The following is a 69,762-nucleotide window of genomic DNA, read 5'->3' as shown; positions in this document are numbered from 1 at the left end:
TGAGGGACCCATCAAAGTACATGGTCCAGTGCTCTGGCTTGTCGACTGGAGTTGGAACTTGATTCTCCCTCCACTCAGCCATAAAATCGACTAAGGCTTGAGACTTGATTGCAGTGCGTGGCTTGAAGTCGATTGACAAAGCCCCCAGTTCCACTGCCCACTTTGATATATGCCCGAGGCATCTTGATTATGAAGAATATCCGCCAACGAGAAATCCGTAATCACAGTGATCTTGTATTCATCGAAATAATGGCGCAACTTTCTTGATGCGATTAGAATAGCATATAAAAGCTTCTGGACGGTCGGGTATCGTACCTTGGATTCGGAGAGTACCTCGCTGACGAAGTAGACAGGCCTCTGCACTCCAAATGCATGGCCTTCCTTGCCTCGCTCGACTACAATAGCACTGCTGACAACATGAGTTGTTGCCGCAATGTAAAGTAGTAGATCTTCCCTTGTCAATGGTGCTGTAAGGATCGGAGGAGACTGAAGGTGGTGTTTCAGATTTTGCAGAGCCCGCTCAGCCTCCTCCGTCCATTGGAACTTATCTTGGCGTTTCAAGAGCTTGAAGAAGGGTAGTCCTCTCTCCCCAAGTCGGGAGATGAACCTGTTCAGGGCTGCCATGCAACTTGTTAATTTCTGCACATCCTTGATTGTGGCCGAAGCCCCCATATCAGTAATGGCTGAAATCTTTACAGGGTTGGCCTCAATACCCCGGTTGCTGATGATGAGCCCAAGCAATTTCCCTGAAAGTGCTCCAAAAACGCACTTGGTTGGGTTGAGCTTCCACCAAAATCTGCGCAGACGGCTGAACGTTTCTTCCAAATCTGTGATCAAATCGTCGGAATCCCTGGTCTTGATGACCACATCATCCACGTAGGCGTTAACATTCTGATGCAGCTGATCCACGAAGCACATCTGGATCACACGCTGATAGGTTGCTCCTAAGTTTTTCAACCCGAAGGACATAGTTTTGTAAGCGTATGTCCCATACGGGGTGATGAACGCGGTCTTGATATGGTCCTCCTCCTTGAGCGCAATCTGATGATATCCTAAATAACAATCAAGGAAGCAAAGAAGGACACAACCAGCCATCGAGTCAACAACTTGGTCAATGCGTGGCAGCCCAAAGTGATCTTTCGAGCAATGCTTGTTGAGATCGGTGTAATCAACACACATCCTCCATTCATTATTCTTTTTTCGTACAAGGACAGGATTAGCTACCCACTCTGGATGGATTACTTCTTTAATGAACCCAGCGCGAGGAGTTTAGCTATCTCCCGTTTGATGGCCTCACGCTTATCGTGGGCAAACCTTCGCAGGTGTTGCTTTTTTTGGCACGGCCTTTAGGTGTACATTCAGACTATGCTCGATCAACTCCCTGGGCACCCCTGGCATATCCGCAGGTTTCCACGCGAATATGTCTCGGTTAGCCCGAAGGAAGCTGACGAGCGCGAGTTCCTATTTCTCACCTAAGCCCGCACCGATGACAGCGGTCTTAGATGAATCACCCTCCTGGAGCTGGACTGTCTTGAGGGCCACGTCGTCAGTCGACTGGATGCTCGACTTGCTAGCCTTTCTTGAGGGAATCTCCAGCCTGGACTGGGAGAGCTGCTACACGGCCGTGAGTACTTCCCCTGAAGCATCTGGCACACGAGTAGTCGAGGCATACTGGATCGCCTCCTGATTGCAGTCATACGACTTCTTCAAGTCGCCTCGGAGAGTAAGTACTCCACTTAGTCCTGGCATCTTGAGAAGCAGATAAACGTAATGTGGCACTGCCATAAACTTGGTGAGTGCCGGACGACCCAGTATTGCATGATAAGAAGATTTGAAGCTGGCCACTTCGAATTTGATGAACTCGGTGTGGTAGTTCTCCCTCGTGCCAAAGGTGATTGGGAGAACTACCGTACCAAGTGGGTGCGCCGTGTTATCTGGGACGATGCCGTAGAAGGGAGACTTGCTTGGAACCAGCATGTCCTTGAAGTCCAAGCCCATCTTCATCAGAGTGCTGGCAAAGATGAGGTTGAGACCGCTCCCACCGTCGATGAGCACCTTGGTGAGCCGGACCTCAGCCACCACAGGATCCAGAACCAGGGGGAACTTGCCGGGCTCCGAGAAGCTCATCCACTGATCATCACGAGAGAACGAGATGGGGACCTCCGACCAACGGAGTGGTCGTGGTACCGCCGGCGCGACAGACATGATCTCCCGGAGAAGCAGCTTCTGGTCCTGCATGGAACCGAAATCCCCATCTCCCTCGAAGATGACTTTGACGGTCTTCGAAGCGTCTTGAAACTTGGGGTTGCGCCCTTGGTCCTCTTGGTCGTCATCCTCAGGTTCTTTGTCTGCAGGCTTCTTGTTTTTCCTACCACCACCGGAGTTGCTGAATGTCATCCGGAGGTGGTAGCAATCAATGGCCGCGTGATTGGCACCTGGATGCCATGGGCACTTCTTCTGCAGGAGCTTCTCGAACTCCTCCTGCGTCGTCGACTTCTTGCCCCGCGAAGGATGATCCACAGCCGCGATGAGATCATCTGGCTTGCGCTTTCGGGGTGGACCCGAATAGTCCCGCTGGCCTTTGTCGTTGCGGCTGTCGTTTGGGCGCCTCAGATTGCTATCTTGGCACCGCGGGAACCGCTCCCGCATCTTCTCCTCCTGTTCGGACCGATCGTGCATCATATCACGAAGGGCTGCAATAGTCTTCGGCCTGTTCCGCCCAAAATCCCTGTAGATGCCTAGGTCAGTGATGCCGTTGTAGAAGCAGTCGATGATGTTGTCCTCCGAGATGTTCGTGATGGTGGCACGGACGTCGAAGAAGCGACGCGTGTAGGACTGCAGGAGCTCGTTACGTTCCTATTTACACTGAGCAAGATCATGACGAGTACCTGCGCGAGCAATCGCTCCCTGGAAGTTGTCGATGAAGACCTTCTTAAGCTGCTCCCAGGAGTCGATGGAGTTGTTGGTGAGGCTCTCCAACCATGTGAGCGGCGCAGGGTCCATGGCCATCGGGAAGTAGACAACCTTGGTGATGTTCGAGCCCCCTGCAACCTCAATGCCGTGGAGTAGCAACGCAGCCACTCCTGAGGAGCCTGCTTGCCGTCGTACTTGGTGATGCCGATCGGCTTGAAGCCCTCAGGGTACTTGTAGCTGCTGAACCGCGCAGAGAAAGCTGGGAAGCGTCCACTGCAATCAGTTCCTTCAGTTTCGACTTCTTCGCGGACCTTGCGCCTGGAGTCGATCACGGACCACGCGTCCCGGCCTTCATTAATGTGGCAGAACCAACCTGAGTTACACCGGCTCAAGTACGCGAGTCCACTCTTGAGGGCTCCAACGTGCTTCAAACGGTATAATCCCTTGGCCTGTCGAGTAACGTCCCGATAAACCACCAAATGCAGGATCAAACAAGGTACCTCGCATGAAGGCGAGTCCAGAGATACAAATGCCATCACATTTTTACATCACAGGCAGATACAATACATGAGTATTTTAAAAGTAACATCAGTTACCAACTGATGGAAGTTATTACAAAACCGTTTAAAGTTTCAAGTCTTGCAGTGAAGTTTAAAGCACGGGCACTGTACACGTCGTCAGTTCAGATATCATGCTAGCCCTGGCATGATATCACTCGGAGGGGTCCGTGTTGGCCGGGGACGGGTCCCACTCCACGGACCAACCATTAGGCAGCGGGTAAGGCCATGGCATAGGCAGAGCAGGGTCATCCGGGGGATTACCTGAATATAAAAGTCACAAGGCAAGACTGAGTATTCTAATACTCAGCGAGGCTTACCCGTTTATGGTATACTTAGCCATATAACTAGACTTATGACGGCTTTTCGGGTTTTGGGTAAAGTTTTCAGCTGAAAAGCAACAAAGAGTAGGTCCTTAATGTCAACTTTTAGCTTTCAAGTTCTATGTGATTATTCATTCTAGATAAGCACCTATAGCTATTCAAGCATGGTACGCTTGTGGTGGATCTGATCCACGAGTCGGAATGAAAGGCAAACGGTTGCTTCGGAACAATCGTTGGATGTTCCAAACATGTGAGTTAGGTTTACCCTTGCAAGGCTGAAATTCAATTCAAGTAACATGAAAAGCACAGATATTAAATATATAAGGTTAAATAGGTATTATTCATAATTAAACTCACACATTAATAAAATACTACACAAACAGTAGGTTAATTATTTTTCCTAAGTACTACACATCGAAACAAAAGTAATGCAATTGGTTTCACAGTCTTATCATTTTTCTACTATTTATTATGCATTTTCTTAGCCTACAACTACTTAAACTTAGTATTTAATTTGGAGCACAAACCACTCATAAACTGAAAGTCAACCTATAAGGAAAGTTGTAGATCTTAAAATGAGCATTCCAACAAATTTTAGTTTGCATTTTTATGATTTTCCCTTGAATTGATTTGGAATTTTAAAGTCTGCAAATAAAATTACACAAGGGGGTCCTTAGGGCACTATTCCTATGAGTCACACTCTTTGCAGACAGCCCCTCGGGCTTTTGCATATTTTAACCCGTGGTCCTTGGCCAGAGGTGAAAAGGGAGCAGGGGTTGGACGGCCGTGTTCCGGCGAGGGGGGTCACCGGCGGCGAGGTCCGAGGGGAGGGAAAGTCTCAGGGGCTCACGGTGGTTCGATTGCACCATGTGTCGAGGTTTGTGGTGGTCGGGAAAGGGGATCTCGACGAGAGCCCGAAGCAGCGGCGGAGGGGTCAACGACGACGGTGATGCTCTGGCAGCCAACACCGGTGAGGAACCTGCGTGCAAGCACGAGTGAGTCGTGGGGAAGGTATTGGTGTCGTCAATTGGGAACATAAGCTTCGGATTAGGGGCGACCGGTGGAGACAGTGACGATGGCGGCGGAGGTGGACGCCAGCGAGCGTCGGGAAGTTGATGCAGTGCACTAGGGGTTCAATTGGGAGGTCGTAAAGCTTTACGGGGTCGATGTGGTGCTAGCTAAGGGGTCGTTGGGGTGCGGGGATGGCGGAGGTGGGCTGTCCACGGTGAGCAGGAGGCGGCGGCGGACGGCGATCGTCGGCAAGGGTGTTCCGGTTGAAATTGGAGGGCGGCTGGGGGCTGGGGAGCACGAGTAGAGGTCGGGAAAGCTTGCTGAGGAGTCAGTGGAGGCAATGGGTGGCTGATGGCTGCTGGCCATGGTGGCTAGTGGTTCACCGGAGGAAGGGAGCGAGCGGCGGCGATGATCAGGGGTTCGGGGTACTGCGTTAGAGGAGGAAAGAGCTCAATTGGGTTGGGCAGAAGCTAAAGAAGCCTAAGGGCAGGAGGTTAGAGACCAAGAGAGGGCACTCGGCCCGTGCCACGGCGGCAGCGATGTGTCTGTCAGGGGTAGATCCCCTGGGTACCACAAGAAAGCTACCCGAGAGCTAAAAGAAGTCTGATTCCTACTAGGATTCCGCTGTAATTCTATTAGGACTCATATGATGTAATCCAATTGGGTCTCCTACTTTGTAATCCTACTAGGAATCCCGCCCCCTGGGATATATAAAGGAGGGCAGGGGTACCTAGATAGGCAGAGCAACTAGAAGAGCAATTAGAGCCACCAAGAGGGAGAGATCCAACAGAGAGCCGCCTACTGGCAGCTCAACACCCAAGCGCAGGGCACAATATTCAACACCCCCAAGCAGGACGTAGGTTATTACGCAACTCTAAGCGGCCCGAACCTGTCTAAATCTGTGTCTTGTGTCCTTGCGTTCACCTTCAAGTTCCACATCCGGCGATCCCTCACCAAATAAACACCTACCTTAGGGTATCCCTAGGTAGGTCGACGGTAAAAACACCGACAGCTGGCGCCCACCGTGGGGCCGATCGTCGCGATCATTGGGCGAATTTGAAGGACCTCTTCATCAACATTAATCCACTCAAGGCGGCGGATTGCTACTTCATGCATATGCATCGGTGGATCGATTCATCGAGTTCGAGTTCGGATCCTTCAGCAAACGGCTACATCGACCTCGACTACTCGGGTCGACTTCACCTCGCGCTGCAGCGTTGATGCACCATGGCCGCCGACCTCGATGACCCGGTTCAACTTCGGCTTGTGCCGCAATGTCCGCATGCAGCAGCGATGAGTTCGACTACTTCGACCTCGCGAGAAGGCTCGGCGGCCCGCCGACGACTACTTCGACTACTCGTCTCGACTAGAAACTAGTCGAGGGCGAGCCTCACAGCAACGACTACATCAACTACTCGTTTCGACTTGAAAACTAGTTAGAATCGACTCTGACTAGTCGAGCTTCATCAACAAACCGTCGCAGCTCCATCCACGAGCTCCACGGCTTCGTCGACATTCGTCCACGAATCAAGCTAAGTAACTTATACCTTTTCCGACTTGTTCTTCACAAGATCGGCTACCTTTTGGGGTATGCCTCTCGACGGGTTTGAAACCCTCTGGGGCCACACCATGATCGGCTACCTGTCTGTGTACTACTCTCGATGGGCAATGAAACCCTCCAGAGCTACACTTTGTCGATTGCTTTTGCGCGCAGCGCATCCTATTTGTCGCATGGCGACTACTTTCCGCTTGTTGTCTCCTCTTAACGGTCGCTAATCTACTCGAGTAGCAAATGCCTTAATCCGTGAAACCTCGAGTCCCTAGTCATGACCTAAGCGACCCGTCCTGTATGAGCGAAGGCAGGAGACCTAAGCGACTCGTACATGATATGAGCGAAGGCCGTAAGACCTAAGCGACTCGTACATGCTATGGGCGAAGTCTAAACTGGGACCGAGTGAACGTAAAGGGTGGACTACACGGGAGATTTAAATGGCCTAAGAAAAAAAGAGCTTGACATAGCAAATTTCACACCGAATAAATTTTGGTGTCTTTTTCACATTATTACTAAGTACTACTCGGTATCTTTGCATTATGCTACATAATGTATGCATTGTCTTTTTTCAGATCGAGCTTTGGCAACAACCCTTTATGCAGCAAGGCGTGCCATCACGGTTCCGCCAGTTCTCAGGCTCGGGGGCTGGACGATGCACACTACTCGACATGGCTCCTTCGGCTCTCCTGGCTCGTAAGCTCGGGTGCTGGACGTCGCAAAACTACTCGAAGACGACTCATATGAAGACTGAGAGTGCAGAAGAAACCTTAAGTCACCACGCGGTTAAATAAACCAGCGGGAGGCGAAGAGTTTCACTGTGCAGAAGGCGAAGAGTAACACCAAAGCCACGATTCTTGGATCCTTTTTCCAAAGTTTAGATTTGGATTCAAGGCTCGGGGGCTGTGGGATACATGGCATCGACTACTTATTTTTTCGAAAGTACTCAAAGAGTAAGCAAAGAAGACTCAAGACTAATTTGACCCTCAGCCTGATTCTTCGATTCAACCTAAGGCTCGGGGCTACTCCATATGGAGTGCGATTATTCATCGCACCCCATACAAAAGAAGGAATTCGGGGCATGAGCACCTCATAGCTTCGATGCAGCTAAAAGAGTACTCGAAGAGGAATTTTAAGACGGAGCTTCGAAAGAAGTCGAAGACTGCTTCAGAAGTACTCGAAGAGCCTGCAGTACTTAGCTACGAAGTGCTCGGGGGCTTGTCAGGGATAGATCCCCTGGGTACCGCAAGAAAGCTACCCGAGAGCTAAAAGAAGTCTGATTCCTACTAGGATTCCGCTGTAATCCTATTAGGACTCATATGTTGTAATCCAATTGGGACTCCTACCTTGTAATCCTACTAGGAATCCCGCCCCCTGGGATATATAAAGGAGGGCAGGGGTACCTAGATAGGCAGAGCAACTAGAAGAGCAATTAGAGCCACCAAGAGGGAGAGATCCAACAGAGAGCCGCCTACTGGCAGCTCAACACCCAAGCGCAGGGCGCAAAATTCAACACCCCCAAGCAGGACGTAGGGTATTACGCAACTCTAAGCGGCCTGAACCTGTCTAAATCTGTGTCTTGTGTCCTTGCGTTCACCTTCAAGTTCCACATCCGGCGATCCCTCACCAAATAAACACCTACCTTAGGGTATCCCTAGGTAGGCTGACGGTAAAAACACCGACAGTGTCGACCGGCCGTGAGTTCAAAGGAGCCGTGGCACCCGCGAAGGAGGGCGTCAGGGAAGAGGAGCAGGCTCGGGGAAGGAAGGAAGTGACGCGTGGAGGGAGGGGAAGCAGGAGGTGGAGCGGCGACGGCGGCAGGGCGGCGGCCAGGGGGAAAGCTCTGCGCTGGCGGCAGAAGGGGGGGGGGGCAGAGCAGAGCAGGGCAACACGTGCCCGAGTAAGAAGAAGAGAGGGAGAGGGTCCGGAGGACCTATTTAGAAATTTCAAGAATTACAGGGGCTTCTCAGTAAACTAAGATTTCCCACTGATGTAGAGGCCTAATGAGGAAATGCCCAAAATAAAAGTTGTAGAGTTTTTAAAACTCTACAATACTGTTTTAAGGTTCAAGTCCAAAAAGCTAAAGTTTACAGCTTTACATGTTAAATTTTTAAGTAAAGGTGGAATTTGAATTCTTTTGTCCTTACCAAGGTGGATTTGATGTAATTTTGGATATGTTTGCAAGTTTTCATGGGATGTCATGATGACTTGTATTCTTACATTTTGGTCCTTAAGTAAATTTGAAAGTCACTTCTATATTTCAACTATTTTGCATATAAGGACCCATGATTTTTTTTAACCACATCTAGGTCCCTGTTTTTACTTAAAGACCTATTCTCCTTAGGATTTAACCTATCTTTTGCACTTTGTTTCCTATGGTAATATAAATTTGACATCTAGTGTTATATTTTGCCTAGGTTTTGATGCTACCTCCCATTTTACCCAATTGACATTAAAGGGCCTATATTTTACAGAATTACAATTTTACCCCTATTCATTTGTACTACACACATATGTCATAACAAGCATACACTTTCACACTAAATCTAATGTCTATATTTCTAATAACCTGAATGTCACAATTAATATGCTGGCGCAGGTCTTTTGGAAGAGGCCGATGATTGGCATGTCGCAGGTTACCCCCTGGAGGTGGCAGCTGCCTCCCGCTAGGGGCCTGGCGATGTTGGCCACCGGAGTCCTGATGGTAGACGCCGGGTTTTGCTGATCCAGCTGGATCCAGGCCCTCTGCGTGTAAAGAAGTGCTTGCCGCATATTTGGATCATTACTGCGCTCGAGTATTGCTGTGACCCTGGCGATGTTGGCCACCGGAGTCCTGAAGCCTCGCTCGCTCACGGCGGCGAATTCAGGATCAAGCTCGCGATGCATAGATCGCCTACGCTCGTTGGCCCTCCTCCATCGAATTGTGCGGGCTCTATTCCTTGCCCTCCGTGCCTCACGATCGGCGTTGTTCTCATCGCCGGTGTTGGCTGTGACCTTATACAGCTTCGAATTCTATGATGGGGAAGTTGCCATCGTCCTCGCCTTCTTCCGCAATCAGTACCTGGCGGGAGACGAGCTCATCAGAGCTTGCGTCGACTAGTTCAGTCAACTCCTCTGCCACGGTAGCCAACAGCCTGCCCTCCTGGAAAGGCAAAGGTTCGAGGTGGGCCACAAGTCGACCCTCAGCCTCGAGTAGATCGGAGAGCTCCATGCCCCTCCAATGTACGAAACACCCCTCCGGTATGGAGGTGATCATCAGATCACTGGCGCCGAAACAACCCGAAGCCCCCCGACACATGGTGGCTTCAAGCCCTCTAGTTTGGAGAAGAAAATCCAGGTCCTTCTCTAATGAAGAGAGAGACCCAAAGAAGTCGGCCTCCTGAAGATCAATGGCCGGATTGTGTGAACCGAGTTGGGATCGGTTACGCGAGTCCTTAGATTGGAACGAGTCCAACCTAAGGGAAGTTGCCGCAGCGCTTGATGAAGTCGAGCTGGGAGTTGACTCCATCTTGATCATTGCAACGGATGCATGGATTGGCAAGTCGCCGAGGTCATCGACGAACTTGTCGAGGTCGCCGCGAAGATCCGCCACGGGAGTCTTTGGGTTCATGTCGATGAGGAATCGCCAGAAATTGCCCACACCATCTGCGATGCAGACCCACGAGCCGAAAACAAATGTCGTGCCCTGAGAGGGAACTGACCTGGAGAATCGGAAAGTTGCCATCGAGCTCGCCGATGGATCTTTGATGCGCTCCCCTACCTGGCGCGCCAGCTGTCGGCGTTTAACCGGCTGCCCACCGAAGGGTGTCAGACCCGGGGCCACCGGGCTGGGCACATAACATAGTTTAAAGAGGTCTAAGAGATTAAGTCCGTCTTATCTCTTATTCATTTTGTTCATCTCTTGTTTATCCCGTTTAAGTAGGAGATAGAGCTAACCAACACGGAGGGGATCTACCCGAGATATGTTCTGGTATGATCCCTCAGCGGAGGTTGGTTAGCATCTTTGTAACTCTGGCCTCTCAGATATATAAGGGAGGTCAGGGACCCCTCTCAAAACAGAAGATCATTAGGTCATTCTACACCAAAGGGAATACAAACCATCGTACAGGACGTAGGGTGTTACGCTCTGTGCGGCCCGAACCTGTCTAAGTCTTGTGTTCCTTGCACCTTCGAGTTCTTGATCTCGGCATCTCCTCACCCAAAACTTACCACCTTGGGTATATCCCTCGGTGGGCAGCCGGTTAAACACCGACAGCTGGCACGCCAGGTAGGGGAGTGCGTCGAAGATCCACCGGCGAGCTCGATGGCATCTTTCAATTTCATCAGGTCAGTTCCCTCTCAGGGCATGACATTCGTTTTTGGCTCGTGGGTTTGCATCGCAGATGGTGCGGGCAGCTTTTGGCGATTCCTTGTCGACATGAGGCCAAAAACCGTCGCTACAGATCCTCGCAGCGACCTCGACAAGTTCATCGACGAACTCGACAACTTGTCGCTCCAAACCTCCGCAGCACAGATCGAGATGGAGTCTGCTCCAGGCTCAACTTCTTCTGGCGTTGCGACAACTTTCCCTGGTTTGGACTTGTTCCAATCTAGGGATCTGCATAACCGATCTCAGCTCGGCTCATGCAAACCGGCTACTAATCTTCAGGAGGCCGGCGTCTCTAGGTCCCTCTCTGTGCTAGAGAAGGACCTGGACTTGTTTCTCTAGGATGGAAAGCCTGAAGCCACCGCGTGTCGGGGGGCTTCGGGTTGTTCTGGTCCCGGTGACCTGGTGATTACCTCTCTGCCAAAAGGCCGCATTGTGCATTGGAGGGGCATGAGGCTCTCCGATCTACTCGAAGCAGAGGGTCGACTTGTGGCCCACCTTGAGCCCTTGCCTTTTCAAGAGGGCAGGCCATTGGCCACCGTGGCGGAGGGGTCGACTGAACTAGTCGATGAAAGTTCTCATGAGCTTTCCTCCCGCCAGGTGCTGATGGCCGAAGAAGACGAGGGCGATGGGGACCTTCCTATCATCAACTTTGAAGCGATCTCCGAAGATGAGATCACGGCCAACGCCGGTGATGAGAACGACGCCGATCGTGAGGCGCGGAGGGCCAGGAACAGGGCCCGTGCAATCCGGCGGAGGAGGGCCAACGAGCGTAGGCGATCCATGGATCACGAGCTTGACCCTGAGTTCGCCGTCGTAAGCGAACGGGGTTTCAGGACTCCGGTGGCCAACATCGCCAGGGTGACAGCCATTCTCGAGCGCAGTCACGATCCGGAATTGCGTCAAGCACTTCTCTACGCGCAGAGGGCTTGGATCCAGCTGGATCAACACAACCCGGCGTCCACCATCAGAGAGGAGCACGTGGGTGAGAGTCGAAGTCAGGCTCACAGCCGAACGGTTGGCGGCCGCCCTCGACACCATCTCTGCAACGACAACGCCCGCGGGAGCCAGGCCCCTGGCGGGAGGCAGCAGCCACCACAAGGAGGTCATCCGCGACAAGCCAATCATCGACTTCCTCCAGAGGATCTGCGCCAGCACATCAATGAAGGCCGTGACGCGCGGACCGTGATCTCTTCCAGGCGCAAGACCCGCAAAGAAGTCGAAATCGAAGGTATTGACTGTAGCGATCGGTTTCCTGCTTTCTCTGCACATTTCAGCAGCTACAAGTATCCAGAGGGTTTCAAACCTATCAGCATCACCAAGTACAACGGTAAGCAGGCTCCTCAACAATGGCTCCGTTGTTACTCCACGGCCATCGAGGTAGCAGGGGGTTCAAACATTACCAAAGTCGTCTACTTCCCGATGGCTTTGGATCCCGCGCCGCTTACTTGGCTGGAGAGCCTCGGCGGCAACTCCATCGACTCCTGGGAACGACTTAAGAAGGTCTTCATCGACAATTTCCAGGGAGCGATTGCCCGTGCAGGTACTCGACATGATCTTGCCCAGTGCAAACAAGAACGTAACGAGCTTCTGCGGTCTTACACGCGTCGCTTCTTCGACGTCCGCGCTACCATCGCGAACATCTCGGAGGACGACATCATCGATTGCTTCTACAACGGCATCACCGACCCAGGCATATACAGGGATTTCGGGCGGAACAGGCCAAAAACTGTTGCGGGCCTTCGTGATATGATGCAAAATTGGTCCAAGCAGGAGGAGAAGATGCGGGAGCGGTTCCCGCGGCGTCAAGACAGCAATCTGCTGCGCCCAAACGACAACCGCAACGACAAAGGCAAGCGGGACTTTTCGGGTCCACCCCGGAAACGAAAGCCAGATGATGTCATCGCGGCTATCGATCATCCTTCGCGGGGCAAGAAGTCGACGACGCAGGAGGAGTTCGAGAAGCTCCTGCAGAAGAAGTGCCCATGGCATCCGGGCGCCAGCCACGCCGCCATCGACTCCTATCACCTTCGAAGGACGTTCAGCAACTCCGGTGGCAGAAAGAAGAACAAGAAGCCTGCTGACAAAGAACCCGAGGATGATGATCAAGAGGATCACGGGCACAACCCGAAGTTTCAAGACGCGTCAAAGGTGGTCAACGTCATCTTTGGGGGAGACGAGGATTTTGGTTCCAGGCGGGATCAGAAGCTGCTTCTCCGGGAGATTTTGTCCATTGAGCCGGCGGTACCACGACCGCTCCGTTGGTCGGAGGTCCCCATCTCGTTTTCCATGACGACCAATGGACGAGCTTTTCGGAGCCCGGTAAGTTTCCCTTGGTCCTGGATCCTGTGGTGGCGGAGGTCAAGCTCACCAAGGTCCTCATCGATGGTGGGAGTGGGCTCAATCTCATCTTCGTCAGCACTTTGAAGAAAATGGGCCTGGATTTCAAGGACATGCTGGTTCCCAGCAAGTCTCCTTTTTACGGCATCGTCCCAGGTAACGCGGCACATCCGCTGGGTAGGGTGGTGTCAGACCCGGGGCCACGGGGCTGTGTACATTAAGGAGTCCGTATTGGACTAGGGGATAGACATGTCCTGTACCTCATTTATGTTGTATTCTACTCGCATGCGGAGTAGAACTAGTCGATACAGAAGGAAACTACTCGAGTTGTGCTTGAGTACGATTCCTAAGCTAGTATCAGGCTAGGATTCATGTAACCCTGTCCCCCTGGATATATAAGGGCGGGCAGGGACCCCTCTCAAAACATAAGATCACCAGATCAACATCAAGGCAATACAAACCATCATACAGGACGTAGGGCATTACGCATATTGCGGCCTGAACCTGTCTAAATCTTGTGTTGTCTGCACCTTCGAGTTCCTGATCTCGGCGCATCCCAACCTAAAACCTACCACCTTGGGTATACCCCTTGGTGGGCAGCCGGATAAAACCCGACAGCTGGCGCGCCAGGTAGGGGTGCGCATCAGAGATCCGCTGGAGAACTCGATGGCGATTTTTAAGTTCCCCAGTCCTGTGCTCCTTGAGGGCACAACCTTCGTTTTTGGCTCGTGGGTCTGCGTCGCTAACGGCGCAGGCGGTTACCGTCGGCACGCCGTCGACGACACCTTCAAGCTAAAAACACTTGCCGCAAGGCTCGACGACTTTGTCGATAATCTCGACGAGTTGCCGTTTTCTGACTCTGCCAGGGAAACCGAGGCAGCGTCTGTCTCTACTGTTCCTTTTTCCACGTTGGAGAAGGACTTGGACTCTTTGCTCCAGGCTGGAGGCTCCGAGGCCACCGCATGTCGGGAGGCTGAGGATCACCTGGCTGCTTGCGGGCTGATGATCACCACCACCTCCGAAGGACGAATTGTTCATTGGAGGGGGATGAACTTGTCCGACCCACTCGGACATGAAGACCGATTGGTAGCCCATCTGGAGCCTTTGCCTTTTCAAGAGGGCAGGGCGTTGGCTGCCATATCCGAGGGCTCGACTGAGCTAGTCGAAGCCCCTTCCGAAGAACTCGCAACTCGCCAAGTTCTGATGGCGGAAGAAGGGGACGACGACGCCCTCATCCCCATTGGCGCACTTGACGGCATATCGGAAGATGAAGACACCGCAGAAGCCGAGAACAAGAACGACGCCGAGCGCGACGCGCGACGTGCAAGGAACAGAGCTCGTGCGGTTCGCAGAAGGCGCGCCAACGAGCGCATACGTTCTGCACAGCGCGAACTCGACGCCGAATTCGCTGCGGCAGATGAACGTGGTTTCAGGACTCCTGTGGCTAACATTGCTCGGGTAACAGCACTACTCGAGCGAAGCAACGACCCCAACGTCCGACAAGCACTCAGCTACGCCCAACGGGCGTGGGTCCAGTTGGACTAGCAGGCTCCGGCATCGCTCGTCAGGGGCGAACACGTCGGAGACAGCCGAAGCCAGGCCCCAAGTCGAACAACGGGTCATCGCCCGCGACCCCAACGCAGCAACAACAATGATGGCGTGGGTGGAAGCCAGATCACCGGTGGGAGGCGACAGCCACCTCCGGCAAACAACCCGAGGCAGCCCAATCCTCCACGTCACCAACCTGATCTTCGTCAGAAGATCAATGAGGGGCGCGATGCCCGATCAGTCCTCGACTCGAGACGACGGGAGCGCGAGGTAGTCGAGCGAGACGATGCTGACTGGAGCGATCGTTTTCCCGCGTTCACTGCGAGATTCAACAACTATAAGTACCCGGAGGGTTTCAAGCCAATTGGCATTACCAAGTATGACGGCAAGCAGGCCCCCCAGCAATGGCTCCACTGTTATTCTACTGCCATTGAGGTGGCTGGCGGCTCCAACACTACCAAGGTCGTCTACTTTCCGATGGCTTTGGAACCTGCACCGTTGACTTGGCTGGAAAGTCTCCCCAGCGATTCCATCGACTCCTGGGAAGGCCTCAAGAAGGTCTTCATCGATAACTTCCAGGGGGCTATATCTCGAGCAGGAACACGGCATGACCTTGCTCAGTGCAAGCAGGAGCGTAATGAACTCCTCCGATCCTACACCCGCCGTTTCTTCGATGTGCGGGCCACCATCGCCAACATCTCAGAAGAGGACATCATCGACTGCTTCTACAACGGCCTCACTGACCCAGGTATATATCGTGATTTTGGGCGTAACAGGCCAAAGACAGTTGCAGGACTACGCGACATGATGCACGACTGGTCCGAACAAGAAGAAAAGATGCGCGAGAGGTTCCCAAGACGCACCGACCTCAACCAGAAGCGCAACAACGACAACCGGACTGACAAAGGCCGGCAGGACTTTTCAGGTTCGTCCCGTAAACGCAAGCCAGACGATCTCGTCGCGGCTGTGGAACGCCCTTCGCGTGGCAAGAAGTCGACCACGCAGGAGCAGTTTGAAAAGCTTCTGCAGAAGAAGTGCCCGTGGTGTGTCAACTCTAAACACGTAGCGATCGACTGCTTTCAGCTCAAGCGTACTTTCGGCTCTCCTGGAAACGGCAAGAAAAACAAGTCGACGGGCAAAGAGCCCGAAGACGAGGAACAGGAGGACAAATCTGAGACGCCTAAGTTCCAGGATGCCTCCAAGACCGTCAATGTTATCTTTGGCGGTGACGAAGATTTTTGCTCCAAGCGGGAACAGAAGTTGCTGCTACGAGAGATCCTGTCAGTAGAACCAACGGTACCACGACCACTCCGATGGTCGGAGGTCCCCATATCATTTTCCCGTGACGATCAATGGACTAGCTTCTCCGAGCCTGGGAAGTTCCCACTGGTGCTGGATCCCGTGGTCGCAGAAGTCAAGCTTACTCGGGTTCTTATCGATGGTGGGAGTGGACTCAATCTTATCTTCGCTAGCACGCTGAAGAAGATGGGTCTGGACCTTACCAACAAGCTCACTCCGAGCAAAGCTCCTTTTTACGGTATTGTCCCCGGCAATGCCGCGCACCCGCTTGGAACAGTCGTTCTCCCAGTCACTTTTGGGACGAGGGAGAACTATCGTACCGAGTTCATCAAGTTCGAGGTGACCAGCTTTGAATCTTCTTATCATGCTATACTGGGAAGGCCGGCGCTCGCCAAATTCATGGCGGTGCCACATTATGTCTACTTACTTCTCAAGATGCCAGGACGCAGCGGCGTGCTCACGCTCCGGGGTGACTTGAAGAAGTCTTATGATTGCAACCAAGAAGCCATCCAGTTTGCATCGACTTCCCGCGTGCCAAATGCTTCCGACGAAGTACTCGCGGCCGCACAGCAACTTTCTCAAGCCGAGCTGGAAATTCCGACAAAGAAGGCGAGCCAATCGAGCGTCAAGTCGACAGGCGATGTGGCTCTCAAGACGATCCAGCTCCAAGAAGGGGACTCATCCAAGACAGCCATTATTGGCGCAGGCTTGGACGACAAATAGGAACTCACGCTCATCAGTTTCCTGCGGGCCAACCGAGACATATTCGCATGGAAACCATCGGATATGCCAGGGGTGCCCAAGGAGCTGATCGAGCATAGTCTTAATGTATACCCACAGGCTGTACCAAAGAAGCAACGACTTCGTCGTTTTGCCCCCGATAAACGGGAGGCTATCAAACGGGAAATAGCTAAACTCCTCGCGGCTGGATTCATTAAAGAAGTAATCCACCCAGAGTGGGTAGCTAACCCCGTCCTTGTATTAAAAAAGAACAAAGAATGGAGAATGTGTGTCGACTATACCGATCTCAACAAGCATTGCCCAAAGGATCACTTTGGGCTCCCTCGCATCGATCAGGTAGTCGACTCAACCGCAGGTTGCGTATTGTTATGTTTCCTTGATTGTTACTCAGGTTACCACCAGATCCCTCTCAAGGAAGAAGACCAGATCAAGACCGCGTTCATCACCCCGTTTGGGACTTATGCCTACAAGACGATGTCTTTCGGGTTGAAGAACGCTGGCGCCACCTATCAGCGGGCAATTCAGATGTGCTTTGCTGATCAGCTACACCGGAACGTGGAGGCCTACGTGGACGACGTGGTTGTGAAAACTCGAAGCCCCGAGGGCCTCATTGCGGATCTGGAGGAAACTTTCGCCAGCCTAAGGAAGTACCGATGGAAGCTTAATCCGACTAAGTGCGTTTTTGGTGTTCCGTCAGGAAAACTGCTCGGGTTCATAGTTAGTAACCGGGGCATTGAAGCCAACCCTGAAAAGATTACCGCCATCACTGATATGGAGGCACCTACCACAATCAAAGATGTACAAAAACTTACAGGGTGCATGGCAGCTCTCAACAGATTCATCTCCCGGCTCGGGGAGAGAGGATTACCTTTTTTCAAACTCTTAAAGCGTCAGGACAAGTTTCACTGGACAGAGGAAGCCGAGCAGGCTTTGCAGAATCTCAAGCAACACCTACAGTCACCCCCAATCCTCACGGCTCCACTATCGGGTGAGACCCTTTTACTCTACATTGCGGCAACTACCCATGTTATCAGTAGTGCCATTGTTGTCGAACGTTCCGAGGAAGGCCATGCTTTTGGCGTGCAGAGGCCTGTGTACTTCGTCAGTGAGGTACTCTCGGAGTCTAAGGTGCGGTACCCGGCGGTCCAGAAGCTTCTCTATGGCATATTGATCACCTCAAGGAAATTACGTCACTACTTCGATGAGTACCAGATCACCGTTATCACGGACTACCCGCTGGCGGATATCCTACATAACCAGGACGCCACGGGGCGTATTTCAAAGTGGGCAGTAGAACTGGGGGCTTTGTCGATCGACTTCAAGCCACGCACTACAATCAAGTCCCAAGCTCTAGTCGACTTCATGGCAGAGTGGAGGGAGAATCAAGTTCCAAGACCGGTTGACAAGCCAGAACAATGGACCATGTATTTCGATGGTTCCCTCAGGCTCGATGGCGGCGGCGCCGGAGTTTTATTCATTTCCCCACGAGGCGAACAACTCAAGTACGTCCTCCAAATTCTCTGGGAGGTATCCAATAATGAAGCCGAGTATGAAGCCTTGCTTCACGGGCTTCGTTTGGCGATATCACTAGGGATCAAGCGGCTACTCGTATACGGCGATTCACTTTTGGTCGTTCAGCAAGTCAACAATGAGTGGGACTGCAACAAGGAGACCATGGAAGCCTATTTACAAGAGGTCCGCAAGCTAGAAAACAAATTTTCTAGCATAGAGGTTCATCATGTGCTGCGGGAACACAATGTTGCTGCCGATGCCTTATCCAAGCTGGGATCAACCCGAGCTCAAGTCCTGGCAGGGGTATTTGTTCAGGAGCTGACGCATCCGTCCATCAGCCCTTCACCACCGGTTTCCACCACCACTGGCTCCATACAACCAGAACGGGAGGTGCTGCTGGTCGGTGAGGACTGGAGAGGACCTTTCATCGACTTCATCCGAGATCTCGTCTTACCGACCGGGATGGACCCCAAAAGCGCTGCTGCCGCCCGCCTCATGCGACGGAGCAAGGGGTTTGTCCTAGTCGAAGACAAACTTTATCGGCATGGCGCACGATCCGGAGTACTCATGAAATGCGTCACAACAGAAGATGGTCTGGACATATTGCGAGAAATACACGAGGGCGTGTGTGGTAACCATGCCGCCTCAAGGTCACTGGTTGGCAAAGCATACAGAGCCGGTTTCTGGTGGCCTACCGCCGTGTCCGACGCCGAAGATCTGGTACGTCGATGTCAGAACTGCCAGTTTTTCGGTAAGCAAACTCATGTCCCGGCCCACACCCTCATCACCATACCACCTTCCTGGCCGTTCGCTTGCTGGAGCCTCGACATGATTGGGCCCTTCACAACGGCGCCAGGAGGTTTTACTCACGTTCTGGTGGCTATCGATAAGTTCACCAAGTGGATCGAGTTCAAGCCGATCGCCAAGCTTACTCCAGACAGGGTGGTCGACTTCATCTCTGACATCTTACATCGTTTCGGCTTCCCCAACACTATTATCACTGATTTGGGTTCAAATTTCACGGCCAACCAATTCTGGGAATTCTGTGAAAACTCGTCCATCGAGGTCAAGTACGTTTCGGTGGCACACCCAAGGGCAAACGGGCAAGTCGAGCGGGCAAATGGCTTGATCATTGATGGTCTCAAGAAGAGACTCTACGATGCCAACAGCAAGAAGGGCGGGAAGTGGATTCACGAGTTGCCACATGTCATCTGGGGGCTTAGGACTCAACCTTCCAAGGCCACAGGGCAGACCCCGTTCTTCCTTGTCTACGGCTCCAAGGCGATTCTTCCTGCAGATATCATGTGGAAATCCCCAAGGGTTGAGATGTATAAAGAAGGCGAGGCGGATGAAGCACGACAGCTGGAGTTGGACTCTGTTGAAGAGGCTCGCTGCTCTGCTCTCGTTCAGTCAGCCCGTTACCTACAGGGAATCCGGCGATATCATGACCGCAACATTAAGGAAAGGTCATTTAGCATTGGCGACCTCGTCCTTCGTCGCGTTCAGGATGAGTCGGGTTTGCACAAGCTTAACTCAAGATGGGAAGGACCGTTCATCGTCAAGAGGGTTACAAGACCGGGATCTTATCAACTTCGGCACCCTGATGGTCAGGATGTACCCAACTCGTGGAACATCCAGCACCTGCGACGGTTTTACCCCTAAGCAGACCCGTGTCCAATTTCTGTATGCGTCAATGGCAAGTTTTACTTTTCTGGGTCGATTTGGCGGCTTTGTGCCACACAACCCGAAATGTAAATTCTTGAATACAACGGTGGCGGCTGTTGGCCACGCTTCAATTTTATAAAATCGACTACTTGCCAGCGGCACATGGGTCGTCGCGATGCTAATCGTGTTTCTTTCAAACTGGTTAGGCCCGTCCGGTTCGGGTTCTATCTAACCCGTTTGGCTACTCCTGCGGTGGTTACACCTAAGGGTAGTTTTCGACTGTTTGCCATGAGCATCCTAGTCGTCGCGCCACAGGCTGCGCGTTCCGGGTCCGAGTGGATCCTTTTTGGCAGGATCTTATCTAGCTCACCCGGTGAGCTCTCGCGAAGGGCTAAATCGACTACTCTCTGAGTCGCTGCACTCAGAGGTAGCGCGCCTATGCTTCAAAGCAGTTGGGGCTTTTAGTCTGCACATAAGGCTACAAAGGAACAAAGGTGGTTTCTTATATTACAAAGTCTTAAGTACTAACGGTTCAATCCTGGACCATGTTTCCTACAATTTTTTCCGCTACAGGCCGGACCTCTAGCAAATACTCGCGGAAGTTTTCATCAGAACAATCTGCAGCTGCACCCTCCGCGAGTACTTCTAGCCGAGCCTTTGGCCAGAAGGACTTTACAAGGCCTAGGGCATGGCCCACGTAAGATGTGGCAGCCTCGGTGACGAAATTAAGGATCTTTTGTGGCGCCCCGCGAAGACGATCAAGTAGTGGTTGCCCATCTTCCGCACCGTCTTCCTGGGGATCCACCATCTCTACGAGTTCTTGAGCTGCCACCTTCAAATCATCGAGTTCCTTCTGGCGCTGCTCTTTTTCTTCGCCCAAAGTCTTGATCTGCCGGAGGCAGTCGACTAGTTGCTTCTCTGTGTCGGCCATCACCTTCCGCAGACCTTCGACTTCATCTGCGCGGCGATATAGCATGTTCTTCAAATCAGTAAGCAATTCCTCCTTATAATTTAATAGCTGCTTAAGTTCTGCGATGATAAGCAGGTTTCCGATCATGAAATTATCGGCTACGGGTATGACTCCGAGAATTGAGTTCAACATACCTTGATGGGCTTTTCGCTGTTCCTTGAGTCGGCCTTGGAGCTCGATGATGTTCTGCTCGAAGCCGGCTCGCTCCTGCAGCAGCTCATCATACGCCTGGTGGATTCTTCCAGCTTCGTTGAAGTCTTTTGGTTCATGTCCTACATGTTTTTGGGCGTCAGAGGATATCGATTACAGTTACCAGTGGTCCAGTCAATACTCACCAGAGCAAATGAGTCGATCGCCTTGATCATTTGGCGCAGGCGGCTCAGATCATCCCCTGGGAGGTGCACCTCTTGGAGCATATTGGTGTTTTCTCCTACAGGGGTCCGCAACTCGGGTACCTCGCAAGAAGCACCTGCACCCTCCAAAGTTGACGGCTGCGAGGTCCCTGCAAAGGACAAGTGTTAAAGTAGCAATGATTGTGGCACAAGGCAGTGGGATCATTTACCTGCACGTCGGCGGGAGCGGCAGTGGTAGCCTCGACTTGCTCTTTGCCGGGGGCTTCGGGTTCTGTGTGCTGGAGCTCGGGTAGTGGTGAATCAAGCATGATTACATCTGCCCTCCCTGCTGGCTCCTGCGTGTCGGGTTGCCCAGGCGACAGCTCGGGGGCTGGTGGCGCCAACTCGAGTTCTGGCGTCACCTCAGCTGTTGATCTGCTTACGACAAAAGTACAACATTTTTACTACGATCTTTACACATGGCTAAGGGCAAGGTCCAAGGCATTACTTACATCTGGGATCGCGTCATTGTCGGCTTCCTAACATCAGCTTCAAGGGTTTCTTCGCCATTGTGCTCGTGGCTGGAGGGGCAGGCGTGCCAGTTGATGAGGCTGGCAGTGTTGGCGTGGCAGCGGCTGCGGCCTCTACTGGTGATGTAGGGCCGCCTCAGTCGAGAGCACGAGTTCTCTTGAGGCAGGGCCCGACACGGCGATCGTTACCTCATCGACATGAGACGGTGCTGGGTTTATCCTATCGGTTTTTGTAGGTCTGGCATCCGGAGCCTCACTTCGATGGCGGGCGTTTCAGCTACCCTTTGACGCTGGGGGCTGGGCAAGGAAGACGAGGGGCTGCAAGACAGGGTAGTCGTCAGTGTTCAGCAAAACAACTCGACAGTTTTTATAGTTGACAAACACTTACCCGGCAAGGTCAGTGGCGCTGGCTTTGCGTTTCCTCATGTCCCGACGTCGCCGGGGAACGAGAGGTGCGTCGTCCGACCAGTCCACGGATGATCCGGAGGAGTCGTCGGCTTGTACCCTCTCCCCAGCCGCCCGGCTGCCCGTGGCTGATTCGCTGCCACAATTTGTTCTTTCTGTGCTTTGGCGGCACTGGGCAGCGTATGGTAAGGCCGGGGCAGATCGGGTGTGGCGGGTAACTCCGATACAGTGCTGATGATTCCTGATTAAGACAAATAGACAATCCGTTAGTATCAACTCTTCAGATCAAGGGAAGAAGTCGAGAAGTCGAACACTTACTGCTGGTGGTCGATTCTGGGCTGTAAATCCCGCTGGAACATACGGGACGGCATCCACATCCAGCAGAATTCGCTTCACACGAACAAGCGCAGCATCATCTCCAAGCTCTTCTGCGCACATACGGGATGGGTCTTCAGTACCCATGTACTCGAATCCTAAAGTATGGCGCTGTTGGATGGGTTGAATTCGACGTTTGAAGAATGATAACATCACAGACGCCCCGGTTACCCCCATCTCTTTGTGTGCGGCAATCAACTCAAGCAGCTCTTTTACTTGGTCCATCTCGGCTTCACTGGGCTCCAATGTCCACTCGCTGCGTTGAACTGGAGGCCTGCCGGACCGCACAGGGAGTTGGGGGGCATGGTTCGTAATGTAGAACCATTGGTGTTTCCACCCAGGGACATTGGAAGGAAATTTGTAAGAAATGTATTTGTCGCTAGCATGTTGCCGAAGCTGGATTCCAGCACCCCCAATTGTAGAAGGATTTTTTGAGGTGGGTTGGGGCTTCATGCGGAAGAGATAGCGGAAAAGCGCCCAATGGGGCTCAATTCCGAGGAAGGCTTCACAGAAGTGAATGAAGATGGAGATATGGCATATCGAGTTGGGGTTGAGGTGTTGCAGCTCGATCCCGTAGTAGTATAGAAGACCGCGGAAGAATGAGCAAGTGGGGAGGGCGAATCCCCGTTCGGAAAAAGAGCAGAAAGAAACAATCTCATCGACGCTTTCCATGGGGAAGGGATCACGGAAAGGAAGGCGCCAATTAATGAGATCCCTCTCTTGAAGCAGACCTCCCAGCACTAAACTTGCAAGATTTTGGCGAGAGCACTTACTAATTGACCATTCGCTGGTCGCCGCCTGCGCTTCCTTCAAGTCTTTTTGGTTGATCTTCTTCGGCGCCATTTCCACCCCTTTTCCGCCACGAGTTGTTCGCACAACGCTCGGGGGCTATGGTGGTGGGCTCGAAGTTTTTTCGATTACGCAGGGTGGCGGAAGGGCGACGGCAGGACAAGCCCTAGTTGGGGTTTTGTTTTTTCTGGTGGCGGCGTTAGATCTGAAGGCACAGGAAAAACCCTAATTGCCTGCGGGGTTAAATAACCAGCGTTCAGGCAGCGGTTTACTGTGTGAAAGATGAAGCGTCGCGTAATGGGATTAATTGGATATGGGTAATTTTTTGGTGGATTTTTCGGGCCGGTACTTGACTAATCATTTTTTCAGGGTTAATTGTCCCGAAAAAAGAGGTTTTTTGAGTTTCGAGTTCAATTTCTGCTGATTACATCCTCTTAGATTATATTTTACCAGAAGGGAACATTTTTGCCACGACCTTTGGGATCCTTTTTTTTCCAAAAGATTTGGATTCAAGGCTCGGGGGCTGTGGGACACGTGGCGTCAACTACTTATTTTTCGAAAGTACTCGAAGGATAAGAAGAAAAGAAGACTCAAGACTAATTTGACCCTCAGCCTGATTCTTTGATTCAACCTAAGGCTCGGGGGCTACTCCATATGGAGTGCGATTATCGCACCCCATATAAAAGAAGGAATTCGGGGCATGAGCACTTCATAGCTTCGCTGCAGCCAAAGGAGTACTCGAAGAAAGATTTCAACACAGAGTTGCGAAAGAAGTCGAAGACTACTTCAGAAGTACTCGAAGAGCCTGCAGTACTCAGCTACGAAGAGCTCGGGGGCTTGTCAGACCCGGGGCCACGGGGCTGTGTACATTAAGGAGTCCGTATTGGACTAAGGGATAGGACATGTCCTGTACCTCATTTATGTTGTATTCTACTCGCATGCGGAGTAGAACTAGTCGATATAGAAGGAAACTACTCGAGTTGTACTTGAGTACGATTCCTAAGCTAGTATCAGGCTAGGATTCATGTAACCCTGTCCCCCCGGATATATAAGGGTGGGCAGGGACCCCTCTCAAAACATAAGATCACCAGATCAACATCAAGGCAATACAAACCATCATACAGGACGTAGGGCATTATGCATATTGCAGCCTGAACCTGTCTAAATCTTGTGTTGTCTGCACCTTCGATTTCCTGATCTCGGCGCATCCCAACCTAAAACCTACCACCTTGGGTATACCCCTTGGTGGGCAGCCGGATAAAACCCGACACCATCTCCTTTGGGCCATCGGACTGCCCGGAGAACATGGCGGGCGCCGGTGTGCTGCCGCTCGTCACGGCACCCACCATCGCCAACGTCTGCCTCCACCATATGTTGATCGACGGAGGTGCAGGCCTCAACGTCATCAGCTATGCAGCGTTCAAGCACCTGCAGATCCCGGAGTCCAAGCTGACTCCTTCGCGCCCATTCTCTGGAGTGGGCCCGGACCCAGTGTACCCGGTGGGGACCATTTTCCTACCGGTCACATTTGGGACGGAGGACAACTTCTGTACCGAGAACGTGCAGTTTGAGGTAGTGGAAGTTAACCTCCCTTTCAATGCCATCATTGGCAGACCGGCCCTGTACCGATTCATGGCCATTGCCCATTACGGGTTCCTGGTCCTGAAAATGCCTTCTCCGGCAGGCGTCCTCACCATCCAGAGTGACCGGACCGCTGCCATCTTGGCAGTCGAAAAGCTCCATGCGCTGGCGACAGGGCTTGCCCCTGCAGCTGGCACCCAGAAGTCCAACCCCTCCTCCTCGCGTGCCAAGGCTCTGGCCAAGGCAACCAAGGTCCGCCCGTCCGATACGGACGATGTTCCCGTGAAGACCGTCCAGGTCGGAGCGGAGACCTCCCAGACCACACGCATCGGTGGTAATCTGGGAGAGAAATAGGAAAGCGCACTCGTCGCCTTCCTCCGGGAAAATGTAGACGTGTTCGCCTGGGAACCGTCATAGATGCCCGGGATCCCTAGGGAGGTAATTGAGCACCATCTGAAGATCCACTCCGACGCCAAGCCGGTCCGGCAGAAGCCACGCAAGCAGTCCATCGAGCGGCAAAACTTCATCCGTGAAGAGGTCCGCAAACTGTTACAGGCTGGCTTCATTAAGGAGGTCTACCACCCAGTGTGGTTGGCCAACCCTGTCGTGGTCCCGAAGGCAAACGGGAAGCTTCGGATGTGCATCGACTACACCAATCTTAATAAGGCATGGCCAAAAGACCCCTATCCACTTCCGCGTATAGATCAGATTGTAGACTCCACCTCCGGGTGTGATTTGCTGTCCTTCATAGATGCCTATTCTGGTTTTCACCAAATCAAAATGGCTAGTGATGATAGGAAGCACACAGCTTTTGTAACAGTAGATAGTCTTTATTGTTATATAATGATGCCTTATGGATTGCTTAATGCTCTACCCACCTTTGCTCGTGCAATGAACATCACTTTAGGTGATTTGGTTAGAGATATAGTTGAGGTGTATGTTGATGACATCGTTGTCAGGACCAGAGAGTCACATTCCCTCTTAGAAAATTTAGCTCAAGTCTTCGACAAGTTACGAGCGACCTCCACCAAGCTTAACCCCGAGAAATGCGTCTTCGGCGTATCGGCGGGGAAGCTCCTTGGTTTCCTGGTCACCCACCGGGGGATCGAGGCCAACCCGGATAAGGTCCGGGCGATCGAGGCGATGAGACCCCCTGCGCCTCAAGGATGTACAGAGGTTAACAGGGTCCCTTACAGCCCTCAGCCGTTTCATTTCAAGGCTGGCGGAGAGAGCACTCCCCCTTTTCAAGTTGATGAGGGGGTCCGGTCCATTCGCATGGACTGAAGAGGCAGAACGTGCCTTTCAGGAGATGAAGCAGTACCTCACCCCCTTGCCGGTCTTGGTTGCACCGGACCCAGATGAGACACTGTTTCTTTATCTTGCAGCGACGGCCGAAGTGATCGAAATGGTGCTGGTCACCAAGAGGTCCGAGTATCTCCCGCAGGGGGCCCCCGCGGAACCTCCTGCAGGAGGGGGAGGTCCGGGCTCCACCACTCCAACAACCGACCCTACTTCAGAGGGTCTGGCCGGGTCTCGACCCGGGGAGACACCAAGCAACCTAGGGTCCAACGAGACCCCAACTCAAGTTGAAGGATCCAGTCCACCTGGCAGAGTCAGGGCCGTCCAGAAGCCGGTCTACTATGTCAGTGAGGTCCTTCACGAAGCAAATGCCATGTATCCTGTAACGCATAAGCTCCTTTATGCTATACTCGTTGCGTCCAGGAAACTCCGTCATTATTTCCAGGCCCACAAGATTGTGGTGGTGACCTGCTATCCTTTGAGGGCCATCCTTCACAACTCCAACGCCACAGGCAATATCGCCAAGTGGGCAGCTAAGCTCGCTGGATTCCAACTCGACTTCCAGCCGCGCCACGCCGTCAAGAGTCAGGTCCTTGCTGACTTCGTGGCGAAGTGGACACCAGCACCAAACGTCCCAGGGGGTCCGGACCATAGGTCGAACCCGCCACGACTGGAAGTCAGGGCTCCGGCGTTCACCGGACCCCATTGGACCCTCTTCTTTGACGGGTCCGCCCGCAGCAAGAGGGCAGGAGCTGGCGTGGTCCTCATCGACCCATATGGCGAGCAATTGAAGTACATGGTGCACCTCAATTTTGAGGTCACCAACAACATGGCGGAGTATGAGGCCTTAATCTTTGGGCTCACAGTGGCTCTGTCCCTGGGGGTCCGGGAGCTCCTGGTCAAAGGGGACTTCCAACTCGTCATCAGGCAAGTCCGGGGGGAGTGTTGCTGCAACAACCTCCAGCTCGCGGCCTACCTCATTCATGTGAAGAGGCTGGAGAAGGACTTCGATGTGCTGGAACTGCAACATGTTCCACGCGAAAGCAATTCAGCAGCTGATGCACTCTCCGCGAGAGCATCGACTCAGGCACCCGTGCCTGAGGGCGTCTTCTTGAGGCGTCTGCTGAAGCCTTCCGACCAGCCTGCCGACCTGGGCGAAGGGGTTTGGACTAGCACCTCGAAGTTAGCAGTTCCGACGGTGCTCCATCCGTGGAGCCCGCCAAGGGTCGTGTGCTCCCTTGAGGGTCCCGAAGACCTCAGGGAGCCACGCCCGGTTTCTCAGGAAGGTCTCGATGCATGGATCTCTAAGGTCCGGGACTACCTGAAAGACAATTACCTTCCTGAAGACCAAGCATCCACTGAATGCATCGTCCGGATAGCTAAGCGGTACACAGTGGTAGAAGGGGATCTCTACCGCCGTGGCGCCAACGGCGTTCTCATGCGGTGCATCACCCGGGAAGAGGGCCGCGACTTGATTGCGGAGATCCATGGAGGCGAGTGCGGAAGTCATTCTTCATCCCGCACGCTGGTTGGTAAAGCTTTCTGGCATGGTTTTTACTGGCCGACAGCACTCCAGGATGCAGCTGAGTTGGTAAGATCCTGCAAAGCGTGCCAGTTCCACGCAAAATAGATACACACTCCAGCTCAGGCGCTGCAGATGATTCCTCCCTCTTGTCCTTTTGCCGTATGGGGGTTGGATATCTTGGGACCTTTCCCTAGGGCCGTCGGCGGGTACCGGTACCTCTATGTCGCCATTGACAAATTTACCAAGTGGCCGGAGGCAACCCTAATGGTCAACATTACCAAGGCGTCAGCAACCGCTTTCCTCAGGTCAATCGTGTGCTGATTCGGGGTCCCGAACCGCGTCATCACAGACAATGGGACTCAGTTCACGAGCCAATACTTCCAGGAGTACTGCGAGGACATTGGCATCCAGCTCTGTTTCGCCTCAGTGGCGCACCCCAGGAGCAATGGCCAAGTTGAGCAGGCTAATGCTGAGATCCTCAGAGGGCTCAAGATCCGGACCTACTGCGATCTTAAGAAACATGGCTCAAGGTGGATTGATGAGCTTCCGAGCGTGTTATGGGGGAACCAGACCACACCCAGCCGGGCAATAGGGGAAACCCTTTCTTCCTGGTCTACGGGGCCGAAGCGTGCCTTCCTCCGGAGATCACCATGGGCTCTCTACGAGTCCAGTCTTTTGATGAGGATTTGCAGGAGCAGCGGCGTCGCCAAGACGTGGACCTCGTCGACAAGCGCAGATGGCGTGCAGCAGTCCGAAACGCACGATACAACCAAGTGCTCCGGCGCTACCACCAACGGTTCGTGCGTAGTAGGGAGCTCCGGGTCGGGGACCTAGTCCTAAGACGAATCCTAAACCGAGAGGGCATGCACAAGCTCTCCCCCAGTTGGGAGGGGCCCTTCAAGGTAACAAAAGTGTGCCGACCCGGGTCTATTCGTCTGGCTGCGAAGGATGGTATGCAACTACCCAATCCATAGAACATTGAGCACCTCCGTAAGTTCTATCCCTAGGACCTAGTTGAGAGGAAATTTTTCCTTTGTAATTGGTAGTATCACAGTGCGGACCAGGGGGTGGAGTTCCGTCCTCGTAAACCCGGCCCCTGGCGTACATCGCACAATCCTTCTGTACCAATTCATTAAGGAAAAATTTACTTCTCAGTATGTCCTTAAAGTCCATGCAATTCTATCTTTCTTTGCTCCTTGTTACGCTAACCCCCCACGTGTTTTTCGCGTCTGTGTCGTGCCTAAGGCCCTTCTTAAGTTGCTACGCTACGTCTCTGCCCGGGACATCTGTTTCACAAGAGCAAAGGAACCGGACCCCTGGGAACTGGCTTCAGGGAGACGTACTCGCCCTTTGCTGGGGTCCAGGGTTGTGTAGCCGCTTAGCCTGGTTCCGTACCCTAAGCCTACACGCCCTGCCCTCCTAGGGTGAGTACTGTTGTACCTCGAACCATGGACCCAGGGGCTGTGACCCCTTTTAGCCCCCGAACAAAGGTCCTGATGCTCTGACTCGCTACGCAACTTAGGAGGCCTTCGCTGGCCAGACTGGGAACCCGTGGAGACGTCTACTAAGCGTCAATCCTAAGTCATGTGCAGGACCTCGGTTCTATGGCAACTAGTTCTGACCTATCGCGACTACCTCCCAGGGGGCCACACGGGACCTCGGTGTGCCCAAGAACACTTTACAGATCGACAACCAGGAAAACAGCTAAGTTTTTCATAAAAAGTAGACACATGAAATACTTAAACACATTACTGATAATATACACAACATTACGAAGTTATTTTACAATAACAAAAGTTATATTACATAAGAAACAACAAAAAGTTCCTAGAACTATTGATCTGGTGTCCCGGAGGTACCCCTGCTCTGTGCAGGTTCCGGGCGACGTCGGGCACGTGCCGCGACCATGTCCGCTGCCTCCTGGACTCCTTCCCGTGCAGCGGCTGCCGTTGCCCAGAGAGGTCCGACCAGGACTGGGGTCAATTGGATGGCGGGGTCGTGGCTTCGGAAGCTGGTAAGGATGTACTCCGCCATCCCCCGAGCAACTGCTCGCCCCTCTGTCTCCAGGAGGTCCTGTATGTCGGCCTCCACGTCCTGTAGCCGCCTGGCGGTGGAGTCCAGCAGCTGGAGTGCGGCGCCAAATGGTGAAGGAGCCTGCGGCACCCAGATGGGGTTGGCTCCGAGTGCTTCTAGCAGAGGATTCACCGCACCGACCCATCTTGTTAACCAGTCGATGCCGGCGCTCCGCTCCGCCAGGAGTCCCTCCACCTTGGCCTCCCTCTCCCGGAGGGCCGCCTCGCGCTCCTGGAGCCTCCGAGTTCCGGCTGCCAGCTCCTCCTCCACAGCCTCTTCCCGCTTCTGGAGCTCCTGGAGCCGGGCCGCCTCCTCTGCTTCGCGCGCGGCCAGCCATTCTTCTTTCCTTGTTGCCGCCGCCGCCAGATCCGCAAGGGTGGCCTCTTGCGCCTCCACCGCTCCCGCCGCCTTCCTGACTTGGGCCGCCAGCTCCCGGGCGATCCGCTCCCTGTCCGCTACCGCCAGCATCCTCTCCTCCGCGGCGATCTGCCGCTTAAGGGCTTCCTCTTCCCGCCGCGTGGCCGCCTTCTCCCGTTGGAGTGCAGCCGCCTCCCGGTCGCGGGCCTGCTCCAACTCCTCCCGCAGGAGCTCGCGCCCTAGCACGAGCTTGGCGCGCTTCTCGGCGTAGCGGGCAGAGACGGTGTTGATGCGGTCCCCCAGGCGGACCTCCCAGTCGGAGAGCCGGTGGCGCTCTGCCTCCAGCTTCTCCCACTCCCGGCGCATGCCAGCCTCTAGCTCCTGCTGAGCCTGCTGGCATTTGGCTATGAGCCAGGGGAGAGGGACCTCCGCTGTGCTCGGGAGGAGGTGCCTTCCCAGCACCACCTCCAGTTCCTCCTCCGCCGGTGGGGCGGCGCTGCTGGCAACTGCAACAACCTCCGGTGCCGCCGCCTCCGCTGCCTCCGGTGCCGCCGCCTCCGGTGCTGCCGCCCCCGCCGCCTCCGGTGCTGCCGCCTCCAGCGCCGCTGCCTCCGGTGCCGCTGCCTACGTGGCCTCTGGAGCCGTGATCTCCGCCGCCCCTGCTGCCTCTGGCGCTGCAGCCTCCGCCATGGTAGCGGCCTCCTCAGCTGCTGGCTCAGCTAGTGAGGGCCCGGCCTCAACGTCCGGAGCTGCTGCCGCTGCCTCCGTCGCCGCAGCGGGTTTGGCGGCCCCCTTCTGGGGGGGTAGCTTCGGGTCGTGGTGGAGTGGAGGCCTCCGGCTCCGGGCCCATGGGTCCGGAGGCTTCTGGGGCTGCCTCAGGCGGGGGTTCTGCTGGGGTCGGCGCAAAGGGTCCCGGCGCTGGCTGGGGGCCGGGTCCCCCAGTTGGAGCATCTGAAGATTGGGGCCTGCCGTATCACCAATATGGTAAAGGACCAGAAACTAAGAGGGATAATGAAAAACCCTGACAAGACTACTTACGGGAAGTCGCACCATTCCCATCTGCCCCGGGCAGCTGGGGGGACCTTCTTCCCTGTCGAGGACCCCTCGGACTTCTGGTGTTGGTCTCCGGCTGCCGAAGCTTCTGGTGGCAGGGGTGGGGCTTGCAACCTCTGCTCTGTCGGCGACGGCGGTGGCGTCGCCGGCCGCCGTGTTGGCGGTGGTGGTGGAGGAGTCTGCTGCCTCGGAGGAGGCCTTCACGTCTCCTCCGATCTCCTCTCTGGCTGCTGCTATTGTGGCGTGGGGGGTGGAGCTCTGCTCTGCTCCTCTGCCCCCGCCGTCTTCTAGAGTTTGGGCGCCGGCTCCCCGACCAAGGAGCCGTCGCCGCGCTGGAGCCTTCAGGACTTGCTCCCTTCGGCTTGGCTGTTCCGCGCGGGTGCCGCCCCCTGAGTCTCGTTGCTCCTTTGGGCCGGGGCAGCACCCGCACTGTCCTTGTGCCGGTGCTCCGGCACCGGCACCTTCTCCTTTCCTTTCCCGCCGGGGGCCGGACCTCCGGGTCTCGGCTCCCCGGCACCTTCGCCGGGGTGTTGCTGGCGGTCCGGTGTGGCGCTAGGGATCTGGAGCCCGCGGTTGGGGTCCCCTCCCAGTTGCCGGACCGCCAGGCCGCCCTCGTCCAGGGCCGGCATCGACGCCAGGACTGATGACCGCAATGCCTGGTCCTCGCACAGGACCTTGACCCCGCTCGGGGGGACCAAGAACTCTGGGATGAACACCTCGCCGGTCATCGCCCGGAGCGCCGCCTCTATCTCCGCCTTGGTGAAGTCGCCGCCTGGCCCGCGCGCGATCCTGCATTAGTCATTTAGCCCCATGTACACGTAGGCCATCCGGGACCGCTGCTGCAGGGGGGCGATTTGCCGCTTCAGGAAGTCGCCCAGCACCATCATGGAAGTCAGGCCGCTCCTTGCCAGTTTCTTGATCCGGTACAGCACCGGGTCGAGCTCCGCTGGTATTGTTGGCCTGTCCTTCCAGGTGCTCCGGTTGCTCTGGGGACCCTCCGTTGGCAGCTCCAGGCGGTCGTGGGAGTCGACTGCCGCGATGACCCAGCCTTCGCGCCAGTCCTCCCACTTGGAGGTGGAGAAGGCGGCGATGTAGGAGCCCGCCATCCCGTGCCAGAGCTGGAAGTAATAAGCGCCGATCTCGCTGCGCTTAGTCTTCCCGGTCCCGACCAGAGCGTAGAAGTGTTTGAAGATGGTGGTGCAGGGGCGCACCCCCACGAACATCTCCATAAAATGGGCGAGACCGCCACGAGGAGGACGGAGTGGGGGGTGAGATGATGAAGTTGGAGGCCGAACTCCTCCAGGAGCAGGAGGAAGAAGGAGGAAATCGGAGAAACCAACCCGCACATAATGTATGAGTTTAAAAGGACGAACTCCCCCGCGGCAAGGTCGCAGAGAGGGATTTTGCCGGCCCTGACCTTCCCGGCTTGCGCCGGCGCGGTCCATCCCAGAAGGCGCCGCACCGAGTCCAACTGAACCTGGCTCTGGAAGCGGCGCGGGAAAGGAAGCGAAGACATGGCGATGGCGGTGAGTTCGCTGGGGATGGATTGCAAGGGGCTGGGAAGAGAAGGAATCCGAGCGCAAGGAAGCTGATTGCGAGAAGGGATGCGGAGACGAAGGGGCGCTGCGGCGTCTGTTGTTGGCAAGAGCGAAAAGGTAGCCGTTCCCTTCGGTGTATACCTTTTATGCGAAAGGCTGTTGCCTTCTCGCGCCCGCGGCGACCGAGGAGAAGTCGAACGGTTGCCTGCTCCAGGCACCTCCTCTTACACCCCATGACCGGCGGGCCCAGGCCCACCCATCATGGGTGCAGCCGCTGGAGGAAAGGAGGGAAAAGTAGAATCCGAACCGCCCAGGCCGCGGGACGGGCTCGAATAAGACAAGAATCTGAACCGTCTGACGCGCACGGCGCGGGCGGGGGATGGCCCCCTCGGGGTTCCCGCTTTGGGGGAAAAAGACTTACATGCCCTTTCTCCACGAGAACAAGCTGTCCACCCGGCGCGATGCTGGGATCTGGCCCCACCTACGGGTTCGTCCCTCTCCCGAGGTGGGCCCGGGGGCCTCTGTCGGTACATACAGACAGGGGTACCTCCTGCTAGGGTGACCAGGCCCTTGGCATCTCGCTATCCGTAATCTCCCCCTTGCCTTCTGGGGGACGTGGCGTACGGTCCGGGCCTGACAGCTGGGGACCGTGGTCTCCGGACCCTCCTCGTGCTATTCCGGGACCGGAGCCCCCACGTCCTTAGGAAAGCTGGAGAGCTCTCGGGTAGCCCCCGCGGACCCGGTCTCCCCAGGGAGGTCCGGGGCCGCCACATGTGATGGCCGAACCATCACAGGCCAGGCCGCTCCGACCGGCCTCGAGGGCCCGGACCCCCTCCCGCCGGGAAGGGGTCCGGCGCCGCCACGCGCCGTCCTGCGGTGGGAACGGGGCTGGCCCTGCCACGTGCCTGCGGCTGGAGGCCCTTCGCGGGCTCCAGCCCACCTACCAGCATTTAATGCGTTAGCTGGGCCGTGCGTGCCCAAGTCAAAAAGAACGGCCTGCCACTGACACACGGGGCAGGTAGGCTGACACCACGGTAAGCCCGCCTATTTCCAAGGCGGCGCGTCGTATCACCGTGCACAGTGCGCGGACTGTGTACAGTCCCGTCACGGCGCTGCGCGCGTGATGATGGCCTGTAATAGGCGAGCCAAGGCGTGCGCTGTAACAGTACGCACGCAACGGGTCAGCGCTGTTTCACCGCCTGGCAGGAGGTTCCATCCCAACAGTGACAGCACGACTTCACTATTGGGCAATGCTGACACCGGACACTGTGCAAGACAAGGCTGTACACGGCCATATCCTGGCTGTGGATACGCACATCAACTTCTCGGTCGAAGAGGACTACGGAGAGGAGCTCGAGGAGATGACCTCCATATCTCTCGTAGAACAGGCTCCTGTTGGCCAGGCCCACCTGTCGGGGTCCGGCTCAATGTAAGCACTCCCCTTGGCTATAAAAGAGAGAGTGCACTCGTTAGAAGACAAGGATTCAGACACACTCGAACATAGGCTAAGTTCCATCCAGGCTTACACAATCAATACAACTCTCAAGTGGACGTAGGGTGTTACGCTCCGGCGGTCCGAACCACTCTAAAATCCTCCTTGCGTCCTTCTTGTGTTCATCCGCACATCGATCAAGCGCTCCTAAGTCTCCTCCAAACCCATCCTTAACTTAGGCGGGTGCATTCCGCCACCCAGCTGGAGATTTCCTCCGACAAGAACGGAACATGTTCTACCGCAAGAAATCTAACCTCGCCTGGTACTACTGTGTGAGCTAGAGAAAAATGATTCCAGTTTTTTCTCTCTTGAGGGGGAAAGGTGATTTCAGATCACAATGATGTTTTAGAACATGAGATCACGGAAACCTGCAAAAGTACCATATGTTCGGCGTGAATCATGACACCGACTTTAGATGGAGTAACTGTGAAGGCTTTCATAGATCTGTAAAGTCAAACTTTGTTTTGGGCTAGCGGACTGGACCTGCAGATAATGGGCCTACAAGGGTAAGATAGGCCATAGCCCACACCACGACCGTGTCCGCCGCGCCTCATTCTGGTCTCTGATCTGAGCCCAAAACTCGACGATGCTGCAGAGTCCAAAATCTGGGACGACAACGCGGTGGGTCTTCAGATCATGAGCGAGCAGCCGAGCTGCTGTGTCGCTTGCACACGCCGTCGGTGTGGAGAGCGAGCATCCGCATCAAGTCGAGATGGCGCGCTATGACACGAGCGTTGCGATGCATCCCAGTTCCAGAGCTGCATTTTGAAACGATGAACCGAGCTGGACAGAGTTTGTGAGCGGCACTTTACGATTCTGGAGAGGATGTGATCTTGACGCAGGAAATTGCGCTCAAGGGCACATTGTTCAGTCATCAGCTTCCGCAGGAATCTATTGCATTCAGGCTGAAGACTTGCAGTGAGCAAGTCGAAATAACAGATGAGAGTCACCAGCTGTGCAGATAAATAATGAGCTTTGTTATTCAAGTGTTTAACCAAACATAATTAGAACACGATGCGGTCCACTTCTATTACAAGGAGAGCCTTATGGCAAGGAAGCAGGAAACAGAAGCTTCCTTAAAATGCCAAGCTGAAGAAGCGAACAAAAGAATCAGCTGTTATTTGGTGTGTTAAAATCGAATTGGAAATCAAATTAACTTGAATCGAGTTCCTGATTTTAGTTGCCAGGCAGGCGCTCCCAGGAGAACAAGCCCATCTCCTCCGCGGCGTCACCACGTCGAGCCTGCCTGTTGTGAGTAGGAAAGTGAAGAAAACCGAGACGAATCAGAAGTTGTTCACTGTCTGTGTGATGTCCTGGAAGATCCTCAGCCTCTTGCCGATCTTCTCCTTCACCACTGGGCTCGTGTCGCAGCTCGCCGGCAGCTTGCGGTGGCCGCCGTTCCTCCCTTCGGTGGCTGCTGGCTCGTCGTCGAGCACCGGGCCCAGGACAGCCGCGACGAGGGCCTCGTCGAACGCGCTGTGGTCGGGCAGCTCCGGCCATCTGTCCTCAGCCGAGAGCGACTTCCTCCTGCCTCTGTTCTCGTCGGTGCTCTGCTCCTTGTCCACCACCACTGCTCCTGCCTTGTCCATGCAATTGCCGGACCGTGTCCTCTTCAGGTTGCCCAAGGGATCGTGGACCGGAGCTGGCTTGTGCTGCGGCTGCTGAGGCAGTGTGTTCTGTGGCTTCGTCGCAAGTGGCGGCATCCGCAGGGAGTAGAAGGGCTGCGCGTCCACATTGAGCATGTTCGCCTGGAGCGCCGCCAGCTTCTTGCTCATGACGGCGTTTTCATCGGCGAAGTGGTCGCGCCGCGCCGGCGCCGGGACCGGAGCCGGAGCCGGAGCCTGAGGTGGCAGCAAGTGGTCGATGCACGGCTGCGGCTGCCAGATACTTGATGAAGATCCCAGCAGCAGCGCGTCGAAGAGCCAGCTCGTGTCGAGCTGGTCGGCGCGCGGGCGGCCGACGAGCTTGGTCTCGAGGTCCCGCAGCATCTCCTGCGCGCGCTCGTAGGCCTTGAGGTGCGAGTCGGCGCCGCGCAGGCCGTCGACCGCCGCGGGGCGCACCTGCTTGAGCACGTCCTTGGCCTCGAGCACGCGGCCCTGCTTCATGAGGCAGATGCCCAGGTTGCACATCTTGTTGTTGTCCGGCCCGATGAGCAGCGCCCGCCGGTACGCCCCCTCCGCCTCCGTGTAGTTCTCCTTCTGCATCAGCGCCCATCCCAGGTTACCCTGCACAACAACACAATGGTAAGATTGATCAGCGGACAAAGATTTAGCATCTGAGTTGAAGATATGGATTCAAGCTTCGATTTGAGTTGAAGAAATGAATTGAAGCTTCAATTTGAGTTGAAGATACTAATCGAAGCTTTCTTTTGAGTTGAAGATATGAATTGAAGCTTTAATCTGCAAGAAACTACAAGAAATGAGTGCACTTACAAGAAGCCTGGTGGCTTCCTGCTCGAGGGTGACTTGGAACTTGCGGCCCTGCGACCGCGCCGTCTTCGTGCGCTTGCCGTTGAAGGCGTGGCCCTGGTGGATCAGCTGCAGCTTGTGCTTGAGCAGCGAGATCTGGTCGTCCAGCCGCCCGCATCTCTGCGCATCGCGACATCAGCAAGAACGCACTCAAATTCAGTACCATCTCAGATGCACAAATCGGATACATACATGCACACAAGGTTTGATCGATGCGTGGGAGGAGGAGAAGGACGCGAACCTTGTAGAGGTCGAGGAGGATGTTGTCGAGCGACTCCTGCGCCTGGTCGGAGCACCGGCTGCGCAGAGACTTGATGGCCTCGATGGCCTCCTCGGCGCGGTTCTGCTGCTTCATCACGATGGCCATGTCCTTGAGCGCGCTGTCCACACGGTCGCCGGCGTTGATCGCCGACCAGAACAGCGCGATAGCCTTCTCCGGGTCCTTGTCCACTAGCTGCGTCACCGACGCCGGGGGCACGGCAAATCTGATCAGATCGAATCCAATTCGTCCGCAACACAGCGTCATCCACCGAAGGATACTAACCTGGACGCGCTTGGCGCGCACGTAGGGCGTGTCGCCGACGGGCACCTTGTGCGCGACGTGGAAGGAGTCGGAGTGGGTCCGGACCATGGCCGCCGGCGGCGGCTTGATGGGCGAGCAGGGCGCCGACTTGGTCGGCCGGAGGAGCCCCACGGCGGCGGCGTTCCATGGCTCCTGCTGCATCTGCTGCATCATCGTGGCCTCGATCTCCTCCCTCCTCCTCCTCCTCGCTTGCGAAACGAGATGATCCAGGAATGGAGCTGAGCGAGAGGAGGGGAAAGCGGAGCGGTGGCAGTAGGCTGGTAGCGGGGCATTGGATTCCGCAGGAGATATATGAATCGGTCTGGGGGGTCCGACCGTTGGAGAGCTAGCCGTTTGGGGAACTAGCCGTTGGGACTTCCTGGGCCTCGGCTCGTTCCGTTCTGACTATAGCTGTCACGGGCCGCTAGTACTTCCTGGGCCTGGCCTAATCAAGTGGGCCGAGTCAAGTCGTTTGCCCGTCTGTTTCCTCGCCGGCATTGTCGTCGTCGTTGTCGACGGCGGCCTCGGCCTCGCCTGGAGCTGGGTACTGCCGTCGCGCCCGAGTTTCGCGGCGACATTCTTGAATGTGTGGAGTGCAAGGTGCGGATTTGTGTCACCCCTGCGGTTTTTTCCTCTGTGGACTTGGCGGCGCGGGCGGCCGCCGCTGTGGGGCGCGAGGTGTTCGACGAAATGCCGGAGCGCTGCTGGACGAATGGGATCGGCGACCCGTCCACTCAACCGGTACGAAGCTACGGTGTAGTGGCAGGAGAACGTGTCGTCAGATGGGCAGTGGCGCCGGCCGGAATGGGCTGGTCACGCGATCTGTCCGGAATTGAAACGGTGGTTATTGGCGAAAAGGGCACCGACATCAGGGCGTTCAGCTCACAGCGTTGTAAGTGGTCCAGATCCGAACCTTGGCGATGCTTACATCTCTCGTTCCAATAGAGACCTGTAGTTCTTATGCTGCTTTCCCGTATATTATTAACTTATCAGACTGAATGAAGTGCTGTTGTCTTTGTAAGGTCCACATTGTTTACGTCGTTTTACTCTGTTAATTGATCGAATATGCTAGTGTTGTAATCTGTTGGCCCAGTGGACAGTGGATTCCCATCAATGCTCTACCACATCAATTTCTAAGATGAGATTAATCGTCACTTGTCTGCACACACGTTTTTACCTGTGTGAAGCAAATTTCTGAGCTAGTTGCATGGGTAGTGATTGTCTTGCAACTGTACGTATCAGCTGAGAGTGGCGTATTTACAGAAATTACATCCCCTTGTATTAAACTACATATGTTAAGACATTGTTTTTAGTTTTAATTTGAAGGTAATTCTATGGGAGACAAACTGAATCAGGGTACATGGTGGAATCTTTGGTTGTTTCTTTCTTTGCAGAAATCCACTGATTCAGACAGAGTCAAAGGACCATTGAAAGCATTTTATGTTATCTGTTGGTGGATCCACTGGAAAAAGGAACTCAAGGGACACAGTAAGCATGATATTGTGTTGGATTTAAGCACCAGGTTACTTTTTAATAATAACAAACTGTTGGTGCATAAAAAGATGACCACCTTCACCCAACAAATTAAGCCTCTTTCAGATAAACAAATCAAACTTTTGAAATTTAATTTTTAAGAAAAAACCCATGTTGGGATGCCAATTTTTAGAACAATATTTTTCTTTCATGGGTCCAATTTCATGCAATGCTTTCTCTTTATGTTCTTATTCCAATGACAAAGTATTATGTCAGTGCCGACTTCTGATTGAGCTCTGATTTGGAATTATGCACATAAGTCTAGGACATAGTCCTCATGTTTTCTTTATCTACTTGAAGATAGTGAAAGTCTCTGGTTGTCAGGCAGTGTATTATGGATGAAGGTTTTCTAGTCAATTTCCTAATGAAGTAGGAACAATGCCTGTTGAAGCTGGAATAGCACAAATTTGATGTTCTGATGAATTCGAGTTGAAGTCATGGAGACTATCACCACACCTAACCCAATAATAGCCAATTGCACAGAAGAATACCAGGACTGGTAGGTAGAGAGAAGATTAAGAGCGTGAAAGGATGATGCCCGCTGGGAGTTAGGACAGAGGATTCATGGATAAGTACCGTTTGCGTTTGTGCTGTGTGGTAGGGAAGGCGAATTCGCCCATGACTCCCTTGAAGAGACGACAGCAAAAGAGCTCCTTGACCAACCTCTCTCCTTACCTTCTTTCTCCTTCCCCCTAACCCAAAACAGCCCAGCTTGCACATGGAGGCTTGCACCACAAGTGTGTGCTAAGTGGAAGGTAGAACTAATGCACATAAGCGACACCACATCTCAACTACAAACCATTTCCTCTTGCCTGACTTCATGCTTTCTAGAACTAGTGCCTACCATTTAACTACTAAAAGTTATGATGCTAGTGCGTTTCGTTCAGTGATTGCACTGCTTTTGCTAGTTAGGGTGGTGATTAGGGTACAACCGAAGTGGTTTACTAGATATAATTAAGTGCACAAAAAGGAGCTATTAAGAATGTATAAAATCAGTCGGTAACAAACTGACAGGACTTAAGCTTGATTTATAGCTAACTAGCTTGTTCCTGCTTGGTAATAACAATTAAATACAAGTTTTTCGTGACTAATTAGTTGTGTAACACTCTGACTCACATTTGTTGCCTGCACTTTGTTGAAATGCTTGGTTTTCAAATACACCTCTTCTCATAGATGTTCTATAAACCTGTACTGCCAAATGATATAAACTGTTTATACATCTGTTATGAAATGCTCAATTTTTCATTGATTTTTGCCTGAATAAACCCATATACGCATGTATCATATCAGTAAGAACAAAATTTAGAGTTAGATCTGGAGCTATGGTCACTCAATGACAACAAGAAAGAAATAAGGGGAGACACCAGAAACATAAACAGTGCGGACCATTGTGGAGTGTGGAGTCCCAATCATTCTGGCCCCAACCGAAACTAATGGTTAGGGATATTTCCTATCCTTGCACCCAACCAACTATGGTCCATAGTTTGGTAACCATCCCAAAACGAATATATTAGGTAGACAAAAATAATGTAAGCCCATCTGGATTTTGTCACAGATATGCAAGTCCTCCTAACAAGTAACAATTAATGGTCCACCTCACGAACTCATAATTTCATCTGCTTCCCATCTTCCGCACAATGCAATGCCCACAGCCTTTAGTAATGCAGAAAATGTCCTAATTTTGTAGGAAATTCAATGCCTTGATAAGTTCAGTATTCGAATAGCTGATGAGCAATCGAATACATACATGTTTGAATTGGAAGAGGTCCTAATCATAGTTGATGTATTATTAAGGATCACAGATAGTGTTTAAATTATTGCCATGTCGATTTGCCTATATAAATACGATATCCACATGATCTGCCTTGTTGCGGAAAGATAAACGATACAGATGCTGGAGTAATGCGTTTGGTGAATTTTTAATTTGTGGTTGACCAAACAGATGAACTAACCTAGATGAGAGTACTATAAAACAAAAGTTCCACACGAAAGTAGGTTGATCGGAGTGTGACAATATCTATGATTCTGGAAACAAAATTATTCTAGGCAAAATAAACTAAACAATACGGTGGGTGGCCAATAACATTCATTTAGGCAGTACCAGATGCCAATTCTGATTGGCTCTATTTTATGCAGGAATAAACAATGAAAATCTCCATGATTAGGGGTTCCTTAGTTTTGGACCCCGTCCTGTTTTTTTAGTGCAGGTATCAGCATATGGGTTAGAAGGTACACCAAAAACATTTTGCCTTGTTAAACAAAGAGGTGCCAAGGTGAGTAGAGCTGGTGAGATCAGGCTGTTTTTTATAAACACATGGATAACCCTTTGCACAACTACTACTTCTGTCCTAGTGTACAGAATAAATCATTTTCATGTCGACACGATCGTGATTGACTCCATGATCCATTTGCACTGAATGTGTATTACGGTTCACTTTAACAAAGAGGCGAGCCAGATGACACCCCCTCATGTCTGTAATCCTCATGTTTACCTCCTGTGCAGGGCATCTGTGTTTCACGGGGTTGCGGTGGGGGCCCTCGGCAAATCGGCATCAGCAACAGGGAAAGGGAGATGAACCTAATCCATCCATCACCCTAACCAAATCAGGGACAGGTTTGCGTCAGGGAGGGGTGGTGGCGGTGCGGTTAGTTAGCTGCTAAAACCCGCGCGCGCCCCATCCGTCATCGTGCTGGAGCGGAGGTAGGCATCGGCATCCATCCATCCATCCATCCATGAGCACCACACACGGTTGGCGCGCGCGGCGCTTGCCTCACTTTTCACCTACCTGCCCGAGGTTCCGTTCCACGGCCGTGGCGCGGTGCCCGGCTCCCCCCGTGGCCTCTCGCTTTGCGATGAAACTGGTAGCGAACCAGTGGCAGCGATGAGGTCATGGAGGCCTGGGGAGGAGGGAGGCCTACCGGCCTAACCTTTTTCCCACCAACTCAGCCAGCCAGGCCCTCTAGAAGACCTCCTCCCCCCGATCCAGTCAAGTGCCTATAAAATCCAGGCCCCCCTCCACCCACCCTTGGCTCGCAGCACCGCAGCAGCAGCAGCAGCAACCTCCACTGCCGCAAGGCCACCGCACCGAGGGAGGGGAGCGGAAGAAAGCGGCGGCAAAAGTATCCTCGGGAAAGCAGCAAGCAACATCGCCGGTTTGGTCCTGGTTCGTCGGCCGCCATGGGGAGGTCGCCGTGCTGCGAGAAGGCGCACACCAACAAGGGCGCGTGGACCAAGGAAGAGGACGACCGACTCGTCGCGTACATCAAGGCGCACGGCGAGGGTTGCTGGCGCTCGCTGCCCAAGGCCGCCGGCCTGCTCCGCTGCGGCAAGAGCTGCCGCCTCCGGTGGATCAACTACCTCCGGCCCGACCTCAAGCGCGGCAACTTCACGGAGGAGGAGGACGAGCTCATCATCAAGCTCCACAGCCTCCTCGGCAACAAGTACGTTCGCGCCATGCATCCATCCCTCTCCCGCACCTCATCACCCCACCGCTCGTGGCATTCACACCATTTCCTGACCTGCTCTCTGCTTCCTCTCTGTTCGGCGCAGATGGTCCCTGATCGCCGGGAGGCTGCCGGGAAGGACGGACAACGAGATCAAGAACTACTGGAACACGCACATCCGGAGGAAGCTGCTAAGCCGGGGGATCGACCCGGTGACCCACCGGCCGATCAACGAGCACGCGTCCAACATAACCATATCGTTCGAGGCGGCGGCCGCCGCCGCGGCGCGTGACGAGAAGGGCGCCGTGTTCCGGCTGGAGGAGCCGAAGGCGGCGGCGGCGGCGATCGGCCGCGACCAGAACCCCGCCGACTGGGGCCACGGGAAGCCGCTCAAGTGCCCGGACCTGAACCTGGACCTCTGCATCAGCCCGCCGTGCCAGGAGGAGCCCCTGAAGCCGGTGAAGCGGGAGGCCGGGCTCTGCTTCAGCTGCAGCCTGGGGCTCCCCAAGAGCGCGGAGTGCAAGTGCAGCAGCTTCCTGGGGCTCCGGACCGCCATGCTCGACTTCAGAAGCCTCGAGATGAAATGAGCCTCTGTTCCTCCCTCTAGTCTCTCCCGTTTTGCCACTCCTGGATATTCGGTTAGCTCTCTCGTAGGTGAAAATAGTGGCGAGTGAAAAGAGAAAAGAGAGATAAGAAGAAGAAAAAAAGTGAGGATTTGTGCCCTGGATCTTCCCTGCTCTCTCTCTCTCTCTCTCTCTCTCTCTCTCTCTCTCGTTGCTCCGTTTTGCGTCTCTGTAATTACCATCACCCCAACTGATGATCATGGGCAATAATATCTGCTGCTAGGCCTAGGGGCTCTGTAACTTGGCAACGATCCCTTCTCCAGGAGACCAGGTTCAGTGCCCCGTGCGCGGCGTGCCCGTGCGGGTAGCCTCAAAGACACTGGACGGCCATGTGTCGAGGCGTGAGCCGGATCCTACGTTTACCGAACCACTAAACCCGGCATGTGACCGTCGCCTAATCCTGCAGGCTCGATAAAGCGCCTCGTGAGTTAGACCACGCTTTCCTTTTTTCCCATTCCGAGCCGACCCTGCTTTGCACACACGGCACACCGGGCCACATACGTGTATGCCTCTTTCTACCGGTATGTACCACTGCAGCAGCAGCCCACAAGGCCACAAAAAGGAGAAAAAGCGACGCCCCGGCTCTTCTTTAATCTCGCCTGCCGCTGCTTCTTATCCTCGCCGATCAAAAGGGGGGTTTTACCTTGCCACTGCTGGTAATGGAGGAGCAACCAAGCGTAGAAGGCAGGCAGGCCGTGAGGTCATGCAGGGGAGGGGGGCGCACCGGAAACCATTTGTTTACGGGGCTTGTTAGGTAAGAGGCGGCCGCACCTTTCCTAACCCGTCTCGCCCGGTCGCCACCCCGGCGACGCGACGCGATGGCCGACGGGGGGCGCGCGCGGGGGCGGCAGGGCCTGGCGTGGCCTGCGGGAAAGGGCAGCGGGTCGTGGACGGGACCCCGCGCAACTTGCCCGTGCGCGCGCGAGCGCGCCGCTGCGCACGCCCGCCCTCGGCGTCCGTCATGAATGCCATCGGCGGCGGGCGGCGCTGGCAGCGGTGGCTCGGTTGGGTTGGTGTTGGTCGCGGGGAACGACCGGACGGCGAGCCGGTGACCGTGCTGTTTCCTCGCGCGGGATTGCGGTGGGCGACGCGGCTGTTGCTTCCGCTGCTCGGTGCGCGTGGCGTCTGACGGCAAAAGCGCCCCGTCCCGTGACGTCCTCCGCGCACAACGGCATCGTCGGGAGGGAGGGAGACGTAGGAGGAGTACGCCGGTTTCCGGAAACACCCGGCACGCACGTCCACGGAAAAATAGCAGCCGTGGAGGACGGAGAACTCTTTATACGGCCGCCGCCGGCCGGCTAGGAAACAAGGTGCTGCTGATACAGTAGATTAGCTTCTGGCCTGTGATGATCGAAGCTCTCGCCGGTTCACATACGGTTGGGTTTGTTGCTGCAAAGAAGAAGAAAAGATTATCGGTTCCGATCTGGCTAGCTAGCCTCACGACCTCACGCATCGGTTAGCGGTTTGGAAGCGTGTACCAAGGTCCAAAGACTGACCTGTGATGGACGGCTAAAATTCTTTCTCTTTTTTTTTCCGAGGGGTTGCCATTGTAAAGTATTTAGTGTCACCATGTTTAGTTACCGCACCGGTTGGTTTACTCTCATCAGCGCTGATGTAAAGCGACGCTGTTTTGTCAGGTTCCGGATGTGAGCTTCCACTGATGGATCATACATCGAGGTCCGAGCCCGACTAAAAAAATATATCGAGTTTCTACCTTGGTAACAAAAAGGAAGAAAAGGCCGGGAGGGGGATTTCTATCTCCCCCACCTTACTTGTCGTCGCTGCTCGCTAGCATCTAATCGCTCTCACTTTCCACCGAAAGCAAACCGCCAATGCCTATCCGAGATAACACTCGCTACTATATGGGGGTTACTATTATGCGTACTGTTACTACTGTGGCTTCGTTCTTGTTCTCCTGCAGGTTACAAACCGCAGAGCTGCTGCTCTACCTGACAAGCAAGATTAAACAACGCAACTAAATCTCTTGCATTAGCAAAAACTTGCATTAGGAACGCACTGGCCAGCTCCTAACGCAAGTTTCGCTTTTCTCTGCTTTTTTTTCCTTTTCCCCCCTTTTCTTTTTTGCGAAATGGAATGCTAATTTTGCTATTGGTACGGCTCAGAGAAAAAAAAATACAAATATGGCTCGGATTAAAGATGCAAACATGCAAATCTCTGCAGATGATCTGGCGCAGAGAACCTGAACAGCCACGGAGAGGGACATCCGAGCAACGATTGGCTGACCCGGGCAGTACTCGCATGCAAGTGCCAACACTGTCAGAAGTCAGAACACGCTTTCACAAGACCGAGGTAGCAGCTGCCGTCGGCGCACAGGCGAAGGCGAGCGACGGGGCGAGCGTATCATGGCGCTGTGGGCCGGCCGGACGTACGGGGGGGATCCGATCGGGTCGGGTCGGATGCGCGGCGCACGGCAGGGGTAGGTGGCCAATCCCCATTAATTAACTGCCGACATGGATGCGTCCTCCTGGCCGCTCGCTAGCCGGCTACAGCTACAGGAGGGGCCATCAGGGCCGGCGGCATGACCCCGCCGCCTCACTCACTGCTCCTAATCAATTGATTATCCCTGATGATCGAGCTGCCATGGGGTTGGGTTAGTTTCGTTCCCGATTAAACAAGGACTTCTTGTGCTGGGGCCCTCGCCAGGGTTGGGCTGATGGAAAGTGGCGATTCGGCAGCTCCCCATCATCAATGAGCTGATGATGGGGCTCCTGTTTAACGGTAAGCTAGCTGTTCATGAGCTCCACTGCTGATGAGGGCCTCTTTGGGGAAAAGATGGATTGTGAAAAATCTTCAGAGCGATTGGCTTCCCTTTTAAAAGACCTTGATAGTAGTATTGCACAAACCTCCCCTAGGAAAATAGTATTTCATAAACCAGTTCATGACGATCGATTCTGCGGGGGGCGCATGAGGACATATGATTCTTTGTTTATAGTGCCTTATAGAGTAAAATGTTGATAGATTAATAGTGTAGAACTACTATAAAGTAGCTGTGGTTTTTGCACTTGTGTAGTCGTGTACTCCGCCAGAATCCGTTTCCGGTCGATATCAATAGTAATTCTCACCCATCAGAATCATAAGCCTATACGACCATGAAACAGTGGGTTATGAACCGGTGAAAAAGAAAGCGAAATTTTCACACTGATTGAGTTTGAGAGGATCTTGCGTACAGATCAAGTTGAAAGTGACTGGCAAGTACACCAATGCAACCATAACATTTGGCTATCTGCATCGAGTCTTAGTTTGTGTACTGTTGGATCATAGCATTTCCCGGTTGTGATGTTGGGTCATTTGTTTGATCCAAATCGTGTCATTGTTATCCCTGCAGACAGATAGACTAAACACAGGGAGTAGCACACACACGTAGACGTGCACCCTACTCCTACAAAATTTGACTAATTTTTTAAGCGACGCTACAATCCAAAATTCTTTGTGAAGTGTAATTGCTCTGTGTAAGACGGAGAATGCATGGTTTCAGAAAGGCATTGACTTGATGATCAGTCATTTTTCCCCTTAATTTTCTTGGTTCATGTATAGTTGGTGTTTGCTGGACTCCAGCCACCTCCAGATAATGGCATTGACCCTCCTTTGATAAGATATCATTCTCCAGGATAATACAATGGTCATTATCTCTGAGTGCTAATAAGGATATCCTAATTAAACTGATGCTATAGCATCCACACCCGCTACAATGTACATACTGTCATGCAGCAGATAAGCAACACACCAGTGTTCATACTACCCGGGGTAAAATAATAGTGTTCATACCAAACAAAAACTGTTGGAGGTGAGTACAAGGCAGTATTTGGGTCGAAGAAAAAGAGTACAGAATAATGTACAGGCGCCAAGTCATTTTCTTGTGGCTACCTACCAATCCATCACGCCAACTCGTCAATTTTGGGCAAGTTCGGTAGGTAGTAGCGGATCAGAGCACCCCCCACGTTGCCTCGCGCTCTTTTCTATTCCACGTCGTCGTCTCCTGTTGATCACTTGTTTATTCTCTTTCCCAGCAGTGCTCGCAACTGAGCTGTAGAGCACGCGTACGCATGCGTCACGGCGTCCCTGGTGGTTGATCCGTATGAAACTATTGTACATGGATGGGTAAAGAGAGAGAGATACAAAGATACATCCATCTGCACAGCGTAGCCGTCGGAGTCGCTGTCATGACAAACTAACGGTGGAATAATCAAGTGTTGATCTCTAGCTGCCTTCGTGTCAAGTGCACGTACTCACGCACGTTGTCAAGGCGATAAACAAGTGGTTTAAAAGTACACGATCATTTGATTTGGAGGCCTTTTATTCCGTGAGCCCCCTCTGTGATGTGTGGCATGCATTGTATTTTTTTTTCTTTTTTGAAAGGTGCATTGTACTATTCCGGTGGTTGAAGAAATTCAGTTGGAGGAAATAATTCCGCGGCCGACCTGATCGACCTGCGTGAGCTAAGTGCGGCGATGGTGACGGCAGGCCACCTTGATTCCTCCTCTGGTAGGGGCCAACAAAGCTCCCAACTGTAAAGCTCACAGCTCTCTCGTTCATCGTCCATGTATGCAAGATTTGTTAAAATGTTCAGTCATGTGATTCAAACCGTGATTTAAGGTGTGAACAATTAGCCAGCCGATGGATAATCCAAACCCATGCGACCATGGATATATCTTTTTTTTTATGATGATGATGATGATGAATGTGAACAACACGTGGGAGACTGTACCTCTCTTTTTAAAAATGCTAACGGTCACGGTCCGAGTCCCATTTAGTAGCAGACAATTTTACGCGGAACAAAAAAAATAATAATAAAGTAAGTTTTAGCAGAAATAGTATGGAAAATGCTCGTTGTGACGGTACACCAACCAACCGTGAGGTGATGAAGTGACCAAGCAAGGGCCAAGGGCGCCGCTGCATTTAAAATGTGCATGGTGGAGCCGCCCAATGGGGGAACGGATAGGGAGGTCGGATCGGACGAGCCGGGCCAGGGCATCCGCCACGACCATGGATGATGCAGCTGTTTCTTTTTTTTTGAGATCTGATGCAGCTGTTTCGGAAAGCGAGAGTCCACGTCAAATGCCCTGTCATCTTTTTTCCTCCTTCGTCGGAACGGGGAGAGGGACATTCTCGCTGCTCTTCCGTTCCGTCACAGGCCAGTCCTGTACTGTTCCTGCCAGTGAGCCACGGGCGGAGAAACGGAAACCAAACCTGGATGCACGGTGGACTGACTCGGCAGATTCTCTGCTTGGCGTGGAGATCGGGGGAGAAGAGAAGATCGGGCTGCAGGCTGCTGCTCCGTTGCTTGCCAATCATTCGGCCATCCATCCACTTCAGCCTCCCGGGTGGATCCGGGCTCGCCAGGGCGTGCGTTGAATGCTCTGCTCCTTGAACTTGGGGTTGGGGATGCTGAAATCGTGCGCATGTTCACACCGAGTTCAGTTTGTGATGAGCAGCCGCGACAACATCATCTCCAGGCGAGATGAGATTGTCCAGGGTGAACGTCGCTTGCAGAGAGATATTTTCAGTGTTTTCAGACAGGTGGTAGTAGGAAAAAAACGCTGCTACCTGACTTTTCCAGCAACAGCTCCAGTACTGCACTGGCCTACTGGGTGACAATCGACTAGTGAGAAAACCGACGGATCACTTCGCCCGCGGTGAAGTTTTCCACGCACGAGACATCCAGACCAGGGCCAATCCCGACTGACAGCCTCCAGCGAGGTGTTCAGCGACGCTATCACCATTGGCTCTTTCCTAATTCCTATCAAGAACGTCCGGCCCCCGTCCGCTGTTCATGCCGTCACCGGCCGGCCTACCCCCTCCGTACACCAGGAACCAGAGAACCAGCAAAGGTGCCGGTACAGATCTACATCGATCACGACCGCTGCTGCGTACGCGAACGTGAGTGCTCATCTGCACTCCCGGGAGAAGTGACGCCGGTGGCGGGCCATGGCGCCCCGGCTGGCTCGGAGAAATATCTACCCTACCCAGGTGACGTGCGCTCGGCACCAGTTGGATCGTGCTCGCTTGGCAAAAGCGCAGATGCCACTCGCAAATATCTGGTCCGATCCATGGCAGCTTGGTGCGCGCGGTCTCGCTCGCCAGCAGCACCAGCAGCAGGAGCAGCACCGAAACCCCCCCCCCCCCCCACCCCACCTCTCTCGGTGCTGCGCGCGCAGTGGATCCCGCCCGCGGGCCGGGGAGAACGCGATCGCTCGGCATCACCCACTCGAGCAAGCGTACGTGCCCCGCGCACACGTCGTCGGCGGCGCTGGTCTCAGCTCGCTCGCCGCCGCACTTATCCCTTGCTACATGGAACGGCCGGCCTCGCCGGGGCCGGGGCGGGAACGAGGCGGAAAACGACCCGTCGTGGCGTGCGGGTTGCTGCCGCGCGCGGCGCCGAGCTTATATGCTCGGCCCCGGCCTCCTCCTGGTCGAACGCACGCACGCACGCACCGCCGTAAAGGCGCCCGTGGTCGCTGTTACACAGCACCCCCCGTCCCGTTCCGCTTCCGCGGGGCAATGATTGGCGCGCGGCCGGCCTGACTGCGGCTCGGCTCGGCGGCAGCGACCGGTCTGTTGGGAATCTTGACGAAATCCGTTGCGATATTTCCTTCGGTTGTTGTTGCCTGCTCATGGAACGGAAGTCCCTTCCTTTCCATAGATTTCTTGATGCCCTTATCAAGTAGGAGCAGTAGTAGTAGCAGCTAGGAGCTTGATCGATCGAGGAGCACACAGTAGCATCCAGCTTTTGACCTCTGGCGATGGTGATCGTATCCAACAGATGGGGTTCCAGATCCCTCTCACGCATAATAACGGCTGACTTTACTTCACGTATTGCACTTGCATGTCGACTACTGTGAGGAGAGCTACGAGCCCAGCAGTGCGAGAGGAGCATGGCCTCTGCTCTGCTCGCCAGGCTCTCGGGTGGCAAGCGTAACCGCCCATGGTCACCACGTCGCTGTCGTGTCCAGGTAGGCAATGGCGGAGCGCCATTGGAGGCGCGCGCCTAGATTAGATTGGGTGGTTGGTACTTGGTACCACCCGCAACTTTCCCTTTCCGTCCCCGTCCCGTCCCGGCGGCGGCGGGGCCCGCCGTGACATGGAGGCGAGCGGGGCGGTGGTTGGTTGGCAGCATGGGGCCCCGGCCCCGTCGCTCGCCAGAGCACCCCCCCCCCCCCCCTCTTCCTCCTCGTCCTCGGTCTTATCCGAAACCACGAGCTCCAACCTTTTCCTGATTTGGCAAAACTGTCAATCACTTTGCTAATCGCCATGGATTAACCTGAGGAGATTATAAAATTGGGAAGGTTAGTACCTACTTGCACGAGACACATGTAATGGGACACGCCTCCTTCCCCACTGCTTCCAAGCCCAATAGAAGAGAAGCCTTCCTAGTGTTGGTGGTCAACTCTTGTTGGCTCCACTGTTGAGAGTGACCGGTCTCTTTTCAGACTGCTTTACCGGCTGATTGGCCAGGCTAAGAATGTTGTGTTTGTGTGTGTGTGATGTCACAAATGGCAAAAAGGGCTGCCAAGGTATCCAATCGGTGCTGGCATTTGCTCACCTGTTTCTACAAAAGCGGGTAGCTGGGGGGTTAAAATCGTGCATTGTGAGTAGGTGGTCATAGCGCAGAGAGGGAGCCGGTGCCGGTCATGTCGATATGATGGTGTGTGAGGCCGGAGTGCCCAGCAGACAGCTACGTCCCAACCTCGCCAACTGGTACCGGGGGTGCGAGCAATGGCATGTTGCTCCATCGTGCACATGTGCTAATCCAGTCGCTAGCAACCCAAGCTTTCATGATGAGAGCTTTTCTAGAACGCAGGGGTGTTTCGCAAGAAATGGTTCAGTTGCTGTGGAGAACTTCAGAAATTCCTTCGTTTCAAACAGGATCATAACTCTGTTTTTTCCCTTCTAACTTATGAAACGGCAGCAGCAAGTCCCTCTTGTTTAGTACCCCCTCCGTTCCCTATCTAGAAAAGAAAACATCTATACAGTGGAACAAAGGACTTACGTAGTATTAATTGAAAAAAAAATCACATGACGATATTCTTCTGCATGTTATCACTCAGACGTACTAACATTTACCAGAGAGTAGATCAGCAAATTCTCAACGAAGCATATTTCTTCTGAACAATCATTTTTTTTTATCCTCAGAGATCAGAAATTCAGAAGATATATGCATATCCATAGACCAGAGATGATAAGTCTCTCTGCTGATTCAGATATTTGACAGCCGCTTTCTGCTCTTGGAACTTTGAGCAACCAATAACTCGCACACATCAAAGAGTTCCAGGTCTTCATCCGCTCATCGTGGACTGGATGATTGGGCAGGTGACACTTGAAGCGTGTGTCCAGCCCACGGAATCGAGGCTAGAAATATGCGTGCACTGGCACATGGCTGACGCCTGACGACGCTCTGCTAGGGTTTGTGTGCACGCCTGGTGTACATAACATGGGCGCGCCTACGTTGACGCCGTTTTTTCTGTCTCGGAAGCAGTTAGCCGCTCATGTATTTGGGCACGTCACATGTTAGTGTTCTTCATCTTTATTAAAAACTACCGGCCATATTTGACAGCAAAAAAGAATTTGGCAGCCGGCCGGTGATGCGTCTGACGTGCTCGATGAAGAAAGAGAGAGGTTCACCGCCTGACGGAGCACATCAGCTCTGAATTCGTGGCTTCCTTCCTGCATCAGAACAGGTAGGGAAAGAGTCTGCAAATCCATTCTTTTTCTTGTTTCTCGAACCAACAACGATGTAAACTGAAAGAATAATGCAAATTTATCCTTTTTTCATTGGAGTTCTGGAACCAACAATGATGTAAACCGGAGGAGAATAGGGTGCCCTGACGTGTTAGCAGAGCAACTCTCCAGTGATTTCTCACCACCAGGTTTTGCTCGTGCTGTATGAGAGCAGCAAAGAGACTACAGCCCGCAACATGTTGATTGGCTCCCGAGGGCAAATCGAGAGGTAGAAAGCAGCAGCGTTATCAGTAAAAAAAAATATTTGTCAGCCAACGTGACATTACCAAGAAAGCACCATCGTTATCATCTGATATTGTCATGAACCCAAATGACACACCCAGGACGACTAGAGAAACCATTGTGTGTCAGCCTGTTTAAATATTTGCCAGATGCGTAAGGCTCAGCTGGACAAACCTGCTACAATCCATGGAATCACAGCACCGCTGAAAAGGCACAAAGAAATAATGCCCAGCCCACAAGACACCAAGGCAAGATAATCCATTTATAAGACCTGGTTGTCTTTTCTTCTTCTCCGTGAGCCAATAAGCAACAGGTGAACAACCTCGGGCTGCAGGATTTAAAACCCTGCAGCCTACAGGCCCAGCAAAGTCATTAGGAGCAACGTAATCAGGTGTAGGACGATAAAAGTTTGAACTGTTCAGCAGATATATAGCAAATGAAATTGAAGCATTCCGAAGAAGGCATATAGATGAGCACATTGCACAGCATGCGAGTCTATGGGCATAGCATACAGTTTGACCTAACAATCTAGCATTCCTCTAAAATAGTTAAGATAGTGTATGGAACATAAAAAAAGACACGCAAAGTGTTGCTCTAAGGCACAGCAGAAGCCAGAATTAGGTGTCCTTCGGGGCACCCTTCTTTGCAGCCTCAGCTGCAGCCTTCTCTGCCTCAATCTCGGCAACATATTCGTCAATCTCAGCCTCCTCAAGTTCACGGAGACCATCCTTCTTTGTCATCACTGCAACCTCGATGTTCTTCCCACCACTTTCAACAACCTGAAGGATTATCAGTACATAAATAATTGCTAAAACAGAAACTGAATTGAGAAGCTGAACAGAAGATACAAGTAACAACACAGCAACAAGAGAGCTTAACAAATGATGAAGGGGGAAAAACCAAGCAGTTCCCTTTGGAGTTTGATATCCAAGTATAAAAATAAAACTGGATGCAAACAAGCAAGCCGCCAAAAATAAATAAAAAATCTAGGTAAAGAATATAGGGGTAGATGTAATTGACATCTACTCGTTGAACGCTAAAACAATGATGCTGAATTGTTGCATAACATAACCTACAACTACTCATGGAACACTTAATACAATGATGATGAATTGGTGAACAACAGATCTCTTTGCACCTGGTACTGGCAGTCTGGCACTAGCATCATTACTTGACTGATTACATTTATCAAGCTTCATTTCTAAAAGCTGAGGAGTACATCAATCTCTTTCTAAACCTACCTATTGGCATTATATAGAATTCAGGTCCGCCCTCTTTGCTGTACCATGTATATGGTGTAAAACTAAGAGACAATTGCATATTTTCCCCTACTTTATACCCCTGACTGGAATTTGCCACTAAAAAAACAGGAACAGTAAATTTGCCACCTGCCGTTTCTACTAATATGTTATCCTGGCTAGAATAGTTAGATTTGGTGCACAAAAATAATATATGAAACTAAACGAAAAAAAGCATAGTGATGCACAAAGAAAATAATGCCCATACCCTTATCTACGTCTACATGTTCTTCATTAGTATTCCCTTCGTTCTCGAATCTCTCTCAACCTCTGCTCATGCACGAGTCAGGATCCTCGATCTCCCCTTCAAATTGGTCACAATGGAGGGGGCAGTGACAAGGTCTGCAGTGATGGATTTCGGCTGGGAGGAGCAGCTTCAGCTAGGGATTTAGGGATGATGGACGAAAGTGTTGGGTGTGGGGACGCCGCAGATCGGGCGTGACAAGCAGCTATACCCTGACGGAATGGGCGAACACGCTGCTGCGGTTTGGGCAGGATGGCCTGGGCACAACACCGGATGCATGGGCCTGCGCAGTAAGGACGCCACAGGTGGCCATGGCCCGATGACCTATGGTATGTCGTACGGCAACACTTGGGGCGAATGTGAATTGGTTGGTGCGGGTGGCCTGGGATGGCAGTTCACGTGGTACAGGTGGCCAGCTTTTAGCAGTCAACTGATGCCGAGTAATTCAAGAAATTTTTTCAGAAGATATCGAACTGGATTTTCTCACAGTACACCCCCAATCGCTTCTCTTCTCTATTAACATTGCTTAGTCATATGATCATATGCTAGATTTTCATTACAATTGAACCTTATATTATAAAATTTTGAGAAAAGAGGCTTTTAAAAGATAAAGAGAATCTGACACAAAACAAATCCAGTTCCCTTGCACAATATACAAGAAACTGATTCCGCAGTGGCCTTCCATGTTTAGCAAACATATTGGAGAAACATAAAGAATGCTATGCATGTCAGCACAAATGACAAATCTGGTACAACATTATTCAGCTCCTTCATATTTTGACCTAAGTTTTTCAGAGGAGGTGCTACTGGATGTGATTGTCGTGTTGTGTTACACTACCGTTCATACAACTCAATGAGAACAAATCTACCAGACAGACTACTCCACTTTTTTTAAAAGGAAACGACCCCAACAACTTATTAGATGAGTGTATAAAAGACCTGAAACAATGTCTTAGACTGACAAACAAGAGGTAAGGTACCTCAAGCAACTCGCGCTTACTTAACAACTCAAGTCAGGAAATCTCAGGTTTATCATTGGATAAACAATTGCTCCTAGATCTGGCTATAATTGCCAGCACCGATCATTACCAAAGGAAGAATGACATCACCTGACAGGAGAGAACAAGGATGGAAATCGAGATAACATTTGCCATTAAAACCTATTCGGGTCTCTCTAATCTTTGGTGGAAAGGTAGCACCACCGGTTATTCTTGACCATGTTAATTGTGTTCTAATAGCAGTCATCCTTAAACAGGGAAGACTCAAAACATTTACAATAAATCAAGCAATAGGAATAACCTCGACATAATCGGGTCTGTAAACTGTTCGTAAATTGCAGAGAAAGTAAGGACAGCATAGACAATATACCTCTAGAAGTGCACGGATGGCGAGCTTGATAGTCTCCTTGCCAGAGGTCTCCTTGTAGTTCTTCTCTAGGAATTCCCTCATGGAGTTGGAATTCCTCCCCGTGGCGTTGGCCTTCCAGGCAGAAAAGGTACCGGATGGGTCGGTCTGGTACAGGGCCGGCTTGTCGGTGAAGGGGTCGAAGCCGACGATGAGTGTGGAGAGGCCAAAGGGGCGGACTCCACCACTCTGTGTGTACTTCTGCTGCAGGCCGGCGATGTAGCGAGTGATGTACTCGACGGTGACGGGGTCCTCGACGGTGAGCCGGTGGCTCTGGCACTCGACCCGCGCGCGGTTGATGAGCACGCGCGCGTCCGCCTTGAGCCCCGCGCACGCCAGCGCGATGTGGGTGTCGAGGCTGGCGATCTTGCGCACGGACCTGGGAAGGCGAAGAGATTCGGGGAGGGGAGGGTTTGAGTCTGAGGCGGGGATCGCGAGATCTGGTGGGAGGATCCATGCGAGAGGGAGGGTATAAGCTACCTGGAGTCCTGGAGCTTGGGAGTGGACTTCTTCTCGACGCCGAGGACGACGGTGTCGATGCCGCGGACGCCGACGGCGGCGTTCCCCTTACGGACGGCCTCGAGGGCGTACTCGACCTGGAAGAGGTGGCCGTCGGGGGAGAATACCGTGATCGCGCGGTCGTAGCGGGCCATCGTGCTGTCGTTGCCGGCGGTTAGGGTTTGAGCTTGCTTCCCGGCCGGCGGTGGTGGTCGTGCCTTTCCTGGTTCGGTGAGTTCAGGATTTGAGGGGGCCGGCGTCTAGGGGAAGAGGGCTGCCTCGGGTTTGCACCCTTCTGGGCCTCAGTGGGCCTCAGCTCAGGGTGCACGCGGTTACAGAGAAATAAAAAAAAATCCTCTTTACCTTCTTGGATTTTAGAAGGAGTCCATGTTTGATTTCTCAAACTCGCTATACCGAACATATAACCTCTTCTCTTTAGCTATTTTCTTTCAGTGATTTTGCTTCTTTTCTTTTATATTTATTTTGCTGAATCTTTGAAAAATTATAGTAAATAAAAAAATTATGAAATAAAAAATTTAATTTTGTTGAACTCCACATGAATAGATATATGCAGTGAACATATGATATGATATAATTTATTAAAAGAGTTAACTTTTTACTACAGTTCAAGCATATAATGATTAGCACACCACAAAAAATTTCACCATAATTGGATCACGGAAACTGTAGTTATAAATTAATTAAAGAAAAATATATATCTAAAAGTACAATAAAAATTTTTAATAAATTATATCATATCATATGTTCATTGCACAGATCTACTCATATGGAGTTCAATAAAATTGAATTTTATATTTTATAATTTTTTTATTTACTATAATTTAATTCTTTAAAGATTCAGCCAAAATAAAGCAAAACCACTTAAAAGAAAATATCAAGAGATAATGTGTCCGGTATCGCGAGTCCGAAGAGTCTAGATGGACAGTTTTGTTATCGAGGGAGAAAGGGAGAAAATGCGGACTCTTTTCAAAATTCAGGGAGGTGAAAATGATTTTTTTTTCTAGAGAAGTAGAAAGGAAGTAAAATGAAGAGGGGGTGAACGGACCAGCCCACCACACCTCGAGTGGCCTTGAGAAGCCCATAGTGAGCCCAGCACTGTGCCCGCGGCAACGAGTGTGAGGCCCACGGGAATTACGCCGTCCTCGGCAGGACGATGAATGAATGATCCGATACAGCGACGCGGCGGGCCGTGGGGCCGGTCGCGTCGTTTGGCGCACGTTTCATTATTGGTGGTGCCACGTCCTCCTCGTCGCGACCCCTCAAAAACAAAACGTCCTCCTCGTCGCGACGTGGACGTTTACACGGCGGTATTGTGGTGGTTGATGCCCTGACCCTGAGTCATCCCGTGCCAGGAGACGAGACGAGTGGCTCACGAAGCGCCCGCGCTCAGGCGCTAGGTGCTAGCTGCATGTGCAGCAGTGCGGAACGTGCCCAAACGCCTGGCTTCTTCCGTGGAAAATATCTTCAGACGCATCAGCACTAACCTGAGCTGCAATGGCACCGTAGGAAGGTGTCGTTATTAGGAGACTTGATTGATTAGTGTCTCAAACACCGGTGATCGGCCAGTTCCTCGCTCGAAAAGACACTTGATTAGTGTCTCAAACAGAACACTTGCTCCGAACTGTTATTTTCGATCCAAACATTATTTTTAGCCACTTGTAAGTGTCATTACCGAACAATAAGCTTGATTGCTTTCGTCAATATATTTTTTCTCTTTCTTTTTGCAAGGAAGCTTTCGTCAATCGTTGTACTGTACCGCACGCTGGCAGCGGATGGGACGCAACTGGGACGCAACGACGTGCAGGGACGCTTCATTTTTCCCTAAAGCCGGTCTAAAAGATAACCTTGCTTGTATAAATAGAGTGGGGTTATTATAGCATCCGATCTGCTCTAAAAATATATATTTAGAGGCAGACGTCCCTAATAATATACTTTCACAAGCAGATGATGGCATGATCTATCCCTAAAAATAATTTTCAGAGGCGGGGGATGATATAAAAATGATCCCATGCAAATAAATTCATAACTTTTTTATATGATTTTGAATAAAGTCAAATTTTATATCAAAATTGTAGAGGTTAATGAGATCTAAAATTTTGCAGCTGATAAAATTTTCATTAAGGTCATTTAACAGTCCAAAGAATTATTATAAATTCTCTAATTTTAAAATCTAGAAGTTTTATTTTTTTTCAAACAACCTCGGATGTAGAGTAGCTCCATATCAAAGTTGTAGTGGTGAGATCTAAAATTTTATAGTTTATACATTATTTATTTAAGATTTTTTAGAATGACAAGATCATTTAACAGTTGTGCGCTACACATAGCTATTACTATATAGTATCTAATACAACTCACATTATACTTTGAGGTTTTCACAATCTTAACATTTATATAAATTGAAATATATTTATCATATTTTTACTGTATATATAGTTCACAATAACTATAGTGTAGAAGTTTCACTTTTTTCAATTTATTTTGCTATATTTAAAGATTTAAATGAATTTTTAGAATAAAATAGGAAAATATTTTTAGGGGGCTTCACCCGGCTTTGGAAATGGATTTCTAGGGACGGGTGATAGCGTCACCCGCCCCTACAAATCTATTTCGGAGTTAATAAAAAAATAGCATATCTTATAGAGTCATTAGTAATTGTGTAATATGGTAAGAAGGGTAGCGCGAGAGGTAAGCGATTCGAACCCTGGTTGATGCAATACAAGTATGCATATTTCGTAAAAAAATTGTACCTCCACAGTAGAGGGACTTGTGGTGGCGGCTGGTGGACTGGAATATTTTTTCCTTTTTCTACTTTGTTGTTTTAATTTTTTCTAATTTTTTATTTTTTGGAAATTGATTTGTAGGGGTGGGTCATCAATTTCTAAGAGCAAGTGACGCCATTACCCGCAGCTGCGAGAAGTAAGGATGGATCCCGTACCCGCTACTAAAAATATATTTTTACCCGCTCTAAAAACCGTTTTTTGGTAGTGGGAGGAGCACAATTCAATTCATACAGTACATACCAACAAATGGAAAAATGCATGACCAAGAAAAAGAAAGGCGGGCTCGTGGGGCGTGCTCGTCCGCCTATAAGTACCCACCACGAGGCCTCGCTCAAAGAGCCACTCAAGTCATTGAGGCGACCTGTGATCGAGTTCCTCTTGTGTTGGTGTCCATAGAACAGTAGTAGAGTGAGAGCTAGCGCGGGTTCAATATGGGTTCCAGGATGGCACTCCTGTGCCTTCTTGGACTGCTGGTAGCATCACCTGCCATTGCTGCCTCCGGCATCTACTACCAGCTCGCTCTTATGGTATGGACATGGAGCTATTTTCTTCGTTCACTACGTACCATTTTATACTGTAATTATATTCATTTGGTCTATATATAAAGTAAGAGCAGCACAATATCTATGTATATATATGTACAGGAAATGCACGGTAAAATCTTCATAAAACTTGTGTCCTGCAAACTAAGAAATGGAAACATGCATTCTAGTTAGTAAACATGATGTAGATCGGGCTGCTGTAATAATATGTAACAAAGTGAAAGAATGAACAATAATTCAGGAGGTGTGGACTGGTGAGAGTACTTACCGAATACTGCCATGGACCACCGTAGTACCAGCACGTTTAATTTGTCCGATCCGGAGACGGTATGATTGATTGGTGCAGCGAAGTTATCGCACTGGCCCCCTTCCCTCACAGATACACACCATGCACGGACCTAAGACGTACGAGAAGAGAACGACCGGTCTTGTCTTAGCTTGTAGGATAGGAACTTGCATTGGTTACTCGCGTGCATGGGGCTAGCTAAACCATCGAGCGCTGACTTGATGAGCGGCCCGGGGTACTAGCTGGTATGTGCATGGTGTCCTGTCTTCATTCCGTCCTGACCAGCTCTTGTACATGCATGGTGTCCATGGACGCACGCAGTGGCCCGGAGCGTACTGCGAGCAGACCAGCGCCGGGTGCTGCAAGCCGACGACCGGCGTCTCGCCGGCGCGCGACTTCTACGTCTCCGGCTTCACCGTCTACAACGCGACAACCGACGCTCCGGTCACCGGCTGCAACAACGCTGCTCCTTTCGACCCTAACGAGGTAGAGTACACGTCAGCAGCCATGCCTTCATATGTAATAATCCATATATATATTATGTACGTGTGCTAATAACATGTACGCCGACAGATTATCGGCATCCAGGGCCTGCAGCAGTACTGGAGCAGCATCAGGTGCCCCAGCAACAACGGCAAGAGCAACTGGAAGAACGCCTGGAAGAAGTTCGGCGCCTGCTCCGGCCTCGAGGAGAAGGACTACTTCGAGACCGCCCTCGCCTTCCGCAGCCGGATCAACCCGCTCGTCCGCCTCAAGGCCAAAGGCATCGAGCCGGACTTCGGGCTGTACGGCGTGAAGGCGATCAAGAAGGTGTTCCAGGCGGGCATCGCCGCGACGCCGGTGATCCAGTGCAGCAAGGGCCCCTTCGACAAGTACCAGCTGTACCAGCTCTACTTCTGCGCGGCGGAGGACGGCAAGTTCATCGACTGCCCGGCGCCGCCGCAGTACACCTGCTCCAAGGAGATCCTCTTCCACCCCTTCAAGAAGTGGATGCTCAAGCAGCTCCAGAACGAGGGCGCCGACCCCTTCGTGCTGCCCGGCGTCGCCATGGAAATATAACTGATCGGTCGGCTCGCTGCGCGCGTACGTACTCCGGTAGATCCACCCGTCCAGTTCGTGTCTCGTGAGTTCGCGCGCTTCGGTCACGCGCGCGCGCGTGGAATAATGGTCCTGCTTTGTTGGATTGCTCTCCTCTGATGAGCAAAAGCACCGTGTAGTAATGCTCGACGGATAAGCTAGCTAGTGTGGCTAGCTTCGCCTTCGTGTATCGAAATAAATAAACCATGAGACGTACTCGGGTCATCCTTTCATCAATGGAAAAAAAAACGATTATCGTCTTCTCTTCCATCTTCAACTCTGATTCCTACGTTCCGAACTAGAACAGCGCAAAACTGCCCCAGCCGAGCCCGACGGGCTATAGGCCCTGCCGCCCTGGCCCGTCCATGGTTTAGGGTCCGGCGTGGTGCAGATTTTGGTGGCTCCAAAAAAATTCAGACCCGACTCAAGCCCAACCTAAAACAACTAATTCATTTATTTTTTTCCTGAAAATTTATGGGCAACCCAGCTGAGCTCGGCTCAACTTTGGACGCCTAATGGGAGTTGATGAGCGGGCATGGAGGGCGTGATTCTAGAATCTAGACCTGAAATAAATCTCGCTTTTTCTCAGCCCGGTCCAAGCCCAGCCGGCTCTCAAAATGCTTAGGTCCAAGCAGGTCGACAGCTACGAGTAGTGGCGGATGAACTCTTCGCACACTCTTGAAAAGAAAAGACCACGGCATTCTTATAAATTGTTTTTGGAGTGACATGCATGAGGCCACCATATCAAGGAGGCGAATAGAACACGGCCGTCTATACGGTTTTTGAACCATTTGTATTGAGACATAATAAATTCTACAAAAGAATTAGGGAAACCCTGCAGGAATCAACGATCAGAAATGATTCCACTTTCGCTCGATCTAGAGGCGCGGAGCAGAGTGATGGTTCGACGGATTTGGTGGTTCTAATAAGGAGAGAGCGATTCGTTGACGTGGCACGCTGATGGCTGATCTGGCCACACCAGGCAAGTTCTGATCCACCTCTCTCCCCCTTCAGCTTGCTGGGTACCACAAGCTGCCTGAAAACTTCAAATATTAAGCCCCACTGGCACGGTTAGGGATTATACCCGACCTCTGTTTCCGATTTTGTTTCCCTTGAAAAAGCGTTCCCATCATAGAACTACCATTTTCAGATCTATAGGTGATTATATTCCTGGTATATAACAGCCGGATTGAACTGATTCTCCCAAGCCGTTTCTGGCACGAGGCAGAAACCAAAAGCTGCCCGTTTGGCAGAGCTTCTCTGGTTCCTAGCTACTCCCTCCGTTCCAAATTATAATTCGTTTGGATATTTTTAGATGCGTAATTTTTATTATGCTCCTAGATATACACTGTATCTGAATACATAGCAAAATCTATGTATCTAGAAAAATATCAAAATGAATTATAATACGGATGGAGCAGCAAGGAACAAAACCCAGCAGAGTCACCCAAGTCACTGTCCAAATTAAGAGCCCTTGGTGCCTTGTGAAAACTCCAAAACCGCGCGTACCCAGAAAATCGTACTACGCGCCAACCTCTTTGTCTGCTTGCCATCTTGTTGTCTACTTGTCCGGCGAGCCGAGCACCGGCTCCGAATCGCCGAGAGACCCCGATCGACGACGATGTGCATGGGCGTGGCTAATCGAGCGCGCTCTTTCAAGGACGACGATCCATTCCATGGCGCGTCGTCCCCGGCCCAACCAGAATTATTGTCCTCCCTCCCGTCGGGTAGCGCTGTCAGACGATCGGCTTCGTCGTCGACGACGACGACACCGCGCGCGGGCACCTCGCTCTCACCGCTTCGCTTTCACGTCGTCCTGGCTCCGCTAGCCTCCTAGATTATAGATAGCCGACCGGCCGGGCTACCTCCTCCGCCTGTGTGCTGCCGTGCGCGCGATCACCCGCGGTCCCCGGCCGCGGTCTGTTATCATCAGCAGGCAGCAGCTCGGCGCCGCGCCATCGTCCGCACACAACAATACCAAGAGGAGAGGAAGACGACGCGCGCCAGCGCGGTCGTCGAGACGCGACTCGAGAAGGCTCGAATAATGCACTGGCAGGACCGCAGGAGACGAGGAGAGAGGTAGCTACTAGCTAGCTAGGCACCACGGTGACGATGTCTGTTCTGGCCCCGCGCCTCCCCCTTCGGCCGCTAGCTTGTGAGGGCTCTAGTACGTACACGCCGGCCGGCGTCATCGGGTCGCTGACCACTATATGATATACGCGTGCATATCACTACTGCGCGCGCGTCCCGGAAAACCCGTCCGTCCGACGCGCACATGCATGCGAACCCTTGCGGTTGCAGGGGCCGGGGTGGGAAAAAAATATTTGGTGGAAATAGATCGATGCACGTCCATGGTGTATTTGCAGATGCGCTTTATAGTAAAAGCCCAGATGCAACCCCGTTTTCTAAAAATTCGTACAGAAATGGTAAATTTCAGGTGCAAGTGCACTATAAGATGAACTCCTAGGGCTTCTGCAAGCTATTTTTTGTACGAATTTTTCTAGATTGACTGATTGAGCTTGCTGCATCGCAACTGTCTACAGAGGCGCATGGTTCTGAACTTTCTGAAAACCTAGGTGTGCATTTTTAGGGATTCTTACGTTTTGGCCGAGAAAGTTGTTTGCGCCAAATACATTTTTAAACAAAACTGACCTGTCTGTAGGACACTGTAAAAGAAGTTCTTAAGTTGTTGCTTGTAGGACGGAGGATGGTGAAGCTCCGCCACTACATCTAAGATACTGTCACCACAATCGACGGAGTAGCACACTACCCTTATCAACCCCAGCTAGCTGTGAAACGCCAAATAATAGAAGCGGACGGATATTGTCAGTTTCTCCGCATATACGGACCTTTTATCAGCTGGAGAGAATAGTATATCCCGCATCGCAATCCATACATGGACGCTTGCAAGGAAATAATTAATGCGCGCCAGTGCAGCAACGCATGCATGAAAGAAAATGCAAGCGAGCTGAACCGTGCATCTTGTTGAGCAGCACCTTTCAGCTTCGCATTCGACATCATTTTGTGAGATTATGTGAAAAGGCCCGAATGGACACGTGCGTAGGTATGTTTGGTACAATCCGATGAGTAGGCCGGACAGGCCCTGCTTGTATTTATATGTGATGCGCCATATATAATAGTACAGTTGTGTTTCTTTCATCAACACCTTCAAGACAAGATCCTACATGTTTATGTTTTGACTATATTTCTCAAAGAGACGTAATTTGCTTTATGTAGAATATAAAAAATGCTAAACAAAACTAGTTAAAATGCTCAATTGGTTTGCCAAAATAACCTATTGTTAAACATGCACGAAACATCCACCTACCAGAACACAATTATTTACCCTCTTTTCTGATCATACCATTCAATTTATCTTCACAATATCATCATAAATATCTGTTTAATTCAACAAAGGTGATTGAGCAATCTTTTGTAAAGTCATAAGCAACTTTTTCGAAAGTGGTAAGAAAATTATAATACACTGAAAAATATTTTCTCACACTAACAAAATATTATTAAAATATATTGATGGTGATCTTGTTTTGAAGCTCTTGTTGAAACATGCGAAATGGCGCAACCGGATTCTGATTTGGATGCTCAGTTTTAAAATTACAGATTTTTTAAATTTTAAAATCAAGTGCATGTTGACATTATTGATCTTTTCTCTCCATGCGTGCATGTGCTTCTTTTTATTCTCCTCTTCGCCAGAAAATGGAAGCGTGCTACGATATGGTAAGTTAATTATTCTAAAAATGGTATAGCCGTACGGGAAAGCTAATATTACGACCTGCCGTAAATTAGTAGTGTTCTAGAAAATTAAGATGATTTGGTGAGAGAGAGAGAGAGGGGGGGGGTGCGCAACATGTAGAATACACCATCTCAGTCGGCCTCAATCACACAGGGTGAGAAATTGGGTCACCGGAAGGTACGGTCCTCATTGGTGATTCTTTTTCGCAAATGCCACATTTGCGTTATCTTCATTTGCATCTAAACCCACCACGTGGTAAGGTAGTGGATCCTATATATTCATGCCACCTTGTTGTATGTCTAAATTTTCTGCTGCAATGGACAGCTCCCCATCATGAACATATGCATTCTCCTATCACCAATGCTTTACCAAGATCTTTTCCTCTCCACCATCTAGTTTTGGTCACTCTACCCCCACGTCCCTTGTTGTCTACCCCAGGTGCGCTACTCGGCCCTCCGCTTCACTACGTACTATACGTCCATACGCTACTCAATCTCTACTCCTTGCTCCTCTCCTTTAGTTTTTGCATAGTATGACCATGCTAAACTAACGCCAATTTTGAGGCAAGACTACAATACTAGCTACACAAGTATTTCTAAGTACGTATTGTGTTTGCTAGGCCTAGATTTGGGATATGGAAACTTCTCTGTCTGGGAGAGAGCTTTGGGATATAAACACCGTACCCGTAGGAAGATAAGAATAGTTTATGCACCCACAGGAAAATAAAAAGTACCTCAAACATCACAAAGATCACAAAGAGCTAGCACCTCAAAGTACCAAAGGCCAAAGTAAATACTTGCACCCACACACTGAAGGCATGCTGCCATTCACCAGTTTATGCTACCACCAAGCGATACATCTTCCGATGTTCTTATCCCACAGTCAATTATTGAGATAAACCATGAACGACAATAGTGATTTATTACACCATCTTCAAGGCCCATACAAGGTCCAATCAATGACCTCTAAAACACGCTGGAAGGAAAGGAAGCCACGAAATAGGATGGACCAGCAAAATACGATAAAAAAGATCGGAAAGGAGGGGATCATGTCTCACTATCCCACCATTAATTAGATGCAATCAATCAAGGAAAAAGACATGACCAATCAAGGAAATAGTAATTTAGAATTTTTATATTGGTGCACTTTAATATTTTGTTATAATTATATAATTTGGATTCAGATTTAGGGGTTACTTTAACTTTTAATAATGACATAATTGGATAATTTATATGCAAATTTAGAGAGTTATTTTTATTATTTTTATAATGGCATAGGTGGGTAATTTACACGAAGATTAGGGGGTTACTTCAGATTTTTTATAGTGCTAGAGGTGGGTAATTTAGACATATGTTTAGGGGGTTACTTTAGTCTATTTCATAATCGTAGAGGTGGGTAATTTATTAGGGAAGATAACAGATCCAATGACTATTACGATTAGAGTTGTCGGCCTAATGGCGAGATGTTTCTAATTTTTGTAAGAATTTTTAGGATTTATCTATTTTTTAAGAGTGCCCACCTAGGATCCTAGTTAGCTTCACGTGGAGGTTTCAAAAAGAGCCTCCAATTAATAATAGTAAAATTGTGTTAGAAATTTAACAAATGAGATAGAGAGAGGTAAGCAATTTTAGCTAGCTATATATGTGCCCCATTTTTTATATGGATTTCTAATAGTTATGCCTTTCGAATTTATTAGCATATGTGGGAGCACCGGTTGGTCGATAGACTAGCACATTTCATTTGTTTCTCACCGAGAAAGCGTATATGTACCTGGTTACAGTATAGTTTCTCCCTCCCTCCATTATCCTAGGACTATGCTAGGGGACAAATAAACTTATATCTTGCGATGTAATGGAACAAATTCAATATTTGTGTAAGAGGAGATGCTCGATTATATTGGAGGAAGATAAACAAAGGAGGGTTCCATATATGAGATCGACTTCTACGGAGGATGTTGCTCTGCTCCGCCCGGTGGCACTCGACCTCTTGACTATAAATACCTCCAACAGGATCACTTGAGCACCCAACCAGCACAGCAAACAGCGTTTTGCCGTTGCAAAAACATAGTGTAGCAGCAGAGACAATGGCACGTAGAACAATTGTGTTGGGCCTCATCCTTGGCTTACTGGCTGCTGCCAATGCGGTTCCCTTTGATTTCTATTACCTTATCCTCATGGTATGAACCTTTTCACATGCTAATTCTGATTACTGTGCATGACACGCTGTATGCATGCATGGAACTATGAAAGTTTATCCTCCATAATTTTTCTTGTCAGAATAATTCTCTTCAATCACAGTATTATATATCTTACTAGTTTTTTCTGATTACTCATGCTCACCTCTAACCGTTCTTTGCATCTATGCTATTACACTATTTTGTTTTTTTGATAAGGAAAAATTTTACTACTTTTCAAGGTTTTTACGTCCAGATGATAGAAGACCTTGAAAAACATTACTGTCACAAAGCTGAATTATCAGTTTGGACTTTGTTTTCAGCTAGGTTTGAGCCAAAGAAGAAAGCTTCGATCAATAAGTCGAAATTCTAAATCTTAAGATCAGAATATCAGATCGAAGCTTATTGATCGTTACATCTGTACATTTCAACATAATCATGATCTTCACAATTATTTCCCGACCAACTTAATAGTACCACTAGCAATGAACCAAGGACCATTATTCTCTCGCTCCATCGTCCTCATGGGCCAGGGGCGCGAATGTCGGATCGATTTATGACACTTGCAAAGAAACTGTGGGTCCTAGTCCTACTAATAATTGAATTTTCAGGCCAAAATGAACTTACAGAAAATAGATGGAGCAGGACGAGGACATTATCAGTAATCTAGCTAGGCCAGGCCAGTCTGAATTATCGATGGATGATCGTTTCCTGATGCGTGCATGCAGTGGCCTGGAGCATACTGCGAGGACAGCGACAACGGCTGCTGCGTGCCCAAGTACGGCTACCCGGCGGAGGATTTCTTCGTCAAGAGCCTCCAGACCTTCGACCTCTCCATCAACAAGCCCATCGTCAGGTGCAGGAACGGCAAACCCTTCGAAGCTAACAAGGTTAGCCGCAGCTCATCACCTCTCTTGCAAACCACGCTTGCAACTCCTAGGCCATGACAATGGATCGATCAGCTGGACAAGATCGAGAACAGCATCAACCACTACTGGAGCAACCTCAAGTGCCCGCCCACCGACGGCGTGAACACCTGGAAGAGCGCGTGGAACAGCTACGGCGTCTGCTCGGGCCTGGAGCAGCTGGACTACTTCAAGGCCGCCCTGAACCTGCGGAAGCAGGCGGACATCCTCGGCGCGCTGGCCGAGCAGGACATCAAGCCCGACTACAAGCTCTACAGCACGGAGAAGATCAGGCGGGCGGTGGAGCAGAAGCTGGGCGTCGCGCCGGGGCTGCAGTGCCGGGACGGGCCCTTCGGCCAGAAGCAGCTGTACCAGGTCTACCTCTGCGTGGACACGGACGCCAGGACCTTCATCAAGTGCCCCAAGCTGCCGGCGACGCTGAGCTGCCCCGCGTCGGTCGTCTTCCACCCGTTCTACACCTGGATGCTCAACTCCACCGCCGCCTCCGGCGCCGGCGCCGCCTTCGAATCCAAGCTCCTGCTCCTCACCGAGACCATGCTCAAGTGAGCGGACCGGATCGATCGATTCCAAGAGCTAGCGGCTTGCTTGCTTGGCAAGCGCGCAGGTGGTCGTGGAAAATAAATCGTATACTACTTCCTGAGGAAGAAGCTTATTTCTACTCTGTTCAAACCGCTCGACGGAGAGCACCGTGCCTACCGCTCTCGCTCGCTGAGAATAAAATCACTCGTTTTTTTTTTGTTGTCGCGCTAAATAATCCATCATGTATGTGGTATGGCACATAAGTAAGACCATTCAGATCCCATCATGATCATGTATGCTACGATGGTACTGATATGGTGCATCACTGCGCCTGATCTATAATTTTGAATCGAGCTAGCTACCGAGGATCAAGGCAAGAAGCGCACGCACCAAGGAAATTGCTCGTAAATGCTTCCTTGCACGCACGGAATCAAACACCAGAGCCGGAGAGCGGCAGCGTGGAGCTCGAGGCCCTTGACGGGACGCTCCCCCGCGGCAACGGCGGCGTGGAGGGCGAAGGGGAAGGTGCGGTCGTCGGGGGGCACGCCGGAGCGCACGGCACCATGCGGTTGTACACCCGCAGGGCCTCGGCGGGGAGGGCCGCGGAGCCGAGCTCGCGGGAGAAGGAGTTCCAGAGGAAGGCGGAGCGGGTGGCGGCGGAGGACGAGGGGACGTCGCGGAGCGCGGCGTAGCCGCGTAGGAGAGGAGCAGCGCGCCGGCGAGCGGGAGCGAGGCGACCAGGGCGCCGGAGACGAGGGCGGCCGCGTGGGCGCGGCGGAGGAGGAGGCCGCCGCCGACGCATTGGTGGAGGCGAAGGACGAGCTCGTGGAGGGAAGCGGCCGTGAAGGGGGTGGCGGGAACGGGCGGCATCCAAGCCAGAGGCGGATTGTTCGGTCAGCCCCAAAACCGACCGGCCGTTGGGGCTTCGCAGAACCTGGGGCAGCTGCGAGACAGGCGGGAGGGAGAAGAGGCATCCAAGGAACGCCCGGCGGGAGGCGGCGCTCCGGCGAGTCACGGCGGACGGGCGGAGGGCCGGATCGTGGCCGGGAATTTTGCAAAAGCTGATCCGAATATATGCAAGCTGCCCCCCAAATATTCACATATAGAGCCCTAATTCGGATCGCGACTGTTAATCGCGATCCGATTATTTGCAAAATAACCCCAAACATTTACATATAGACCCCCAATTTGGATCACGATTATTAATATCGATCCGATTATTTACATAATACCCCTAAAAATTACATACAGCCCCTCAGTTTCGATCGGGTTGATCCCTCTCCCGCCCGTCCGGCGCCGCCTGCAGCGGCCGCCGCCGTCCTCCGCCCCCGGCTGGAAGTGCCCTAGCCCCACCCATATGAACAACCAATCCCCCAGCTAAAGAAGATCGCGCGCGAGCCAGAGGGGGGCCGCCATTCGCCGTGCCGGCCAAGCTCGCATCGGCTGGGCTTGCGAGGCGAGCTCCGGCCGGCAGTGGCGGACCCGAGATGCCACACCCGCATGGCCTCCGACGGAGCTGTCCGCTGCCTCGAAGAATGGCGGCATTCGCCCGGCGGATCAGCGGATGGTGCTTCTAGGTGAAATGCGGCACCAGCAGGTAAGGAATCGACCGAATTCCAAATGCTGGGCTACGACGCTGCCGGATCGGTCATTTCCTGGGGGCTACGATCCACTGGTTGCACGAGAAGAGCTTGATCTCCCTGCTTTCCAAACTATGGTCCAGAGGGCTTTCTGCACTCAGTACGAGAAACTGAGCAGAGACGCCACTGTAGCTGACGTCCTAGAATGTTTGAACAAACAAGTAGTTGAACTGAAAGGGAACTTTCTGATTCAATTTCTGATTGATTCGATTGAACTCTTACTGGTGGGCCAACCTGTCTCCACAAGGCAGCAGCATACGTGTGTTACATTTCCACCCCCTCAAAATATTGCTTGTCAGCCCAGTAGCATTCTTTTTTCTTTGGTGTGGCCAGAACAATGGCATGTTGACATCTTGATACCCCTTGTGGCTGGTCAGATGGCTTTGTAGCCCATCCTCCATCAGACAAGCATCCAACCAATAATGCAGATTTGAAAACTTTATCACTGAGCCAAATGTCAGAATATGCACTTACACATTCTATGAAGATATTTTGTCAAAAACTCTATCACCAGGGACTAAAACCACCTCGATTCTATGAAGATATTAAACTCTATCACACGTTCCTGGATTTAAAGCATTTCAGGCCCATTGTGGCATTCCATCTCCCTTTTTCTGCCATGCACCCTACAGAGGACAGCACCACACCAAAACCAGCTCCATGATATTTCAGCTGCAAATTACCATTGCCTCGGAAGATCATTTCATTGTATACTTTATCACCATCCACCTCACGGAGTTCAAGCATAAGATACATGGAGTATCGAGAAGAAACCCAATTTGCATCCAATTATGAGGTTTTTCCAATTTCAGTGGAAACTGAATGAAGGATTGAATTGCCAAGTGCTCATT

The 69,762-nt window shown here is 51.9% G+C and overlaps 5 protein-coding genes across 5 annotated transcripts; 3 read left to right on the top strand and 2 right to left on the bottom strand.

Annotated features, from left to right (window-relative positions):
* Positions 1-35,104: 35,104 nt before the first annotated feature.
* LOC112882359 (protein POLLENLESS 3-LIKE 2) lies at positions 35,105-37,441 on the bottom strand. The gene is made up of 4 exons (XM_025947390.1): positions 37,156-37,441; positions 36,853-37,065; positions 36,576-36,731; positions 35,105-36,368 (listed from the first exon to the last, which is right to left on the bottom strand). Exons 1-4 carry the CDS (start codon positions 37,345-37,347, stop codon positions 35,427-35,429), a joined length of 1,503 nt encoding a protein of 500 aa, XP_025803175.1. The 5' UTR covers positions 37,348-37,441; the 3' UTR covers positions 35,105-35,426.
* A 4,082-nt stretch (positions 37,442-41,523) lies between these two features.
* Positions 41,524-43,021, top strand: LOC112882360 (myb-related protein Hv1-like). The gene is made up of 2 exons (XM_025947391.1): positions 41,524-42,147; positions 42,257-43,021. Exons 1-2 carry the CDS (start codon positions 41,885-41,887, stop codon positions 42,735-42,737), a joined length of 744 nt encoding a protein of 247 aa, XP_025803176.1. The 5' UTR covers positions 41,524-41,884; the 3' UTR covers positions 42,738-43,021.
* Positions 43,022-52,144: 9,123 nt separating this feature from the next.
* LOC112883284 (proteasome subunit alpha type-7-B) lies at positions 52,145-55,468 on the bottom strand. Its single transcript, XM_025948566.1, has 3 exons — positions 55,179-55,468; positions 54,663-55,077; positions 52,145-52,531 (listed from the first exon to the last, which is right to left on the bottom strand). Exons 1-3 carry the CDS (start codon positions 55,349-55,351, stop codon positions 52,370-52,372), a joined length of 750 nt encoding a protein of 249 aa, XP_025804351.1. The 5' UTR covers positions 55,352-55,468; the 3' UTR covers positions 52,145-52,369.
* A 2,851-nt stretch (positions 55,469-58,319) lies between these two features.
* On the top strand, positions 58,320-60,139 carry LOC112882056 (ribonuclease 1-like). Its single transcript, XM_025947029.1, has 3 exons — positions 58,320-58,524; positions 59,147-59,311; positions 59,399-60,139. The coding sequence occupies exons 1-3, from the start codon at positions 58,429-58,431 to the stop codon at positions 59,882-59,884; spliced, it is 747 nt and encodes a 248-aa protein (XP_025802814.1). The 5' UTR covers positions 58,320-58,428; the 3' UTR covers positions 59,885-60,139.
* Positions 60,140-65,659: 5,520 nt separating this feature from the next.
* On the top strand, positions 65,660-67,555 carry LOC112881612 (ribonuclease 3-like). The gene is made up of 3 exons (XM_025946393.1): positions 65,660-65,829; positions 66,555-66,716; positions 66,789-67,555. Exons 1-3 carry the CDS (start codon positions 65,737-65,739, stop codon positions 67,296-67,298), a joined length of 765 nt encoding a protein of 254 aa, XP_025802178.1. The 5' UTR covers positions 65,660-65,736; the 3' UTR covers positions 67,299-67,555.
* The last annotated feature ends 2,207 nt before the right edge of the window (positions 67,556-69,762 follow it).

Source organism: Panicum hallii, chromosome 2, assembly GCF_002211085.1.
Source record: "Panicum hallii strain FIL2 chromosome 2, PHallii_v3.1, whole genome shotgun sequence".
Taxonomy (NCBI): Eukaryota; Viridiplantae; Streptophyta; class Magnoliopsida; order Poales; family Poaceae; genus Panicum; species Panicum hallii.
This window is presented reverse-complemented; position numbering and strand designations above follow the sequence as displayed.

Coding starts and splice junctions, on each gene's coding strand:
- LOC112882359 (XM_025947390.1), bottom strand. CDS start 37,347: ATGATGCAGCAGATGCAGCAGGAGCCATGGAACGCCGCCGCCGTGGGG. Junction 36,732..36,852: donor TCCTCCTCGACCTCTACAAG/GTTCGCGTCCTT, acceptor CGCGATGCGCAG/AGATGCGGGCGGCTGGACGA. Junction 36,369..36,575: donor AGGAAGCCACCAGGCTTCTT/GTAAGTGCACTC, acceptor GTTGTTGTGCAG/GGTAACCTGGGATGGGCGCT.
- LOC112882360 (XM_025947391.1), top strand. CDS start 41,885: ATGGGGAGGTCGCCGTGCTGCGAGAAGGCGCACACCAACAAGGGCGCG. Junction 42,148..42,256: donor CACAGCCTCCTCGGCAACAA/GTACGTTCGCGC, acceptor TGTTCGGCGCAG/ATGGTCCCTGATCGCCGGGA.
- LOC112883284 (XM_025948566.1), bottom strand. CDS start 55,351: ATGGCCCGCTACGACCGCGCGATCACGGTATTCTCCCCCGACGGCCAC. Junction 55,078..55,178: donor CCCAAGCTCCAGGACTCCAG/GTAGCTTATACC, acceptor TCGCCTTCCCAG/GTCCGTGCGCAAGATCGCCA. Junction 52,532..54,662: donor CCATCCGTGCACTTCTAGAG/GTATATTGTCTA, acceptor ATAATCCTTCAG/GTTGTTGAAAGTGGTGGGAA.
- LOC112882056 (XM_025947029.1), top strand. CDS start 58,429: ATGGGTTCCAGGATGGCACTCCTGTGCCTTCTTGGACTGCTGGTAGCA. Junction 58,525..59,146: donor ACTACCAGCTCGCTCTTATG/GTATGGACATGG, acceptor GGACGCACGCAG/TGGCCCGGAGCGTACTGCGA. Junction 59,312..59,398: donor CTCCTTTCGACCCTAACGAG/GTAGAGTACACG, acceptor GTACGCCGACAG/ATTATCGGCATCCAGGGCCT.
- LOC112881612 (XM_025946393.1), top strand. CDS start 65,737: ATGGCACGTAGAACAATTGTGTTGGGCCTCATCCTTGGCTTACTGGCT. Junction 65,830..66,554: donor TCTATTACCTTATCCTCATG/GTATGAACCTTT, acceptor GCGTGCATGCAG/TGGCCTGGAGCATACTGCGA. Junction 66,717..66,788: donor AACCCTTCGAAGCTAACAAG/GTTAGCCGCAGC, acceptor TGGATCGATCAG/CTGGACAAGATCGAGAACAG.